General features: G+C 38.1%; 3 protein-coding genes across 3 annotated transcripts in view; 2 read left to right on the top strand and 1 right to left on the bottom strand.

The window, feature by feature from the left end:
- The window catches only part of LOC139744718 (uncharacterized), an 8666-nt gene extending 5468 nt beyond the window's left edge, over nucleotides 1-3198 (top strand). The window contains exon 4 of the mRNA XM_071655141.1: nucleotides 1655-3198. Within this exon, the coding sequence (XP_071511242.1) occupies nucleotides 1655-3198 (1544 nt within the window). The remainder of the gene's footprint in view (nucleotides 1-1654) is intronic.
- A 13385-nt stretch (nucleotides 3199-16583) lies between these two features.
- On the bottom strand, nucleotides 16584-65004 carry LOC139744717 (ubiquitin-associated and SH3 domain-containing protein B-like). Its single transcript, XM_071655139.1, has 12 exons — nucleotides 64892-65004; nucleotides 36279-36332; nucleotides 29836-30022; nucleotides 27334-27532; nucleotides 26237-26406; nucleotides 25119-25327; nucleotides 24526-24697; nucleotides 21879-22023; nucleotides 20746-20868; nucleotides 19443-19535; nucleotides 18769-19017; nucleotides 16584-16847 (listed from the first exon to the last, which is right to left on the bottom strand). Exons 1-12 carry the CDS (start codon nucleotides 65002-65004, stop codon nucleotides 16609-16611), a joined length of 1953 nt encoding a protein of 650 aa, XP_071511240.1. The 3' UTR covers nucleotides 16584-16608.
- Nucleotides 65005-71046: 6042 nt separating this feature from the next.
- Nucleotides 71047-71609, top strand: LOC139744716 (histone H2A-like). Its single transcript, XM_071655138.1, has one exon. It carries the CDS (start codon nucleotides 71055-71057, stop codon nucleotides 71466-71468), a length of 414 nt encoding a protein of 137 aa, XP_071511239.1. The 5' UTR covers nucleotides 71047-71054; the 3' UTR covers nucleotides 71469-71609.
- The last annotated feature ends 480 nt before the right edge of the window (nucleotides 71610-72089 follow it).

Below are 72089 nucleotides of genomic sequence, written 5' to 3'. Positions count from 1 at the left end.
AAACACTGATCAATTCAGTGAGCTTATTAACATTGATGTAGGGCAATTTGTCAATCAGTTGCAATGAAAACATCTCAACGGAAGAATTTCATGAATTTGAATAATTACGCAGTACCCACTGCATGTTATAAGGATTAGAACCAGCACTTGCTGTCGGGCGAAAGCACGGTGGTATAGTGGAGATGACACCTGTCCGGTGATCAGGAGGTCGTAAGTTTGAATACTGCTTGAGTATGTACGCCCATGACTTTTTTATCATGGCTACTACTAAAACACTGATCAATTCAGTGCTTATTTACGTCGATGTAGGGTAATAAGCTAGTTCGTATACACTGTAGCTCATGTACACATTGGTACAAATGACCTTTCTTTTTTCTCAGTTGGTTCGGCACTTCACTTGTTTTCAAAGCAGCATAATGCATAAGCTTGCATGACATAACAATTTATGGAACTTCTGTTCAAAAAAAGAATGAACTTGCATTTAGATCAGGGGATCAGAATACTCCCATCAGTTTATAATTTAGCAGGCATCCATTTCATTGTTTTGTATTGAATGCAGTAACAGCTTATTTCCGTTTATATTGCAAAATACCATTCTTGCTGTCAGGTGGATGTGCTGGCAAGCATCATTTAGATAAGGATCGCATGAATAATCATCGCATCACAGATGCTTATGTCAGTGAATTTACAAACCAAAATGCCTGTTCGCACAAATGATCTTTTTTTGTTCATGCACAAAGTGGAATTACGAACTGGTCTTTTTGTCAATCAGTTGCAAAGAAATGTACTAGTTTTCACTCCTCACAAAGATAGGATTTGAATTTTTGAAAGATTGTAAGCTGTTTCGTAAACTTGTATATAGGGTTTGATACTTTTATGTTTTGTTTTAAAAAGACTTTCAACATTTTTCATCTTCACACTCTGAAACTTACAATGTAATAATACACCTATATCATCTAGTATATATTCAAACATATTCAAGGTCTCTATGAGGAGTGAAGCTCTTATTAGTCTTAAACACACTCTTCTATTGGGTTTATTAGTAAAATATTTGTTTAACATTTATTCGTTTTACTATCTACACAAATAAGCATCTCTCAGATTATTCAACACAGGATTCAGTGCCATCAGAACAATTGTATGTCATCAATTTGTGTCACCCTGTGTTAGTGGACATAATGTAACGCGAGTTACCGTAACGCGAGTTACCGACATAAAGGCTCCCTACATTTTTCCAGGTCATTGTTACTCAACTTTGATATTGTTAATTTATGAGTCCTAACCCACTATCAATTCAAGGTAGGAAAACTTTTATCAAGATTGTCTAGTATGAGGAGACTTTCCAAAAAGAGGTCTTCATAGAATTGACCATGTCCTTTTTGTGTAACGCGAGTTACCGAAATCAAATGATTCAAGAATCCCAACATGTTTGTCCTTTATTTTTCTTTTTGGATTTATTTAGTTGGTGTACTTAACCCATGATGAAAAAAGTAACTTGTAGATCCTACCAATTACAAAGATATTGGCACATTATCCCAAAAATGTACCCATTATTTGTAACGCGAGTTACCGTGGAATTGCCCATATGGTAGCCATGTCAACAAAAATGCTGACATTGTTTTTTTCTCTGACACTTCATTTTTTTTTTTTCCAGGAAAGGACAATTTTTGCTGTGATCAGTGTGAGGAGGAGCTCCCTACAGCCAAGCGTATGATGAGGCACATCAAATTTGATCACGAACCAGAAAGGGTCAAGGAACTTTGTCCCGTTGTGACATGGAGACTCAAGGGAAAGGAGAAATTTCTGAAAAGGGCTCTCGAAAGTGAAGTTGCCAAAGATGGCGGGAGCAAGGCAGATACCACGAAGACAACGCAGAATGATGTTCCACCAGTCCCGACAGAGCCGAAGCGCTTTGCGTGCAGAGTGTGTGGAAAAAGGTTTGACTTAGAGGGTCGTCTCAAGGCCCATTCGATGTTCCACGAGTTCGCCAAGGAGTACACATGTTCGATTTGTGGTGAGAAACAGCGCAACACCTTCATGCTGACACGGCACATAGCCACACACGGAGAGAGAGGGCACAAGTGCCCCAAGTGCGACAAGTCATATAAGACGCAGGGAGCCCTCTATCGCCATGAGAGGGACATTCATGGGATTCCCGTCAGGCGAAATCATGCCTGCCGCTTTTGTTCCGTTTGCTTTGTGAAAAAGCGAGAGTGCGTGGAGCATGAAATGACTCACAAAGAATTTATGAGTAATTACAAAGGCAAGGAGAAAGCAAAACCAAGAGAAAAGAGAGTATCAAAACGAGTACTAGAACAACGTGAAGATAGGGGAGGTGGGAAAACAGGATTAGCGGAAGAGCAACTTGACCTAACTGTAAACCACACTGAGCTCACTGCAGACCATATTGAGCTTATTGAAAACCACGATGAGATGAGCCATACATTGCCTGAAGCACAATGTGGACAATCTCTTCGGACGAAGAAGAAAGGAGTGCCAGACGAGCCAAAAGATATGCTGGGAAAAACTGCAGATTACTACACAAAGCCCAGGCCTTACAAGTGCCGCTACTGTCCCAAGAGATATATGGAGAGCTCCACAGCACTGGAGCATGAGAAGGAAATCCACAAAGGGATAGGAACGTTCATGTGCGATCACTGTCCACGGGTCTTTGTGAGCGAAGCAAAGTTCCTGGAACATGCCAAGAACCACGAGCAAAATCGCATGTATCGCTGCTCCCTGTGCCCACGAACGTTCGCTTCGGAGAACGCCCTCAACAACCACCAGGGGGAGCACACGGGTCTGAAACCGTTTAAGTGTGAGCTCTGCGGCCGGGGCTTCCGCCTCAAGAACGGCGTCTACGAGCACAAGCGACGCATGCACAGGACCCGCGAGATGCGCTTCTTTTGCGCCCACTGCAACAAGGGCTTCACGAACCGGGCCGGGTTGACCGCGCACGAGCGGCGCCACCGCGGCATCCGCCCATTTGTGTGCCTGGTCTGTGGAAAGGGATTCACTGTCAAGTACTCTCTGCAGAACCACATGCGTTCCATGCACGAGGACAAGAAGCCGTTCTCCTGCAACATTTGCGGCAAGTCCTTTTCCCTCAACCAGACCTACACCACCCACATGTTTCGGCACAAGGTGCTAGATGCGGACCTTCCCACACAGACTGATGCACAACAACCACAGCACTGACAACTAGGAAAAACTAAGAACTCATGTAGGTCCCATGTAGGGGACCTAGGATGGTATTCTGAAATCCTTCGTAGGAAGAAATTTCTTTCTTAGTCAGAATTTTTTCCTAAGTGGTATTCTGAAAATCTTCCTAAGTTTCTTGGTAAGTGTCTTCCTAACTTTTTTTCCTTTACTTAGGAAGAAACTGGGGAAGATATGCAGTTGAGGATGCGGTATACAAATTTCTGACTTAGGAAGAAGTAGTGTTGGTGTTCTAGAATGCACTTAGGAAAGAATTCTAGGAAGATTAATAGGAAAGTCACACCCCTGTCCTAAGTATTCAGGACAGGGACATTTGTCCTATGAAATTTAAGCTGAATTATGTATTCATTTTGGAGCAAGCGCCATGAGCGCCTGACTTGGCGGATACCGGCGCTATACAAGACTTCATCATCATCATCAAGTATGTTGTTAAGATATAGCAAGCTTCAAAACATTGTGATAGACACTTGTCATTCACTGCGCATAACATGTACTTTGATGTGTGAAATGGGCATGAGAAATGGGACATGCCGTGCACATAAATTTCGGAATACCAATTCTCTCTTTCCGAGGCACTTCCTAACTTTATGACTTAGGAAGAAACTTAGGAAGAAACTTAGGAAGGTTTTCAGAATACCACCCCTAGAGCCATCCATCCAGGACGTCTTGCCCATGTATATGTATTAAAGTGCAGTATCATATGTGACCCTGCATCATGCAACCAACTAAAGGTTTAGGCATGGATATTTGATTAAGGGTAGTTTTTGAAAGAGCAGACTCTTAAGCTTACAACTCTGAGCTTTGAAATGATATAAAACTCTAAATACAAATTGACTTTCCATGCCTTTCTAAATAATGGAGAGAAAGTACACACTCTGTAAAATGTTTATGGAGAAAAGAGGTTTTGAAGTAAGTTTATAGTCTATCCATGTGCTTCATCTCAGTAAGCTGTGCACAGTGCAATAAATAGAACAACAACAACAACAGGATGTAAAACTCTTTAGTATTCACAATGAAGGTATTATCACATTAAGCTGACATTTGATTACTACATTCTATGAAGCATTAATGCTAGCTTACAAATCATTTCATTGATTTTCAGATCACTTTGTGATATGGGGAAAAAACAACAACAACAAATTTATCTCTAAAGGTGACTGGAATGTCTGAAACTTTATCTTCAGAGAGAATGGGAAGTACAATGTACCAAGGAATGCTTTCATTTTTCATGCCTGCATGGTTTGAGTGAGCTACTGGTTTGATTCAACAGATGCTATTATTACCATGGTTGGGTAGACGTTACATCCGGTAGTCAGAGTGACAACAAATGGCTTGCCTGTATGGACATGTGCAAAGCATTAGTGTGAATGCAGTGTAGTACAAATCTACGTGGTGATACAGAGCCACAGACCACACATACAATATGGCATTGATAAATTTGGACCACCTTGGACTGTCGGCATTCGGAATCCTTGATCTACCGTTCTTTTCCATGATTTGTCACTAGAATTTTGTGTGGCCATTAGAAATGTCAAGCTGGTCCATATCTGACAGTTTTATGGAATTTCAAAGCCAAGTGCAGAAGAAAAGTACAGTGCACTCCTGTTCGAAAGAACACGGTAATAACAAAATTCTGGAGACAATGAAGTAAAAACTCGGGTCCCAGCATTGTCATAATGTCATAATTAAATTTCTGTATTAAAAGGAAAGAAAACTAGTGGTCCCGAGGACTTTGTTATAAGGGGAGTCGACTGGAGATGATTTTGTCTCAAAAGTGCTCAGATGGATTTGCATGAGCTTGTTATCACTCCAGCCGCCTCTCTCAGTGAACCTGCAAAATTGTCCAGTTTTGCTCCAAAATGTACACGTATGCCTATTAAGAAATGTGTGGAATAACGCTGGAATGACAAGGTATTCGTTGGGTATCGACGAAGAAACCGAAATATTAACAAAAAATGTTTGCATCTCAGAACTTACCTGATTGGGGTCAGGCTAACTCGGACTCGGGGACAACTCGGCCTCACCTTGATTGCGGGGCCTAGTTGTCCCTCTGGATTGTACAGTGTTGTACTATGGGAGCGCTTCGCGTTCTGGCTGGTCGCAGTTATGGGCCAGGAACCTCTTTGGCGCGCCTGCAAAATGAACGTGGGCCTATGTGTAGAATATGCCGATCACGAACTGCGTATAAATTGTCTGAAATAGGGCCAAGTTGTCCCTGAGACCGAGTTAACCTGGATCCTTCTGGAACTAAAGTTGGTATATCGACTTATATTTTTGATCTCAAAATGCTCCAAAACAATTCATCATCCTGGCAAATCAGGTCAACCAGGTAAGGTTCTTGGTAGACTCTTTCGATATATTGCAAGTAAATGTGGAATGGTGCGAGACGGGTTCTTAAACCCTTACCAAAACTATGTTTTCACTTTAATGTGTTTGTTTGGAGAGATGCACATTGAACACATGTATTCATTAAGATACATATCTAATGTCAACTGTTTTTCTAACATTAAGACCGCAAAATCCTTCCAGAACATTGGCTAGTTTTCCATGTAGCGATATATATGGTAGATATCATCACTAGGGCAACAAGACCTCATATCTACAAAATGTTCAATGTTTAGGAGAGCACAAGAAACATGGCAGCCAAAGTACTGTATCGTTGGGATAGCCTTTCCCCTGGTGTCCTGTGGTGATTTGATTTTTGTGGTTCGATTTTTGTGGTTCAAATCCTGCTCGAGTACGTGCGCCCATGTTTTTTTTATCATGGCTACTACTAAAACACTGATCAATTCAGTGCTTATTTACGTCGATGTAGGGCAATTTGTCAATCAGTTGCAATGAACACATCTTGATCGAAGAATTTCATTAATTTGAATAATAAAAGCAGTACCCGCTGCATGCTATAAGGATTAGAACCAACACCTGCTGTCGGGCGGAAGCTCGGTGGTCTAGTTGAGATGACGCCTGTCCGGAGATCAGGAGGTCATAGGCTCGAATTCTGCTTAGAGTGCGTACGCCCATTATTTTTTTATCATGGTTACTACTAAAACACTGATCAATTCAGTGCTTATTTATATCAATGTAGGGCAATTTGTCAATCAGTTGCAAAGACAGCTAAGGATTTGGAATATCATTTAACTGAATATCTGACCATAAGTAAAAAAAAAAATAATAATTTCACCAAAATATCAGATGCAAGGTCATGTTACCTCAGCGATGACATGTAATTCTCTGTAATTCTTTGCATTAGCGAAGATCTAGAAAGTTACACAAGTGTAAAAAAAAAGAAAAGAGAAAAAGAAATGTCACCATGACGACTGGTATGCCTTCTCCAGATTGCATTATTACCCCACAGGTCTTGACAGTGTGACACAACAGTTTTACATGATTGCTAAGAAAAACATAAGATCACATGTTTGAAAGTTTGATAGCAAAACTCCACACGTGTTTAGTGTTTATACATTCCTTGAACCAGATTCCATTTGGATGGCTGAATTGCTTCAGATAGCAAGTATTCAAGAATTTGAGCATTTAGTATACTAAATCTTTGACCCTTCTCCTTTGACCCCATGGCCCACATCTTCAAGTAATCAGTCACTGGTAAGTAAATTTCAAAATACAATGGGGAAAGATTGTAATATTTTAACTTTATCATTTAATTTTGACCCTATGAACCAAATTTCCGTACAGGATCATCGTGCATACTCGTTATTGATGTAAATAATGTATTTTTATTACCTAGTTTTCTTATTAAAACATAATTTTCATGAGCTGAGTAATTTTTGAGGTATGGAGAAAAAGTTTACTCTCAGTATTGAAAGCAGATTTTTTTTTTTACCTGACTTTTCACCCCAAGACCCACAAAATTCTCAAGAGAATTATTGTCAAGCACTACATATGCATGTACAAAATTTTATGAAGATAATGAGCTATTTTCCAAGATACGGGGAAAAAAGGGTCAAAATTTAACTTGACCTTTGACCCTTGACCCCCTGATCCAAAAGTTTCCCATCTTTACTGTGTACCGGTAATACATGTATACATGTACTGTTCAGTGTATAATGCTGAGTTTCATGAAAATACCTACATACAATGTACATGTACATGTACATTACAGTTCAACAGAGATATGTGGGAAATAGTCCAATTTTAAGAATTTGACTTTAACCTGTGACATTGAGTGTGTGCGCCCAAAAGTTGACAGGCACCTTTTCGTCTATCCATACATAAATATACCAAGTTTCATTAGGATGCATGTACCTCAAAATCTATTACACTATAATCGAACAAACCAGAAATATAATGCCTCATGATGGCATTGTGGCGGAGGCATAAACATGGCAGTTTACATTGTGTAGTCATCTTTGAGCAAACGTTGTTGTAGCAATATACAATTTGTTCGTACAATACACTGTAGATGTAAGATGACTTGTTCTCTGTTATTGTAGGTTGTCCCTTGTAAAGGATTAGAAAATTGCAAAAGTGTATTTATAAGCAAAAAAAAAAAAAAATGGCTGCATGTAGTGATTGCAAGTCTCTTTTTAGATAAAAATGTCGCACACTGTTCAGTAGAGTGTAGTTCATTTGTATCTATTCAAATGTAGCCATGTCAAAAAAAAAAAAAGAAAGAAAAGGAAAGAGAGAGCATGTACAGGTTGTATGATACACCTTGTTGAAATTAATACACTTTGTGCACATCAGAACTGTGATAGCATTTCAATGTGGCTTCCAGAGTGTTATTTTCGTATGTGTTTCACACTTTTTAGGAGTGATGTGTATCAAGCTGTTGCAAGTATACTGTACATAGATTTAAGATGAAAGAAAAATGAGAAGAGAAATGAGAGAGATTGTGTGTGTGTGTGTGTGTGTGTGTGTGAGTGTGTGAGTGTGTGTGTGTGTATAGGAGTATATTCTCGAGTGACATGCAAATTATCAAACTCGTACACGTAGGTACATAAAACAATACTCGTACTGCATACTTTACAAAATGTGAGACCTCCTTTATTCTTGGCACAACATCCTAGTATTTCCTAAACATCCTGCAAACCAGCAATAATATTTCAACAAACAAAAAACAATAATAACTAGAGAAGCACTCTGAGAGCGCAGACCTCCGCCAAGCATGCAAATCATTTTACCTGTGTTACGTCATAAACCATCAGCTGCATGGCACGCCTCGCCCCAGCAGAAACTAGAGCACGCACTTTAGTGCGCGCTGGCAAGCCTCAAATATGTGCAGCCTGAACTCCCAAGTTCATTGACCCTACCTGCCAAAATATAAAAAATCCTTCATGATTCCCCCAAAATTCTCGCATCACTACCAAAAGTTAATCGTTTGTTACTCGTGTCATTCTCAACCTTTCCTGCAAGTTTCATCCCAATCCGTTAACTACTTTGAGTTATTTTGCACACAGACAAACTAACTAACGAACAAACACACAAACCAACGGTAACGAAAACATAATCTCCTCCCTTGGCGGAGGTAATAATATACTAGATAAGCATTGAAATTGTTACTCTTGTGTGTATCACACACCTTTATTTTTAGGTTTGCCACAACATAGATGGAAAAGGTACAATTTGTATGTTACAGGTGATATGACAAATGATATACATGTACAGAATTTAGGAGTATTTCAGTACAAAAATTATACATCTTTGTAATAATAGACACTTCACAGTAGCATTGAAAAAGAAGTAGAAAGGTGATTCAAAAAAATCCACACAAATTTTACACATAGCTTTGATCCCTTCTAGTTCCTAATAGTCGATATGCAAATTTGTGTGATGTGAATAGGATATCAAGCTCATTGCTGAAGAAATATTTTCCTCCCAGGAAGCACTGTCAAAGGCAAAAATAAAATGTAAACACAAATCACTTTCATGAAACAAAAACAAAAAATACAGACAATCACAGATGTAACTTCAATTTCTACATGATGCGGCAGACTCACAGCACAAAGTCAGTTTCTCTAGATTTCTTTGCAACAGAGATGTAACTTCAACTTGTGTACATGATTCAGCAGACTCACAGCACAAAGTCAGTTTCTGTAAACTTCTTTGCAACACAGAAGAGACTCCAACTCTCCCGCTTTCGACGGGAGATTTCCCGCCGAAAGCCCACTTTTGCAGAATCTCCTGCTTGATATTTAATTTCTCCCGCTTGAAATGATTTCTTACTCAATTTCATTATATGTTGAAAAATAGGCCTTAGATAGCGCGAGAGAGCATCTAGAATCCTAGACCGCAAGGGACTTTGCGCTCGTGATGTGCACGAAGCGCACATCAAGTTGGAGTCTCCCGTTTGCTAAGGGTTTCAGGCGGGAGAATCTCCAGATCAGAAGGTGCTTGGGGTTAGAGTCTCTGACATGGATATAACTTCAATTTGTACATGACTCAGTAGAATCACAGCACAGAGTCAGTTTCTACTTAATTTGCAAAACATGTACAGAGAAGATGGTGAGAAATGCCTTTCTCTGTGATATTCCTGTAAAGTTAAAAGCATCTTTAATACCACTGGCCTCAGCAAATCTTCATATGCATAGAATAAAGTCATCACCAAATGTTCTAAAAGGGTCATGATTAGTCACAGAGACAGAGATTGAGCTGAGATAAAGGCTTTTAGGTAAGAAAGTGTATTCTAGCAAAAGCTACTGTCAAAAAATCTTGAACTGCATAGTGGAAATAAAGCCCTGGATAACCTTATTCTTTCAAGCCAAAGCTTTAAAAAAAAAAAAAAAAAACAATGCATGACAGCAACAGGCTGCAGATGGGACAAGAAAGGAAAAAAAAAGATGAAAGCCACATTATAATAAATATATTGTGCTGTAATAAAGAATGATACATGGTCAGAACCCATCCTTCATCTGTGAAAAGATGATGAACACAACATAAAACACCTCTAAACCAACAGTGCTGCTACCTGTAAGGGATACAGCACCCCCTTGTGTTCAAAACCAACCATGTGAAACAAGCACTTGCTGATCTAATGTTCTAGCTCGTGTGGGTTGATCTGCTTGGTCAAAGACCACGGTTTGTCAAATTTATCACAAATTTGCAACAGACAGATATAACCTTGCATAAGACACCTCATCAATTCATTTATACCCTGCATACCCTGCATGCATAATTAATACAGTGTACATCTGTACATGCGCGTACATGCATGTACAATGTATACATTATGTGGTAAAGAAACTCAGTTTTGACTGTGCATAGGACATGTGAGTGTGGTAATAGTGAAGGAGCAGTTGAAGTCATAACGATATCACTTTGTGAACTACATAACACATTCTAGAGTGCTACACTTTGCACTTTCTATATAAAAAAAAACAATAAATCTGCCCAATGGGATGATTTAACATGACAAAAACCAAGAAAAAAAAATAGAGAGAAAAGATAACTACAGATCTGTCGTGATACATAGATATAAAAACATCAGTTTGAAGTTGATAGTCTACGGACTTTTTTTAGTTTAATTAACCTCTGCACAACATTTGGGGAGAAATAAAGAAGAAACAGTACAGATACACGGCGTGATCCAAGAGGATACTGGGTTCACCTCAAAATTGTACGAACTGTAGGGGCCTACCCCCTTTATTTTGAGGGTCTGCATGCTACACGTAGCAAAATGTGTTGATACACAGGAAGGCACAGTCAAGGAGCCATTTAGGAGGTTCAAATGTATCATACAGCTTTGGAATAGTTAAATCTTCTGATGCAAACAGACTTGTGAAATAGTTCAATAAACAGACACAGAAATATGAGATAGACGACATACATGTAAGTCAAAGTAAATCTGCTGGGAATAAAAATGTCTTTGTTTTTTGTTTTTTTGTTTACTCCATCTCATCATGTCATTATTAACTGTGTGTCTAAAATTCATCATTTCTGTCCACTGAACATGTATGTCTAGATGCTGCAAGCACTGCAAAATATATAATTTGACACACGGTGGAATGATGAGTAAGGATAATGATAATAAGAAGAAGGAGAGGAGGAGTAAAATCATTCTAGCGCACGTGACAATCAAAAAGTGGTTGCTATTAGTTCAAGTCTGATTACATTATATAGAATCAAAACTTTGATTCATGAGGTACACTCTGGGAAAACGTATTGCCACGCTAGTAGGTCTGCAAATTGGATAATCATTCAAGATCATCACCATAGTAACTGCCTGCAGCTGAAGCTCTACCTTATCAAGTCCTGAGGTGATTTTGCCGCATACATGCAAATCATCACCTTGCTTCTTAAATCAACAACTCTGAATCAAATGCATATCCTATCCTGGAGAAAGACTTTATGAAACTGCATTAAATGCATCAAATTTACACACACACAAAAAGAAAAATGCCCATTTGAGACAGGAACAGTAACTGTAATCTTCTAAAGAATGTGGCCAAATGTGTAATTCAAATACAACGAAGAAAAAATTCAGGCCACAAAATGTTTATTTGTTGATTTGTTCGGTTATAATGAAATTTTGATATAGCAAAAGAAAACTGTCGGTCCAAAGGACTTCGTATTAACGGGAGTCCACTGTACATGGTACCATGCACTTTGACATCAACACAACTGTTGTAAAGAGAAATATTCAGAGTGGTAAATAAACCTTATGAGCACTGATTCTTGATGGGTGGTTTAAAAAAAAATAAAGGCACTGTGAGACAAGCTATTAAGAGCATGGTCCTAATTGTTGTCAAAGTTTCTAATATTGTGTAAAAATGATGATTAGAAGAAAGTACGTGCACAGAACTATGGATAAAATCCTTTAAAAGAGTCAAAATCTGTGAGTACTGAGATTTCATTGTAAATGAGACATTCCACATCAACATTAGTAACAGAATGAACTGTGACAGGAACAGTTTTATAGTGCAAGTGACATTTGTTCATAGATGATGTGAGATTGACAAGTTTATCATTTTCAAAGCTTATGTATTCTTGAGTTGTGTTTTTTTTTCTTTGTCATCCTTTTCAACAGCATTATACATCTCACTAAACAAAGTTCAACAAATTTTCCAAATCAAGCAACCAAAGATGTTAAATTATCACTCTAAACGTCTTATCAAGCACCTGTTATGAGGTATACCATAGTACCTGGGGTGGGGCCACAAGGTGGTGGAGGGGGTTACAGTGACACCCCTATGTATTCCTGGACTTACTCTCACTCCTTGGAGGGATAGTATAGTATTGGTTGAAGTGAGGATTCTTCTTTCCAGAACACGGCTGCGCACGAATTGAACACGTGCACGCACGCGGGTAGTCTCGATGTCGAGACTTACGAAATAAAATTGTTTGCAAGATACAGGTAATTAGAAACCATTCTCTGAAATGTTAGGGAGCATACAATTCTAACAGGTATTCAAAGTTTAGTTGATGAAAATCGGTATTAAAATGGCTGAGATATCCAAAAGTAAAGTAAAACAACATGATCCTAATAAAAGAAGGCTCTCATCTTTTATCAGGATTGTTTTGTTTGAACATCTCGGCCATTTCAAAACCAATATTTATCAATTAAACTTTGAATTCCTCTTAGATTATATGCTTTTTCATGTCATAAGAGGTTTCTCATTATCTAAAAAAAAGATTATGATCAAAAGAAGTTGGAAGTCCCATTTCACACCAACCGAAGCTGCACCATCCCTCTAAAGCTTTATACTCCAAAAGTGGCTTAAATGGTGAACACAGTGGTCATATTGAATAATTTCTACAGAAGATTTCCTTCGATACTGACCAAGAGCAGCATCATAATCACTATTTTATGAAATGGACACTGCTAGCCCTAGCTTACGACACAACATCACACAAAATCCATCATATAGTCCCGTAATATCATGTAAAATTTGTACACAGTTTTGACTAGTGGTCAAAAGTCGCTTTAATACAAGATGCATGCATTTTTCTGGAGTCTACCTGTAAATCAAGGAAAGTCAACCTCTCTGAAACCCGCACTACACAGACTTGCATCAAACTGACAAACTGTTTTGACACATAATTAGCCATTTGTGGTCTTAACCAACCGAAGATGAGTCCAGAGTATACTCGCGCAGGTCTCTAAATAAGTGAAATGCCTGTTGATGAAAAACAAGACAGTCCTCAACGAGTTAATAGGGAGCTTTAGATTTTCGCAACGGGGACGTTCAGAGGGAAAAAAAATATTCTGAGCACGCGCAAAATCGCAAAAGTTGATCTATTTATAGCTCGCATTGTCTGAGTTGCCACTACGCGTTCTGGGCTATTTTTATGTCTGCTCAATTCACGATGTGGGGAGCTACTTCATGCATCGATCATGAGGGGGCGCAATTTCATTTTTTGTCGGTTGCGTCCTAGTGTAATCTAAAGCTACTTTTCAGCACGACGCAAGGAGAGGGGAGAACATCCAGCTCAAGTGCCGCCAGCCCTCAAACGTCCGCGCCGCAAATGTAAAGCTCCCTAATAATAAACTCACAACCACTTAAACTACATCATTGTAACAACAGCGTCTTGCATATTCTAGAGAGAGGAGGTCAGGGGAGGGGGGATGAAATTGATTAGTGTGCAAGAATGTCAGATCAGGTTAGACAACAGAAAAAAACCCAAAACAGTAAAAGACAAAGTCAAATACCACCTTTGTACAGACAAATGTTTCAATGCATGCTTTTCACACAGTTTTATCTTTTCTTACTGTTCTGCTTATGTATCTCTACAACTAACTAACAATGAAATCATTAGACACTCCTCATTCCCACAACTCACCTGACTGGAAAGACACACTTCTATAAACAAAACTTTGCATAAAATGAGAGATGGAATAAATTCTGCCATAAACATTGACATAGAATAATATTCCATTTTGAAAGAATATAAGCTCAGCCTACTTTATTACAAAAAAAAAAGATGGATCTACAATGTAAACCTTTGCATACAAGCTATAGCATGCCTAAGGCACCATTATTTTGATATTCATTAATTTTCAACAAAATACACAACATAATTTAATTTGTAACACTTGAGTTGAAATATACATCTATGTGATAAAATAAACAGAGTTGACACTTTATGGCATAATATTTACATCTCACATGGAATTTGTCAACGATCAATTTGCCTCAAAACAGCATCATACAGCCAAATTTCTCTGACAGAATTTGTGACCAGAAATCAACAGCCACCATAATCCAATCATCATCATAACAAAACTGCATAGAAGTTCAATCTCAGCACCCTAATTCATCTTTCTTTCCCTTCCTTTTTCTTTCCATACCACAAAACCCTGCAAAGAAATGTCAAACAACTGCTACTTTTCACAGACATCACAATTTTGCTTTTGTTAGACTTCAAAGTATATAACCCAATGGCGTCATATAATAATTCAATTATTATCAAATGAATGTGGACTATGCAGTCAATGCTAAAATGCGCCCTCTTGAGTCAGAGAATGTCCAAGTCACTTCAGCTAAAACCAATCGCCATGGAGTATCATGTACAGTTCTGTTGTGCTTGCAGTCACCATATGAAATCAAGTTCTACATTTCATCTATCTTGCTAGGAATAGGACGAGGAAGGATCAACACTTACAAATGTTAGTTATGCCTGCACAGAAATCGCAATCATCTGTGTTTTGGTGTTAGAAATTACCTCATCCATACGCCCCCAAATTATTAGCTGCTTATCAGAAAATCTCATTGATGGCAAGTCTTTTACATCAAAGCAGAGATATAGCAAAAATTGGCGACATACACAATAAATGCCTTGTCATCTGCAACACAATCAAAATAATAAAAAAAATATGACATACAATTTAATAAATGGGACTGAAGAACATTCTATCAAATAATAATCGGTCCTATGGCTGAGATGTGAAGTGACATGTACACTTATTCACAATTTTAATTCCTGCCTACATCCATGAGCTTATTGGGCAAGAAGAAAAAAAATCTTGTATTTTCTTGCCTCTTCCTATTAAAATAAAAAAGAAGGGGTCAAACTCCTATAATGCCCACTGAATTTGATTGGAAAGACCGAGTATCAAGTGCCTGATGAGGGTACTTGAAATGATTTGTTTTCAAACAAAACAGAAAAACTTAGCAAGACATTGTCTGCCTGGAGTCGAAACGCAGAAGTGTCAGATTTCCATCAACTCATAATGAAGTTCTTTGCCAGTCTCTACATACTGTAGCTGCGGTTAAAACAGCTCCTGCATAAGCACACAGTAGCAAAATTTTATGTGGGATACGACATTAACTCTCGAAACAGACCATCATGTTGGCAATAGCTCAGTAAAGTTTATTTGCCACAGCATATCACCTCAGTCTGCAAAAGTCATGTTTTTGAGGGCATACGCTTGCTTGTCTGTCACTGATATATACTTGAAAAGTTCAGAACAGATTTTGATGAAATTTTCAGGATAGGCTGAATGTAGTATTTTATTAAAGGACAGGTTAAATTGTTTCAGTGGTGATCCATATCACGATCAAGATCTAGGATTCTTTGTTTTGTTTTGTTTTTGTTTTGTTCTGTTTTTTCAGAATGTACACTCAATTCCACGACATTAGTAACCTCATTGCACCCTCAAACTGCACCTAGTTTTTATTTACGTTGTAGATCCATATTCCATCACAACATGATACTTTTGAAGTGCAGTTACTCAAGTATACATGTATTTTTCTATTGTACACTAGCTGTGTCAAATATACTGCCATCAGAAACACACACACATCTGATTGTCAAATCAAATACCACATTTGTCAAAATCCCATCTACACATCCCTTCAGGTTATGAAGACTTGGTCTAAATGGATCTGAAGGATGCTAGACTAAGACCTGAGGTAAAAAAATGTTTTTAATACAAAAAAAAAGGAGAAGACCAGCTAATAGTGTACTGTATACCATAACACCTTTGCAGCAGTTGATTTACTTCGTGTGACATTAGAGAACAAACATGATTCTCACTCATATTATACGATAAATGCAAATAAAGGGAAACTGACCAAAAATGAATATAATTCATTACTCAAAAATTGAGCAAAGGAAATGGAATCCCATTCTCTAAGCTCAATTTTTCATATCATACACATGACATATTATTTAATAGCCAACAATCAGAAATATCTGCAACATAACATTCAGGAGACATGGGATTGAATATAAGGTATATCCTGAAAGATTCACATTTCTATAAATTTTACAACTTTTCAATATTTATAAATATCATTGATATCATTTACACTCTTTTAATCGTGGTTGTTAACACACAGAAGGATAAGCTTTGGTAATTATGGATCTATCTACAGGTGGCACATGTACAAAGTTCCCAATCTCGTAGAGAAAAATCTTATAAAAGACTCTGTTACTATGATGTAAATAAATAAACTCTATATCTCTGTGTATGAAAGTAGTCACAGTGCATGCTCACGACTGCATGATGCGCCAGTCGAAGCGTCCATTCGGCGCGTGCGTCAGCGTGGGGATGACAGGCGGCACTAAGTCCCAGATACCGAATTCCGCGTACTCTTCCAGCATGATGATTCCGCAGTAAGGCACCTTCTGTACGATGCGGGAGAATTCCATGGCGGGCCGGGCCGAGAGTCCCTGCAGGCAGCGCGAGTTGCTGTCCAGCGTGCTGGCATGACCAACCAGCAAGATATCTCCTGCAGGGAAAGAGATATTGAATTATAATAATAATATAATAATAATAATATACACTGTAATAATGATACGATAATTAATAAGCAGTGCTTATACAGCGCATGACACACAGTACATGCATCTCTACATTGTATGTGCTAAAAAAAAAAAAAAAAAAAAAAAAAAAAATTATACAAAGACATACAATTCCAATAACAATGGTACCGAGCTGCACATTTGCTAATACACTGTAAAACAAAATTCAACCCTCCCCCCCAAAAAAAAACAAAAAAAAAAACATGTGATTTCAAAGCAGACTTGAGTCTATTAATGATAAAATTGTGATTTGTCTTGAATTCTGGGGTAAATCATTCCATAGGGTAGAAGCATTATAAAGCAAATGTTCATTCTCCATATAATGTGGTTCTTCTGTTCAGAATAGTAAATAAATATTTGTGTTTTGAATGAAGGTTTCTCTCTAGTATGTAGATTTGAAGTAGCTCTCTCAAATAATATTGAGCAAACATATAGAAACATTCAAATATAAAGATATAATGAAATTTCATTTCAATTTTGTCTTTATTGTCCATTATTCAGGAAATTCTTTTTGTTTCAGGTCGTTGTACATAAATACATAAAACACTGAACAGGAGCACCATAACAATCCACAGGAATTTCATCTTATTCAAAGTACAATTTGACATGAAGCATACGACGAACTGCAACAAAATCCAAACATCCAACAACAACTTCACACTTCATTATACACTTCTCATAACATAATGCAACATCTCATAGCTTATCGCAGTTCATCAAACAGATCAAATTATAAAACAATCTATGGAAAAAAAAAAGATAATATTGATAAAAAACAGGATACACAAAACAGTTATCACCATCATCCTCGTTTATAACTGAAAAGAATTTACTCTTTTATACTCTTCCATAACGAATGGGGTTAAAAATGGTGCATGTACAACTGCACCGGGGATAAATCTATACAGCTTTCACTACAATATACCAGGCAAGTATATGATTGCAACAACAACAACAAAAAAAAAAACATATAAATAAGGAAAGAGAGAGGGAGAGAAGGCACAGAAGAGCAGACATAAAGCGAGACAAACAGACAGATTAATGGACAGATAAAAAGAAATACATTTATATAAAGAGAGAAAGACAAGGCACAAAGGAACAGACACAAAGAGAAACAAACAGAAAGTAAAGCTGTCACATTTTTGTCTGTCCATTTAACGTTTGTTCACCACTAAGTTTAGAAACGGTATAAAACAGTGTGTTCAATAGAATTCTAAAGTTGTTATTATCTTTTCCAATCGATATTAGGCCATTCAGTGGAAAAATAAATTTTCAATGAACATATATTCCTTGATCTTTACTACGTATAAAGTACATACACTGTAGATGTCCGTCCAGCATTATGGTCAATCATACGAAAATTCTAATTTTGCAATAAATTCTAACAAATGGCATGTTTGAAGCGATATTAGGGAAAAATTATCTCTCATAAAGTGTTCTCAAATGTTTTTGCTTCTGTTTCTGTTTTTTGTTTGTTTGTTTTGTTTTGTTTTGTGGTTTTTTTAACAGAAAATAGGCCAACATCCCCCAAATGTACCCTTTTATCTTGGAAATACACTGAATATTTACTTCGATGTTACATGATTTCTTCATAATCGTGTTTGTTGTAGTGGGAATGCACTGCATTATTTATCATTATCATTATAATTAAAGGACATTATAAGTGCTTTACAAAAATGCTGCACCTACTATCATTATTATAATTGCTGTTATTATCATTATTATTATTATCATCATTATTATTATCATCATCATCATCATTATTACTATTATCATCATGATCATTATTATTATTATTATTATCATCATCATATTTATTATTATTATTAATATCAGCAAGTCACTTACCATCATCGGAGCATTCCTTGAGGACTTCGCGGATGAAGTTCTCGCTCCTCTTGTAGTACGCCTGGCAGTTCTCCTTCTGGTTCAAGTCAGCCGCCGTCAGCTTCTCCTTGTAGCTCAGGTCGATGTTGAGGCCAAAGGTCGCGAGTTCAGCCGGTGCCAGCCACTTGGGTAGGCCTCCCTTGCACCAGGCCAGCCACTCGAAGAGCGCTGTATCGATGCAAATTTTCACCGCATCGGGCGCCTCCAGTCCTGGATGTGGTTATTATGGAGAAGGTGTGAAATTATCTTTCTTGTAAGGACTTCTTGCAATTGCAGCAGTTAGTTTTTATTAAAAAAAAAAAATGTGGGCCAGAACTGGTTGAAATATCCTTTCCTTTCCAGTTGTTTTCATAACTAATTCACTTCAGAAGAAACTCTTACACAATTTATATCTACTCTTTGTCTTTCTGATTCTTTACATTTTCTTTGGCATGTAATTTTCCTTCCATTTCCTCCTTTCTTTCTCTCTGTTTTCTTCTCTTGTCAAGGAAATGCATTATAAGTTCCTTGAGAAAACATGTGTTCCCATTGGCATGGTGACAAGAGGAAAAAATGCAGAAGATTCCATCTCATGCATCTTCTGCATTTTTTTCCCCTTGTCACCATGCCGACGGGAAAGATGTAATCTGACGTACCTTGTAAAACTGCATGGGCTGTCTGCGAGCAGCGGAGAGCAGGCGAGGCGTAGCAGTACGAGATCTTGACACCGGCCGCCTTCAGGGCTTCTCCTGGAAACAAGATCAACTCATCATTAGAGGAGGGATGAAGCGAGGTGGGGTCTTTCTCCTGACGGGTGGTCTAGCGCCCTCAATGGGATTTCCAATGCCATGCACACACTTTGCAGTTAATGGGAAATATTCCTACACATATATGTATTAAATATACTAAGTCCTTGAACGTAAGAAAATTTGTGAAACACTCGGTAAAAGAACAAGAAAAATCTCTGCAGTCCTGTTCAACGTTTTGTTATGTCTTAGCAGTGGAAAAGTAAACAGAAAATACTACAGGAATTTGTCGAAAATTCATTGTTTAAAAAATCTGCAGAAGCACTTGACCACACATGGAGAATAACATTTGCTGTAACACATCTTTAACTACAGGTGTACTTTTTACTCTACACTAAGTTTAAAGATTTCCTTTTCTATAGCAAATTAATGTCCGAGCATATACATGTATTTTAATTGCCAAAAATGATGTTTTTCAAAAACTTATGAAACACCACAAAAGCAAGCATTTGTATTGAGCTCTGTATGACCTTTAACCCTAATCAGCCCAGGATTTTTTTGGCTATGCCAAAACCGGAGGGGGGCTTTGTCAAAGTACGCAAGGACGTTGCAAGTTTGGTCTCAAAAGTTGTGTGAGACTTAAAGGGACTGTACAGTACTGGTTGAGGCAGGGATTCATGTTTTGAACATTCCTAAGTGAGATAATGAAAAACCTCTTATGAAATATGAAAGAGCATGTAATCTTAGGAAGGATTCAACGTTTATTTGATGAAAATTGGTTTTCATATGGCTGAGATATCCAAAAAAGTGCTAATAATAAAAGGCGACATGCCCCAACTTTATTGGTATCTCTTTGTTTCACCTCGTTTTTGGATATCTCAGCCATTTCAAAACCGATTTTCATCGAATAAACGTTTGATACCCCTTAGAACTGCATGCTCTTTGACATCTCATAGAGTGGTTTCTGAATATCTCACAAAACGTTAAAAGCTAAATCTTCACCTCGACCAGAACTGTACACACCCTTTAAACAAAGAAAACCAAGAAGCCTCATGAAAAGGCCTTCTTGCGTTCCAGAATTTTTGCGCAAAACGTTAAAGCGGAGCGGATTCTGCCCCATCCCCTCACCAATTTAGGGTTGATATAATCACATGACCTTCCACAGGTCAGGCTTATTGTTGTTGTTTCTGTTTTTGTTTTCCCTCTCTCTCACCTGTCATCCTGGCCTGGTACTGTCCCATTTCTGTGATGGGGGAGTCCTTCTTGAAGTCTTGTGCTCCTCCGGGCCTCTGGGGTACCCTCTTGGGCATGTTCAGGTTCTTCCGTTGGTATTTGCCTGGGACATACGAAGATGATCAAGAGAGATAAATTACAGTAGGCCCTTGATTATCCTACCATCGATTTTCCTGATTCTCTGTTATCTAGGGCTGGCTGACTTCTTTTTTACTGTTTTCATGTATTTTTACTGCCAGATCTCACTCAACACAAACACACGTTCAACCATTATTGTGCGAATACACGACAGGATATATTTCAATCATCATAGGGCGGCGAACTGTAACTTTGAAGTCAGTTCGCGAGACAATGTGTCCACGACTGGTGCCACACTTATTGGCACTGAGTGCACAGCAGTAGTTACAGTATTCTGAAACAATGCAGCGGCAGTATTCAAAGAGTCGCAATATTGATCTCATTGTCAGTCAATATCAATCAAACAAACAATACATGAAGAGACACGAAGGGATATTTTACTTATATTTTGTTTTATTTCTGTACCATGTGAGGTATGAAACATGACACTGCCATGCAGATAATCATAATGTTAGTAAATTGGTCATAACATGTATATACCCCAAGCATGATATGCTAGAAAGTGCTGCATTTGAGCATGTCTCTCTTATCCCGCCATATTAATTATCTGAAGGACCGCTGGTCCTGACATGGCCATATTCGGGCATATAATCAAGGTCCTACTGTACACGTCTGTTCCTTCAAATATGTCTGTATCTGCACACAAGAGTACTCTCATATCCAAGTATATTGATGCTCAGATATGACAATGGATCATGTGAGGAGAAAGAAAAAAGAAAAGAAAATGGTGTTGTCTGCAATCACAGTAACTTGAATTTTCATTCACATAAATGACTGAATGGTGGATGATGATTGAAAGCAATTGATCAAATCAATAAAGAAACCAACCGATCAAATTAAATCAAAATCAACTCAAATCAAATTTTAAATTCTCACCCTGATGATGATTGAAACCAATCGATCGAATCAATAAAGAATTTAACCAATTGATCAAATCAAATCAAAATCAATTCAAATCACATTTCAAATTCTCACCCTGCTGATCAAAGCAGTGAATGAGCCATTGCTCTCCGAATGTGACATCCACACGCTCCGCGTGCCTAATGATGAACAGTCGCCGCGGCTGTTTCTTCGTGATCCCTGGCGGCTCGCTGGTGCTCATTTTCTTAAGCTTGAGAAGCTGTGCATGCAAAAAGGAAGCGGATCATAAAAGCTCCCAAGTCTCTTCTTTCAAGATGCAAACGCATGCCTCATCTGCATCATGATATTTTATATGGAGATTCCTCATTCCACAAAAATATTTTCACTTTCACTTGAACCACAATGTGAGAGTAATAAAATGCATTTGGTTTCATTGAGTAAATTTGGCTGTCAGAAAACACAACAAGACATTAAAGGGTGTGTACAGTTCTGGTTGAGGTGAAGATTTAGCTTTTAACGTTTTGCCAGATATCCAGAAACCACTCTATGAGATGTCAAAGAGTATGCAGTTCTAGGGGGTATCAAAAGTTTATTCGATGAAAATTGGTTTTGAAATGGCCGAGATATCCAAAAACAAGGTGAAACAAAGAGATCCTAATAAAGTTGTGGCATGTCGCCTTTTATTAATAGCACTTTTTTTTTTATATCTCTGCCATTTGAAAACTTCAGCAAATAAATGTTGAATCCTTCTTAAAATTACATGCTCTTTCATATTTCATAAGAGCCTTTTCATTATCTCACTTAGGAATGTTCAAAACATGAATCCCTACCTCAACCAGTACTGTACAGTCCCTTTAAGGTATCATGTTTTAAACAACACGTCTTTGTGGTTTAATCCTGTCTATTTTAGTTCTGTATCTGACTCTTACATTCTCTCATTATAAATGCCAGCGTGGCAGAAGTGTGGTATTACACTTTTTTGGGAACTATTCCAAGAGATCACTAGAATTGTAGTCTCATTTATAACCTGAATGTCTTGACATCATCATGTTGCACCATGTCAAGTGTTCCTTAATTCATGAATACATCTTTATATAACTGCATCTTTAATCTGTTACATGCAACCAAGAGCCAATGGAACTGTCCTATATCAAACATTCCTTTTTTTTCCTTATTTTGACAACTTCAACCTCTTGTAACTCTAAATGTAATCATTCTGGTATAAATTCAAATTATTCACAAGTGGTTGGAATCAACATTCAGTATTCAGTCAAATCAAGTAATACTGTTATAACAAACAACTTTCTTTCTCTCTCCCCTCTTTTTTACATGTTGGTTTAATTTGGATAAGATTTTATCCATCTTAATTTTCTGGCGTCTTTTTTTTCGTCTGAGTCAACTTGAAAATGAAATGTACTGGAACCAGAAAACTAAGAGCACATTCATGCAGCGATCTACTTGACACTAAGACACATTCAATCAAGACTCGGCCTGTTATTATGATCATCATTTTCTCTTCATGTAACACAACCTGTTCAGGTATGCTGCCATTCTTCCCTTGCCCGTTTCAGTATAAGGAAGTCATGTGCATACAACTGGCGTCTTTGTGGTATTACAAACTGAATGACTGAATTGCAGTTCTCTGTATCATACCTACTATTCATCTTTTTTTTTTCTTTTCTTTTCTTTTGGTATTAGCTGAGCAATTCCCAATGTTTAGTTTAGGAAGACAATTGAGGCACTTGTAGGCTACCCATGACTTCCGTTCAGCACCCAATTGCCCCCTTATTGTTATTCTTTGCCTCAGTCCCACAGCCAGCTGCTGGCGTTTGGGCATTGAAATTGTGTAACCCGACACGCTGCCATTACCGGAGCCCCGATGTTAACGCTCTCAATGCTGCGGTTCCTTATCTAAACAAGCTCTGTTTTGCTTGGAAGTTGCCCAAGAAGAACTCATCCGGAGGGCGGAAACTCAAATCTAAATATAACGAGCAATTTTGAGAGGAAACATACCTCCAGACTTGACATTGAGAACAAAGAAAAAAGGAAGACTAGAGAGCAGTATGAAATAGACTACGAATGCTGATCTAAACCAAGAAGGGAAGCCCTGAAGGAGACCTTGGCAAGTGAAGTGGGTTACCCTAAACATTTCATGCACAGAACTACTCTGTAGGGATACGACATGCCTCCAGATTCTTGACTATCACTTTATACAGCAAGAAAAAAAAAATCTATTCATTCCTATTCTGCAGTGGGTAGAAGACAATCAGGATTTGGATCTAGATTTGCCTCACTATTTGTGCCAGAATTAAAAAAAAAACAAAAAACTCCTAGAAGTATGACAGAAAAAAAAAAACAATTCTAATACATTAAACTGGTCAACTATTCAACGGAGTGTCCCAAAAAGGCCATGAAACAACCCCCCCCCCCAATCCACACACACACAAAAATAAACATCAATTTCAGGTCTCACATTTGCATGCAACATTTCAGAGGAACATTAAATGTCCTTTCATTTGTCATCTTATCTCAAACAAAGTTATGAAAAACACATACTATTAAAAACAACAACCTAGACTCTTTATTCAATGACATTCTTTAAGTAAAGAATGCTTCACAACAAGAAAAAGAAAAAGAAAAAGCAATGCAGAAGATATGAATGATTTCGTTGTGAGACAAGCATCTGCATTTGCAATAGGCTCCTTGTTTAATTCAAACATAACATCGGGTATTCATGGCAGCCATTATCGCTTAAACTCACATTCTCGTAACTGTGAACTTGGGGGTTCTGAAGGAGGCCCTCGGCTGACCTGTAGTTGCCAGACTGTTCCAGGTCCGAGCCGATGGGGATGGGGGGACTTGGAACCTTTCGGTCTAAACTGCCACGGGACACATTGTTACTTGTAGTTCTTGGTCTTGTTACTGGAAGGACTCTGTTTAAGAAAGGAGTGGAAATAATGTGCACAAGATTCAATAAATTGAACTATCAACACACCTGCCAATTTGGAGCAAGGCAAATATGTATTCAGTGCCTCTCAGCTAGCTGTTTCAGATGCATTATGGGATTGCTCAGTGGCACAGTTGGATCTGGTCTATGCTGCATCTTGCTTGCTAGGCCAGCACGAAAACAACGTACATGTATGTACAGTGTATATTCAAGAGTGATGCACACACATATATCGCAAAACTAACAACTGCATGCCCTTGCACTATTCAGAGCTATGGGTTTTTCGCTATCATGCACACATTGAAACTGCCATGTACAAAACATATCAAATGGCTACTACTAAAACACTGATCAATTCGGTGCTTATTAACGTCAATGTAGGGCAATTTGTCAATCAGTTGCAATACCTGTGGATGGTCCACGTGTCAGACTCGGGTGCCTTCTCGGTGTAGTTGCCGGGGAACATTCCCGAGCAGCCAGTCATGAAGGACACGCCCTTGAACCAACCATCGCTGTTCTTGTCCAGCTCCGAGCCTTCCATGAAGATGTAGTCGTCAGGAATGAGCTCGAGTTCATCCGGCACACGGGGCGTGTGGCCATACAGCACTCTCAGAACCTTAAGATGCATTGAGGGAAGAAAAGGAGTCTTGTCACATATAAGAGTGAAAGTAAAGAAGAACAGTATATTGTAAAACGAGGAATGTTTGCGTGCATTTCAATTTCTTGAACTTTGCGAGAGCCAAGATTCGCAAAATTAAAATGCACGCAAAAGTTCTTGTCTACACAACATGCATATGCATTGAATGTTTGAGGCAAAAAATGTCATGCCGCCAAATAGGCTGTCAGTCCCAATTCATGACAATTTCATGCTGCGAAAATATCTTGTTTTACAGTATTTCTATTTCTTTTTTCCTACAGTCCACCATATGGTGCACTATTGTATTCATACTGACTGACTGGCATGGTGCATTTTCTTAAAATGTCAGCGAGTATTTTATTTTTGGGTGGACCACTACAACAGGGTATGCACCCTGCTCCATGCATTGAATGAATGAAGCAGGGTCCTTTATCCCTTGGAAAGGACATTAATGGAAGTTCCTTGTGTGAGGGAATAAAGACTCATGCATGTTAAAAGATTCACTTCATTCATTCACTGTAATAAGCAAGGTGCTCACACAGTGAAGTGGTCTTCCCACATGCCTACATCAATAAATGGGCAAATGATGCAGGTCCCTTGTGGCTTGCCCGTGGTGACTAGTTATAATCAGTAAGTGGTGTCCAGCCCAATATGCTACAGAAAGAAAAAGAAGAATTCTATTGGAGTGGACTTTCCAACAAGCTGTTGGTCCCATGGTAACGTGCATATTTATGTAAGCGTAAATAAATCCAAACAAAAAGGCACAGAAAAAAAAGAAGAAAAAAAAGACAACTCTGTATAATTTGAGGAATGTTAGGCATCAGCCATCTAGTCTCTACTTTGAGGAATGGATGCGTTTCCATGACGCTGCTTCCACCTATCTCTCACCTCTGACGACGATGAGCGTGGGTCCCTGGAGTAGAGGCGGAACTCCCAGCGTGCCGCTGACTTGATGTCGATCTCCTTGGAGAGGTTGATCAACGTCTCCGTGTGCGCCTGGTTGAACTGGTAGGCGAGGGTCAGGTGTAGCTGCTTCTTGTGCGGATCGACTTTGACACCTTGTCATGTATGGTGGCAGTGAAGAGAAAAAAAAATATGATAGAATCTGTGGTGTACAGTAGTAGCAAGGGACTAACAAGAAAAGTGACGAAACTTTAAAGTATGTGAGGTCAATTAGGAAGAAAAGGATTTGGCAATCTATCATCTACTACACTTTGTAGAACACAAGATAGTGACTGCTTTCTTCTTTAGTGTAGTGATATGTACATGTACAGAATGGGAGGTACTATCTAAAGTAAAATAATTCTACCGCCTACTGTTTTTTTTTTTCTTAGAATAAAGAGCAGCCAATACTTACTAGCAAAGAAGAAATATTATGTTAAATAGAATGCGCATTTGAGTTGTAGTGATGAAGACAGTTTTTGATAAGAAGACCTACAGCATATCATTTGCATGAGATATATGTAACAGTCAATTAGAATCATTTATCTGGAAAGACAAGGAAACTCCAGAAGTCAACAGGACTTTGAAAATGGTACTAATATAAGGAATATATCCCAGAATGTCACATCCATTGCTAATTGCCCTAAAGGAGCAACTGTCAGTGACATTTGTCTTCTGGGGAAAGTAGTGCAATGGATTGTCATAGAGGAGTTGTTAATGGGAGAGGTTGTAATGGAAATAGTTGTCATATTAGTAGCTGTCTAAGGGATGTTTCCCCGGGACAGTTGACCTGCACATACGTAGGTGTCACAGCCCATAGAGTACAAGTGCAAAAGTGTTATAGAGATACACATGTACAATCTGATTTACTAGTAATCAAAATATATAAGGGATTAGCACAGGTGAATTACGGCTGTTTTTGTGTATTCTAGATGTACACAAATTTGATTTTAAAGTAATTGGTACACTGTAAGGGATGAGCCATTGTAGGGACAATGGTCCAAATACCCTCTCATGGAAGACACACCACCCTGTAGGCCTACCTGTCCTGCTCAAGGCCTCCTTGCTGAAGTCTGCCATCACCTTCCTCAGGTAGTCGGCATGGTCATCCTCGATGAAGAGCCCGATGAAATTACTGGAGGAGTAGAAGTCCAGGGTCAGCACCTCGGGCGCCTTGGACTGCCATCTGTCAATGACCATCTGGAATGTATCGGTCAGCGTCTGGCACTGACTGTCTGGACACTAGGGGGAAGCAGATGCCAGAGGGCACGTGGAGGAAAAAGACTTTTAACTCTTTATGTGTCATTGTGGAAACCCCCTGTGTGCCACATTATTCTGAGCCACCAATGTTGTCATGCTTTGGGAAAACATTCTGTTTTTCAAATGCATGTAACTTTTATAGATTTCTGTTCAGCTGGACACGTAGTGAGCAAAGTTTTAGAGAAAATGCCAAGCTTTGTTCTGATGTAAATTGTATGACAAATCTGTTACTGTTTTGATTTGAAATGACCATGTTCTAATGTACATTATTGTAAAAAGGCATGACTTTTGCACACAAAAGAGTGACAGAAAAATTTACACACAAATTCTGTAGGGAACACCGCTTGCTAGTCAATCACCACATAAAACGCAAGCTATATGTGAGAGGAAAAAAAATTGCAAGAAACGCTTTCATTGTCCTCTGGCATTTGGCGAATTAGCGATCAGTTTGGGCGGGTTTGTGCGTTTAAGCAGAATATGCGAAGTGGCACGCCGTCGACCAAGTCGGGCGTGCGAACATGGCACATAAAGAGTAAAATGTCGCCGAGGACAGTACTTGAAACCTGTCAGAAGGAAATATAAATGTTGAGTGAGGAAGAACCTCAACCTGTTATATAGCACATCCCGGATCATAAACAATTAGGATAGATTAATCTCACACCTTCGTTTATTACTTTTCCTGCCAAGATAAAGCTAAACTTCATTTGCATTTCCGTCAATCATAACAGGTTATGTCCTACTGTCCCTGTTCTTTCAAATCAATCAAAACAGGTATGTTCTTCTGCCACCGTACTCCACTGTACTTTACAAGCAATGCATCATCCAAATTAAAAGAGCAATACCACAATGCAAATGTTTCATAGCCATTTAAACACAGTCAATGAAATCAAACAAGAAATAAGAGAAAGTCTGAGTAAAATTGAACAGGTAACATGAAAGGTAACATGATTTCAGTGTAACTCAGTCATGTCATCCTGATTTTTATGAATAGCCTGAATTCAAGGTTGATAAAATGGCAGAAGTTTAATTGAAATAAACCCAAGATATTAAAAAAGTTAGGGAATCTCACATTTCAATTTTTCATTAAATAGTCATATTGAACATATCAAAGAAGCCAAGGCGACTTCATTACTAGGATATACCCTCCCATTATTCTGTGCCATAAAATTTAATAAATAATTTTATAATTTCATTTTATGTTTTTGCTTGATGCTTTTGTAACTACATAATCCTTTCCCATTAAAAGTCACCATAGCAATGTTACACATTACATTATTTTACAGAAATACAACTCATCAAAAGATTTTCATTTGGGATAAAAATTTCACTAATTCTAAAATTTCACATGTAATTCATGAATGGAAATAAACTTCAAGAAAGATTTGTGGGCACTAATGTGGGCACTAACTTTTTTTTCTTTCACAAGCCACATTCATTAGAATGGGATATTTTGATATCAACTTTATACATCATGCACTCGATGAGCATGATATTTTTCCACATTTGGGAGACTTAGTAGTGGGTGGCTGAATTCACAATTGATATCCACAGTAAAAGAACAAGGGAAAATATAAACCCTGCTTGGCAATCTCCTTGTTTTTATTCAATTAGAAAGTATTTTTGTATTTTTGTCACAGAAGGCAACACTTCTACAAGTCATCAGTTCTGTGAATATCATTCCACTTGTGAAATTTGCCGAAACAATGACATTGCAAACTTAACAACACACACATAATCTGAGGGGACCGGTTCTTTTCCGGTTTGCAGTAAAATTGTTACACGGGTATCTTACTGAGCTGGATACTAGTCGGCGACCTGGTGGCAACTTGAGTCTCCCTAGAATCAAGCCAAGTCTCCCGGGAGTCATGAGAATTGAACAAGTTTGATTTTATTCAGGGACTTTTTCCAGTCTCCAGCTAGTCTCCAAGACTTCTCTGTGACGTCTCATTAGTTGCAGCCAAGTCGCAGAGACTAATTTTGTCGTCGTGGTCTCCATTGGTGTCTCCACTACCTTGCGAGACTCAGTGGTGACCTACTGGAAATGCCATGGCGACGTCTCTGTGACTTCCATGTGAATGAATTATCATTTTATTTGGCGAGAGCGCAAACCATTTTTTTTTCTTTTTGTCTCTTAAGTTGTACAAAGTGTGGTGACAGATCAGTTGTGGCAACATCTCTGCCAGTGAGCTACATACTATACTTTATTAAACCATGAAAGACAGGTACCCATCCCCGAATGTAATGGTAACTGGTCCAAGATTACCGTTACCATGGCAATAACTTACTGAGATGAAGGAGCAGAGAGTGACGTGGGGGAGGAGGCTATGGGCGCCATTCCGGCCACAGATGGAGAGAGATTTGTTCCAGTAATCGTCCAGCTGCTCCCCAAGGGGTCCCACTGCACAGGCGTAGACGATGTACTCCCGCGGGATGGATTCGTCAAGAGTTGGGTCGTCGACATGATTCAGTAACCTGACAATGACAGGGGTTGAAAGAATGGATTAGATTATCTCCTCCAGTGGGATGCACCAATGGTCAGATTCAGGTTCAGAATTCACCAATCCATACCACCATGGGGGAATCAAGCTCAAAATTTCATTAAATTTTTATCGTTTACTTGCAATTCTGAATTTTACTGCATATTCTATATAATTGCAAAAGACTCTGGAACCAGTCTTACAGTATTTAAGTAAATCTGCACAAAATGAATAAAAGAAAAGTCACAGAATTTAGCAAATCTGAGAGAAAATCATGAAATCTGTGTTGCCAATTTAGGGATCAGTTGCACTGGGAGCGATTTACAGGCTCTTTATGATTCTCCCACTGGAATAAAAGCTAGGTTATGATGAAAGTGGGGGTCAAAATGAAAATAACTTTTTTTTATTCTGCCATGTGAAAAACATATCCACCAGTGAATACTGAAGATTAAGATAAAATAAGAAAGATATAACACAAAACCACAGAAAGGTAAATTCATTACGTGAGAAACGATAGATTCACAGTAGGTAAGCTACAGAAATTGTGTAGAGATGATAGCAAATACTTCCAAAAGATATCAAAAAATTTGCATCTCTTATGGAATACTGTATGAAGGAAATTTTGCTCCTTTGAACCACTAAATAACAATGCACGGATATAAAAACATGCAAAAATGACATCATGCAAAAATATGATTTCTAGGCAAAAAAAAAAAAAAAAAAGCCATGCTATGCTGGATTATGCACAACTAATATCTACTGTACATTGTACATTGTACATGTTGGTCTACCGGGCTAGCAATCCAGAGGTCTCGGGTTCGAATCCCAATGGAATCCCATTTTCTTTGCTCATTTTTCCACTAATAGAATATCTCTACGGGAATATTTCAGCTCATACAATGATAAAGAAGGGATAGTAATGAAGTGCTAGATGTTGTGTTATATATATTTCATAATCTAAATAGTTGAACTGTCTACAGAAAGATTTAAGAAATTAGACAGGAGCTACTGTTACAGGGTTAACAGCTGTATGAAATTTATGCTCCAGGAAGGGGGCAGGCGAAAAACCCCGGAGAAAACAGACACCAGGGATTTGGCTCCCTTGGTGAGGATTCATTTCTACCAAGGGTCATCTGTACGGTCAGACAGTCGTCCCAAGATGGATGAAGTGAGGTGACGCATGGTCATCAATGCAGTTTAATGGCCATAAATGCATACAAGGCGATGTAAAAAGCCGACAGATTTTATGAATTTGGTCCAAAATATGATTCAACTTCCTGGAGGAAGAAAAAGCCATTTTTGTGGATGATGATGACTGACTATGTATTCCCTGGGAGTAACTCACCCTCACACTGAGCCATCTCTATATGACCAAACTTACAAAGCAACTGGCAATTGTATACAAGTTGAGCATGATGACATATATCCATAGATAGAGTTTGAAAATGTTGTGACCAAATTAAATACAATGATTAACATTTTTTAAAAATCTTCTAGGATACTATTGGAGACATTTTTTCAAATTTATATACAAAAAGTCTCACCTGTACAAAAAAACAACAACAACAACTTATGTATAGAACTATCATGATTTGAATGAGGATAGAATTGTATGATATATCAACTGGCTGACTAAGCTAACCTCTTGCAAACAAAAAAAAATCATCATAGATTTGGCATCCCACAAAATATTGCTGTTATAAAACTGTATAATTGCATGACTGGCTAAAAGCTGAGAATTGCTTAAAATATTGTAAATCAAAGACTCAAGAGTACAATCCCACATTTCAGTGCATGGTTTGCGACCACTCAGCATACAGGCCACATCACAGCCAAACATGTTCATCTTCAAATGATAATTCGGTCACAACCACTTCTCACCCTACCACGTTCATTTTTTGCATCAAAAAGAGTGAATTATATTCTGTATTAATATAATATTATATGATCCCCTTTATTCATACTTATTTCTTTTTTCTTTTTCTTTCTTTCTTTCTTTTTTTTTTTTTTTTGCGGGGGGGGGGGGGGGGGGGGGGAGAGAAAATGGCCTATCCAAAGCAACTCACAGGCTGTAAAGGGATGGCATTGTTGTTGTGGCTGAGATTGGGCTTCAGGTTTCCAACTTTTTTATTGTGAGATAATGAGAAACCTCTTCTAAATTGTGAAAGAGCATATTACAGTTCTACAAGAGGAATTCAAAGTTTATTTGATGAAAATCGGGTTTGAAATGGCTGAGATATCCAAAACATAGCAATCTGAATAAAGGTGGGACTTACCTTTTATTAGGATCGCTTTGTTTTACCTTTAATACTTGTGGATATAATATCTCAGCCATTTCAAAACCGATTTGTACTAATCTTTTAATACTAGTGGATATCTCAGCCATTTCAAAACTAATTTTCATCATATAAACTTTGGAATGCCTTAAATATGTGTTTTTTAATAATTCATAAAGTGACTTCTGATTATCTCACAAAAAGTTAAAAGCTGAATCCCCATATATCAACTACAACTATACCAGCCCTTTCAGGCCTAAGTAGAATTTTGAGAATTTCAGTAAAAGGAAAATCACTGCCTATGGTCATATTTCCTACACATAGGGCCTACATTATATGATGCAACAAGAGCCACCACCATGAGGGCTGGTTAGATTTGAATGAGTTGGTCAATTAGGGCCTAAATATTTGAAACTGGCTTATTGGCTGGTTAAAGGGATGGTATAGTATTGGGGCAGAAGAGGATTGGGCTTTTAACTTTTTGTGAGATACCAAGAAAACACTTGTGAAATAGTGCAGAGCATACCATTCTAAGAGGAATTCAAAGCTTATTTGACGGAAAGCAGTTTTGAAATGGCTGAGACATCCAAAAACAAAGTAAAAAAAAAATGATCATAATAAAAGGTGGGTCTCACTTTTTATTAGGATCACTCTGTTTTGGATATCTCAACCAGTTCAAAACCAACTTTCATCAAATAAATGTTGAATTCCTGTTGGAATTATGACATACTCTTTCACATTTCATATTTAAGGTTTCTCATTATCTCACCAAAAGTTGTTTTAGAAACATGAAGTTAGGTCTCAACAAAAACTATATGATCCCTTTAATCTCATATCATCAAACCAGATACAATGAACTAACAGTCTACACAACCCAATACCAATATCTACTTTGTTTCCTCATCTTGTTCTTTCTTGGTCTTCGGTAGACTCTTGATGTTTTGATTCTTCCTGTCAACATCATCAAGCACAAAAGTCTGCACAATCAACTGTGCAGAAGTGATCTGTACTTGCTATCAAAACTATACTTTTAATGTGAGGGGACATAATTGCCTGTAGACATGTCAGTTCTATTACATATCATAGGTACCCTGAAAGGTTGTGAGATACTGCTGACTCACCCCTTAAACAGCTTTGTAAGCAGGCCATAAAATTCTGACCTTCCTCAATCAGGGCAATATCATTTTTCATTTCTCGTTACCTGGGGGAGGACTAGACTTATTTCAAGGCTGTTTCACTTTTAAGCCAGCATGGGAGATGACTTGGTGAAAGTTTACATTATACACTTACATTCATTGCCAATGAACGAACACAGGAATGAATGACCATTTATGTACAGAGTTTCAGAGTTATTTTAGTGATAGTTTCTTTCATACATATATAGACTAAATTAAGAATAAAAACTGCAGAATCAAATGGATATTCAGTTATTTATCAAATGATTTTTTTTTTGAGTTGGCATTGACACACTGAAAGCAAATTTAGGTTATGAAGATATGAAAAGAGATCTTTAGATAGAGATTCTTATCCATTTGGTAAAATTGTTCACCTCAATATAAATGAAAATTAAAATGAATTAGAAAAGCACTCTGTGAGCACAGAACTTGGTTGGCCAAGCAGTTCATTTCCATCATTATACACACATGCTGAAAATCGCTGAATTTCCCAATATAGAAGACTTTTATTACATCATCAGGTTCCAGGTATGCGGTGCCTCGCCGAGCACAGAGCGTATGCAAACCTCAAATACGCACAGCTGGAACTCCCAAGTTCATTGATCCTAACTGCCTGAAGATTTTTCTTTTTTTTAATCCTTCAAAAATCTGTAGAAATTCCTAGATCACTACCAAAATTTAATCATCTGTTCCTTGTGTCATTATCAACTTTTCCTGGAAGTTTCATTCAAATCTGTTCTCAAGTTTGGGGTCATTTTTATTGCAAACAGACAAACAAACAAACCAACGCTGATGAAAACATAACCTCCTGCCTTGGCGGAGATGAAAATAATAGTACCAAGTCCATGATGCAGGGGCAGGAGATTTTAGGCAGTAAGATATCTTTCTAATGTCATATTTTGAGGGGATTTATGGACAAATATTTCAGACCTGAAAGGCCACAGCTGTGTTCAAGAGTCTCCATTTCTGGCAGGAGAGCGGCAAAATCATTTAAAAAGAAACCTTGGCTCTAAAAGGGACCCATTCCTGAAGCACGAACTGCCCTGAATTGTGACCCCCGTCATATATCTTTAGCCATTATTGTAAACTAGTCTGGACTTCACTTAAAAGGGTGAGCGGGTAATCGTCCCTGTGAGCAGTACTTCCTGAGTGCACATAATCCCCCTCAAAGGGGAATTCCTGGCCAGACAGAAAAAATTTATGATACAGACTTGAACAGAGACTATACATTTTATTATTTTGCATAATATTAGCATAAGAGGAAATACTCAAATGACCAACAACACATCCAAACAACATCTGGAGTATATGCGGATACTGCTAACACAACAGCACAGGTACTGTGTGCCAGTCTGTAAACATGCATGAACTTGAGGCTGAAATGAAAGTGAGCTCTGCCAGTTTGGTATAAAATCTATCTTTTCCCAAGAAAAGGGGGAACTGAAAAACAAAACTTAAAATGCCTTATACCATACCACAAAATGGTGATATGGATCCAATTCTTATGATTGGCTAAGAACGATCATGTGACCAATTTTTCATTTTACCTACATCGTAACATGTCCAGTGGGCAGAAGATTTTTGCTACTGGAACGTGCCTGTACCTACACTGTATTTACAGTCTAGCTCCTATTTTTGTTCTGTTATTTAATTTCATATTCTGCCACTTACAATAGTTATAGAATCATACAGCCTCCAACAATTGTCTTTCTTGCTATTGCTGTCTTCTTTTTCACAGTGTTATAGAAACCATGAAGAAAAATCAGAGACATATCTGTGTGGGGCTTCATTTTGGGCAAAAAGGGAAAAAGTTGATATGAAAAAAAGAATGCAATCAGCAAGAGAAGCATATCTATTGAAATGATTTTGATTTATGATGATGATTTCTCACCCATAGAATGCATTTTCCTTTGAATTGGCATTTGAATTAAAAGGATTGGAAACATTTGATATTTTACAGATACAAAAAAAAAATGTAGTTATCAAGAGGGAAAACTAACAAAACATAACAAAATCAAAGAATGAGAAGAAAAGGTTAGTACTACTAGACAATATTCAGAAAGGAAGTTATTTAGTGAACTACTAAGGAAAATAGGATGAAAACAAAAGAGCAAAGATAGGAAGGGATAAAAAAGATAATAAAGTAAAATATAATATTTTAATCATGATATTAGTACAAGAATACTTAAAAACACAAGGGAAAAAAAGCCAAACTGTGAATACAGAAGGAAGAAAGAAAAGCAGAAGAAACAAAAGACAAATCGAGCTGATGAGGAAAGAAATAAGTTTTATATGGGCCTTCAGAATGGGATATGACTGACTCAAAGAGTCATTTAGAGAAATGAAAGATAGAATTTAGAGAAGAATAAATGAATGTATGAATTGAATGAATGAATGAATGAATGAATAAATAAATAAATAAATGAATGAATGGCTGAATAAATGAATAAATGGAGACATGAATGAATGAATAAATGAAGGAATGAAGGAATGAATGAATAAATGAATGAATAAATGAATGAATGAATACATGAATGAATGAATGAATGAATGAATGCAGCTACGAATAACAAAGCCCCTCCCCCCCCCCAAAAAAAAAGAAAGAAAACAAAACAAAAAATAAAACAAAAAATAAAATTCCGAAAGGAAATGTGTAAAACAGATCCTCAGTGAATATCAGGATAAAGGTATCATGCATGGGATGTACAGAAGATGGGACAGAGAAAAAGTAGGATGAAGTAAAAGAGAGAAATACAACATGTATGATACGATGAATGAAATTTTAAAGTTTTAAACTCACCAATCAGATGCAAGCTGAATGTCCTGGTGACCAGTCGCTGCTTGGGCTTTCTCTCTATCAGGGACAAGACAAGATATAAAAGCAACAGGGTTAAAGGTCAAAGATCGATGATGATGATGATTTCCTTTTCTCTCTCTCCCTTAATTTATTTTGTGATATGACACTGCAAACCTAGAGAAAGTTCTCACTGATAATTTCTAGATTGGCATGGTATGTCACTCAGTCAGATTTCTGTACCATCGCATGAATGTCCTGGAAACTATGCAGTTTTATATTGAAAGAATGTAGTAAGGTCTGACTCTCCCCTTGTGAATAGGGACTTTTCGATTTCTGCAGTCACCTACAGTTGCTGTCTGCAGTGACTGTCTTGTACCCAGCACTAGGTATGCGCTGAGTAGCGAGCAACAGATTTTTAGACGAGCTAACCCACTTTTCACAGAGGCTGGTGATACAAATTCCATTCACCATTTACTTTCAAGTTTTGAAGTTTTTGTTCTGACAGACAACCACATGAGATCAAAAAGGCTTTCACTACAGTCAACACCTTGTGTCAGCTGAGCAACAACAATTCTCTCACCCAATGCACTGGCTGCTTTAAGGGATGCAATTGAAGACAATACTTTTTTATGAAGCGGGATATGGAGCAGGATTGCCTACTTATGGCAAATAGAATGCACATAGAGTACAGCAATAAATGAGGCTCAGGACTACGGGGCCAGCTTGTGCATCAGTCCTAGATACTTTGTGGGTGTGAATAGGGTGGCAAGCTTGGACACACTTGCATGAACACAAAAAGAACCTTTCATACATGAAACTTCACACATCTTGGCTCAAAATGCCATCAACGTTAGCACAATGGTCACACAACACACAACTTGACAAGGATTATATTTATCATCTGGAAGAATTTTGTCTGCTTTTTCCTTCCTTTCTCACCCTCTGTATGCATACACTGTATTCTTAAAGTGCATCATCAAAATTGAGTTGATATAGTATCCTAATAATATTGAAGAATTTGTCACATGAACCTAACATGCGAAAAGGAACAAATTAGAAGATTTGCCCTCCATCAAGGTCTACCAGGAAGGATGGGCTATGAAGCTCAGTAAGTTGTAGGTCTGGAATGAAGACTACAGATATGAAACCTGGACACTCCACATTAGCATCATTTTCAGTGGATACAAATAGATTACCTGCTAGTACCCTTTGTTCACTTTCTGTGGGATGTGACAGTAACCAATCCATCAACCAAAGCAGATAGCAGTTGTGTTTCTTTTTCTCGTGACAAACCATCAATGACATCAAATAATTCCCCTATAGTACAAAAAAAAAATTAAAAAATTAAAAAATAAAAAAATAACATGAAGGGGAAAACTTTCCAAACTGATAATAACAAATAAAAAGATATCAATGCTATTAAAAGAAAGCATTGGAATAAGGAAAGCACTTTTCTTTAACTGAAGAAACTGAGCAAATTTACAAATTTTTAATTGTGGTGACTGCCCAGGTTTATTACCGTCTGTTTCATGATGACAAAAAAGACAGAATGATGATGTTACTGAAATGTCCAGTTTCACAAACTATTCTGAGGGTGTGTTTATCTAACAATTTTCTGAGGCAAAATCATGATCCTCAACGCGTTTTAGCCATTTTCAGGCAATAGATAAACGCAACCATGTTTTCAATCATGTTTAGAAATATAATGTTGATTTGAGATGCCATTCAAAGGGCATTTTGAAAGGTGTTTGAGACCATGATCACTTTTCTGAGATTACTTTATAGATAAACGCAATGCTTTTTTAAAACACATTTTAATAGTTCATAGCTCCGACCAGCCAAGGTCAACTTCCATGCAGTATACACCCGCTTGTTACAACACGGACCTCAGCTGAACTCTGCTTCCCGCGCACCCCTGGATCCGCCATGAACAAACTTGAACTACCAACATTGGATGTTAACTCATAGTATGAACTCAGCTATAAATGTCACTTCTAGTTCTAGAGAAGAAGATTTTTAAACACTCCTCATTTTTTTTTTTTTTTTTTTTTGGGGGGGGGGGGGGGGGGCATTTGAATAAATTGAGATCCTATCGCCCCAGGGATACTACCTGCTATATCCATCATGGGGTTTTTAAGGAGGAGATGAAAATTTAAAAAGTTTACGCACAGCGGACAACGGACAACGAACAACGGATGCCAGACGAAGTGTGATTGCAATAATTCACCTTCAAGAGCCTTCAGCTCAGGTGAGTTAAAAAATCAACAACTCAAAACAGAAAGGGGATAGATTGCTCAATGAGCAGGACGAATCTATCATGAAATCTTTGAAGGCTTCCGTGGTGGTAGAACGTTGGGTGGTAGAAGGCTTCACGGTGCACCACGTATTCTTTCTGGAGCATGTGAGTGGCCCTGAATAGGCCCTACCCAATCCCGACGTTTCGGCAAGCATGTTCTCGCCGTTCTTCCCTTGAGAACGGCGAGAACATGCTTGCGGAAATGTCGGGATTGGGTATATAGGCCCTTTTCAGGGCCACTCACATACTCCAGAAAGAATACGTGGTGCAGCGTGAAGCCTTCTACCACCCAACGAATCTATCATATCAGTGAACCTGAGAAGGGAGAAAAGCAAGGACATGTGACTCCCGTGGCTTGCAACCAATGCTGTGCGAAACGAGCTCAATGTTGCTTAATTTTCTCCTCCACAAACTCTCGGAATCGATGGCAAAGGCTTCACTTCCTCAATTCATCCTGTTAAAGCCAGAATGGATAGTCAAGCTTTCACTCACCCTAAACAAGTTTGAATGATTTTGATGTGCTACATTCATCACAGAGTTTTTACTGCGGTATGTAGGGCCTATAGACAGTGCTACCTGCTCAAAACGCAGCTCTGATCAGGTGTTGTACACACAGACACCAACATGCACAATGCAATTTTTGTGTAGTTGTTACCTCCAACATGATTATAAATATATGGGACTAGAGCATTACACAGTTGTCCTTAGAACACGGAAGAATATGCCTTGAGCAGTCTTTATACTACACATCTCATGCACTCTCAAATGTTATTAAAGCTGCAAGGATTTTTGAATGTTCACTGAACACCTTTTTTTATTTCATTTGTTTGTTTCTTCCCACAAAGCAGGTTCAATGTTGCACAAAAGTTCACTTGAAGTTAAAGTAGCAGTTGCAAGAAACAAACAAACAAACAAACAAAACAAAACAAAACAGGCTTCATGCATGTTGTAATCTTATACCTCAACTCACAATTGACGTCATACAATCTACATATGGGGAAAGATTGTCTGCTTGTCATTGCTTGGGAAGGGAGTTACTTTATATGTATTCCTTCTGTGATTCTGAGCAAAAATTCACCCACCTCACTATTATAAAGGGAAAGCAAGTTCTGAGCATTAATAACCGATGAGGACTGGCTGACTTTGCTACATTAAGTACCACGTGTAACACTCATCTCCCCTAGGTACAAAACTGTACAGTACCTGCCCGAGTATAATCGGGACTAGTCTTCAAGAGGTTAAATTTGATAAAATTTCACTTGTCATTGCTTGTCCAATCTTCAACTACCGTAAAACGGGGTGAATAGGGACAAATTTAAAGTTCTAATGATTGTATTTTTTTTCATGCAGCCCAGAGACTCAATTGTATGTGGGGATTTTATGTCCACCTAAAATACCTTTAATTTGGTATTGTGAAAGAAAATGAATATTTGGGGGAAAACTATGTTTTTTTATAAAATGATGCTGTCCCTGTTGACCCCAAATTTGGGGTCAACAGGGACAACACTAATTTTGATCCAAAAAAAGCTGTTTGGAGGCATTTTTTTTCAATCCATCCAATGAATTGGATTACGGGAACAACTACAGAGTTTAAATATGATATACAAACATTTAAGAGCAATCTATTCCATTGTTAAATCAATCTTTAACAAAAATTTCAACAGCCCAACAAAATGAGCTGATATTAAAAAATGTGACCCATCAGGTCAAAGGTTAAGATTGAAAAGTGAGTCAAAACTTTACTAATCCATTGAATTGCACTCAAATATTAACCCACTTCTTCTTCAAGTGGCAAATCATGATGTACAATCTTATTCATACACTCTGAATTCAGTGTAACTTGACTCTTATGATGTCGGGGATGTTTTGGGGGTTCTTACAGCAATTATAAGCTAGCACCTATAGTATGGGTCTGACCCAAAAAGATGTGTTATTGGCATTAAAACATGCAGAAGACAGAGAAAAGGGTCATGAAATACAAGTGGAAAAGTCCTAGCCTGTCTTAGGCAGTGAAAAAAATTCCCAAGAGGGTGGGTGGGGCCGGGTTCCCCGACCCTTCCCCCCCCCAAGTTAGGGTTAAGACAGCAAAGTTCACTCTCATCTATGTATGGGCAAGTCCAAGATAACACGCGCGTTACGTATGGGACATTCAGAGACTTTTATGACCTGAAAAATAGTGTTAATGGCTTTTGATCATATTAAACTTTATCATGGTGATTGATATCTAGGAGAAGTATAATCATACAAAAAATGGAGAAAAATGACCTTCACAATTATATTCTAGAAGAGACAATATGTGCCGTTACGTATGGGACCAGAAAAATTTTGTTTTTTGGAACATTTTTTTCAACCTCAAAACTCTCTGAAAGTATTTCATTCTACAACTTGTAACTCACTGTGATGAAAGTCACAACACTCAAGATTATCACAGGTAAGTTTCATGTCATTAGGTAAAAAGCTCTTATTACATGTTCTGATTAAAGACAGACATGACGTGTTACGTATGGGACAGTTACGTATGGGACAATTTGTCCCCCATTCATTTAGTGTGTGAAGAACCATGTTTATGGGTATTTTGCATAATTATTGAAGTAAAATCAGTTGAAACTACTCAAATACTGATCCAGATTGTCAAGGAAACAATATTCCCCAAATATTCACCATCCTAATCATATTCAATCATATTTTTATATTTTTATGACCAACCTGAGTATGCATGCTCTTTGTCCCCCATGCGTTTAGTGTGTGGAGAGACATGTTTATGGGTATTTTGCAAAATAATTTTGCAAAATACCCATAAACAAATTTTTGCATAATTATTAAAATGGAATCAGTTAAAACTACTCAAATACTGATCCCGATAGACAAGGGAACAATATTCCCCAAATATTTACCATCATAATCATATTTAATCATATAATCTATATTTTTATGACCAACCTGAGTATGTATGCCCTATTTTTATCAGGATAGTTACTACTGAAAAATTGAATAGTTTAAAGTGTTTACTTCCATTGATGAAGGGCAGTTTGCCATTTTGTTTCAATAAAAAACAACTTGACACAAGAAATATTAATTCTTATAAATAAGCAATACCTGCTGCGTGAAACCCCAGTGATCAATGTCTGTCTAGCAGTCAGGTCATTGATTCGAGTCACACCTCAGTATGTATACCCATGAATTTTGTTGTGGCTATTATTGAAACCTGAATAAGGACAATTTGTGTATCACTTGCAATAAAAAAAAAATCATTTTACTTTATTTTTTTTTTTAAATATTTATATCACAACCATTTCAAATTGGATCTCAATCACCAAACTTTGAATTCCTCTAGTCTTAGGATTGTATGCTCTTTAGTAATTCATATTATTGGTTTCCAATCATCTCATTAAATGTTGAAAACTGAATCCCCATTTCTACAAAAAACTATACCATCCCTTTAATGCTGATTTTTCATTGTGTATTTTGCCATTTTCCCCTCCCCCTTTCTGAAAATTGTTCAGTCAAGTACATGTATTGTTTAAAGTGTCTATAACTCAAAAAGTACCTACAATGTTGGGATGCTTTCTTCAGGATGATTGACCATTTGTGTACTGAGAGACCTTCCCAGCTAGCTACATGCATTCACATGCATTATGTATGAGGATGTCCCATACGTAACGCATTTGTCCCATACGTAACATTATTTCAATGCCTAATAAAAAATATTCCTTTTACTGTTTTTTCTTTTTTCTATGGTATTTAATTTCTCTAAACAATAAATTAGAACTTTCCAAAAGGGCATTAATATAACCTTAGCAATTTCAGAATAAACCTAAAAAAATGACCTCAATTTGTTACGTATGGGACATCTCATGATAGGACACGAGCTAATTTGCATAATCATTTGAATAATCCCTAAATTTTCATACCAAGTTAAACTATTTGATGAACTTCTTATGTCCACATAATAATCAAATATCATTTGCTTTCCTTTGAATTAATATGAATTTCTATAAATGTCCCATACGTAACGCTGTGTTTCACATTTATGCAAATGAAGCCCTTGAAATTTGCATAAATTTACGTAATATAATTTTTTCGTCCATGGAAATCAAAACTTCAACTCATAAGCTTCAAAATGATACCAAACATGTCAATATTGAGCAAAGATGAAATTTTGCCTTCTGAGGGGACCTTATCTTGGACTTGCCCGTATACAAAAGTGAAGCCACATATCCAAAGATCTTATTGCTCTCTTGTCAAGAGATTTAGAATAAAAATTCACACTTTTGGAAATAGCTGGACATAACAAACATTTCAGAGCAATTTATGACAAAATAATAGTTAATCATACAGAAAATTTGAAGGGCCAGTCAAACGATACCATGGTGTCCCTATTCACCCCAGTCTAACTGATTTTTTGCCCAAGAGAAGAAAAAATGTGCTGTCACAAATTCCGGTTGAAATAATTGTTTCAAATTTAAAGGTGTGTTGTAGGACCTAATAGGCTAGATTCATGAACCTTTTTAGCGAATTTCATTAATCAATGGCCACAGGAGCAGAAAAGTTTTGACCGCCCTGATTTTTTTGTGATTTTTTGAAAACTTTTTATTTGGACCTCCAGTACCCTTTTAAAAAATTTTCACATCAGGAGGACCACTTTCTGGACACTGTTGGATGGTCCTTCCTTCCTGTGATAAAAATAAGAAAAAAAGTTCAAGCAAATTTGAAACATGCACATTCAAAAAACTTTTCTCGGTTTTGTCCCTATTCACCTCGCCGTCCCTTTTCACCCCGTTTTACGGTACATATTCTCTGAGTTTCACTCAACACTTCAGTTTACTTTTACAGGGAGAATTGATAATTTCCTTTGGCAGCCATGAATTGAACAATCCACGCACGAAGAGACTTCATACAATGTATAAACACTTAATTAATCTTCTTTGTGAAGACAATTTTTGCACTTCCTGCCACGATGCACTCCGAGGATTGGCGTTTTCCCAAGGCATGTGCCGATCGGGCATGGACCCCATCAGACAACAGCCGTTCATAGCATGATCAATTTACACTCATTGTCACATGACATGGTCCCCACGACATGACGACTCCCATCATTCACCACTTACAATGCTATTATGTATTACTCACAAGCCAGTGATGAGACGGTTGATCAGACACAGTCGAGCAACGAAACATGGGCGCCAGAATCACTTCAACTCTTGCTATATTCATGTAGGTTATTATACATAGCTGCTTTCATGAACTGGGCGGGCCACACGACTTCACGTTTTAAACTCTATGAGAAAATTGATACATCAATTGTCTCATAGCCAATAGGCTTTACAAACCAACAATATTCGCTGCAATTATACACTGTATGTAAGAAAATGTTTAAAAAAAATTGATCTTTGCTCATGACAATACAGGCAATACGCCACATGCAAAGTTTGTACTAGTTTAATAATCAAACAAACAAAAAAAAAACACAATAGGAAACACCTTTTGATTTTTCTTCTGACAAAAAAAAAATTATATAAATGTTTTTTTTTTTTTTTTTTATTCACAGATTTTGCTTTATTACATAAGCATGCATGAAGTGTACTCATTTATTAAAAAGTTATTCAGCCTAAATGTATAACTCTGTATTTCTTCAACCTGAATATATGTTTACTTACACAAATCGGATAAAGCAAATCATACAGTGTATGGTACCATTATGGTACATGTACATTGTATTAATTTGCTGTTTGTAGTTCATACAAACTAGCAACAGCTTGCCGGACAATAATCATAAAATTGAATCTGTGGTCATGACATACAACTGATAACTGCAAACTGTTTCTATCTAGATGTAGATTACTTTTTATAGGCCTTGGGTATTCATTGAAATTCAAAAGAACTTGAAATACAAAACTTCTAAATTTGTAAAGATCTTCCTGCTGACCAAGATACAGCTGTATAGACCGATTCGGGTTCGTTGAGGGCAGCAAACAGTTTGTGGCACTGGGCGCAGCCATTAGCTCATTACGCGGTGTCTCAGCCGACCCCCCCCCCTCCTCTCCCCCGCCCCCCGGGCAACATGTTTATCGCGCACTTGTAACAAAGGTTCGCGCACTAAGCAAGAGTCCGTGCACCCAGTACCAGACGCCTATTGGCTAAAACAACCATGCATCAGTTTTTCAGTCCATGCGCGGAAGGGGGTGGGGGAGAGAGGGTCGGTTGAGACACCGCAGTAATGGCGCTGCCCATGCCAAAAATAGCTCGTCACAGAATCGGTCTATAGGCATAGCTCTACAGCTCTTTGACAAAAGGCACATTTTACCATAATTGCAGATGAAACATAAACCAAGCTTCAGCGCTTCAAAATAGTTTTAAATTGTGAGTTAGGGATAGAAACAACCTAATAATATGTAAAAAAAAAAAAAAAAAATTGTAATCAGTATAATTAATGCTATGTATTGTTAAATGTACAAAATTAGAACAACACTGTATTTACAATAAATCTGTCTCGAGAAGTTCTGGCTACATGGTTTATTGAGAAAAATAGCAATACATCTGTATCTCCATATATTTTAGGCTTTATTGCCAAAATTCTATATGGTAGGATATTTTGTAATACAACTATAAACCTGCACATATTCAACTAATGTGATAGGAAACTTGAACATTTTTAAAATCACTCCTCCCAGAGGTAAACAATACCTTTGTGCTCTTCGTGATATACTGTAAGATTATTTTTGCCTTATAAATGATATGACTCATGGGTGAATTGGTACAATGTAGGTTGGTGGATCTGCATGACATGGAGCCCACACAAAAGAGACTATAAAATAGAATTTATTTCACTCTTTTATATCACAACAGTTTTTGCCCATTTGTTTGACATTACCTTTAACAGAAGTACAAAACTTGTACATGCATGTATGTGTATAAATACACACTCATTTCCATTGATTACAACTGTAAATATTGTGTGGTATTAGTTGCAGTTTCAATACAATGTAACCTAACAGCCATCACAAGTAACATTGAGTTTTTACAGCTTGCGAATTGTCTGTATAATGGCCTTGACATGCTAATAAGTATTGCATTTCTCATGTGACCATATCCTATAATGCAAGAATCTTCAGTCTATTGAAGGAGGCAGACTTAATCAGAAGAAGAAGAAGAACATTGTAAAATTGTAAACTATAGCAAGCAACTTGACAGCAAGTGGTGACTTCCTGGCAATCTGGAGAATAATGTTGAAATCTCCTTCAAATTTAATCTGCATTCACATTCATCCTCCTTTTTGCTGGTTTCCATAAGTGAGAATATCTAGTCTCTCTAACAATGAAAGAAAACATACATGTAGACACACCTCCCAGTGTTGATATTGTTTATGATAATATTCAAATGGTTTACACACAGTATGTCCAAAAAAAAAATACAATTGGATTTAAATAACATCCAATATGATTAAACCATCTGAATGCTATACTTCAGGGTCTTAAAATATGACAACTTAGCTCTATTTTGCAGAAAACCCCATTCAATTTGGTTAAGTGGTTGCAGAGAAATGTGGATTGTTGTAAAGCATATCATGAGTCTGATTCTTCCAAGTTTAGCACTTGGATGCTCTTGGAACTGCATATTAATGTGTAAACACAACAGACATAACTTGTAGGGAAGGGATTCCTGACATGCTCTACAAAAAAATTTCTCTTTGACCTCTGAAGCAAATTGAATGGGGTTTTCTGTAAGATGTAGTTAGGCAATGAGTTACGGTTTCATACCCTGAAATTGTGTTTGGATTGATTGACTACTTTATTAAAGTTAATGTTGCGGAGAGTACCGGTGTAATTTTTTTCGGGGGACATACGGTATTATATACTGTATCCCTACATACAGTTCATCTTTCCCATCATCGTCACTCAGTCTGTGTGTATAGGTTTGTTTGTGTTTCCAGGTTAGCATGCCTGTACAGTGACGGGAAGATCGTTAATGGCCCATTAACGATTGCCCTGTCACTGTACAGGCATACTAACCTGGAAAAATTTAACTGCACATTACTTGAATACATATAATGAGACCATTCTGAAGCAAATAATTTTCACACCAACAATAGAAAACTTGTAATGTACATGTACTCTTAAAGGGGCTGTACAGTACTGGTTGAGGTGGGGATTCATATTTTTTACATTCCTAAGTGAGATAAAGAGAAACTTCTTATGAAATATGAAAAACATGTAATTTTAGGAAGGATTTAACGTTTATTTGATGAAAATTGGTTTTCAAATGGCTGAGATATCCAAAAAAGTGTTAATTTTAACAAAAGACAACAGGCCACAACTTTAGTAGGATCTCTTTGTTTCACCTTGTTTTTGGATATCTCGGCCACCTAATAACCGATTTTCATCAAGTAAACTTTTGATACCCCTTAGAATTGCATGCTCTTTGACATCTCATAAAGTGGTTTCTGAATATCTCGCAAAATGTTAAAAGCTAAATCCTCACCTTGACCAGAACTGTACACACCCTTTAAATGAATCCAACAAGGATTGGAACAAACATCCCCCAGCATTCCACTGATTCCAACTGATCAGTTTAATACTAGCCATCCCCTTTAAGAACATAATTATTATTTTTTTTTTTTTGCTTGGTACAGTAGAATAGAATGTATTCTTAATAATTGTTTTACTTGATTTAATATTAACTGGTATTAAAGCAATCTTGCTTCAAAAGTCTGTATTTCTTTTGTGTAAAGACACAGGGGACATGTACCATGTATTGAGAAAGTCCACTGAAGCCAATTGACATGGTGTGTATTCATGAGCAACTTGTATGTGTAGTCCCCCCCCCCCCCAATAAATTTCTAAGTACACCTAATGTGTTTTGTGCAACACTGTGTAAATGGGCATGATTCAGATTCGAGCTGATTAAAAAGGAAATGAGCAATCCAGAGAAATGCGAGCATGATGTCATCTTCACGATGTAGATCCATACAAGATTCCACATCCAGAATGAGCAGACATCACATTTGACACACCCATAGATCTAGTCTCGTTTCCATGCAATTTATGTCAAACAAAAATGATGCATGTACAAACTTTAGACTCCTATTATTATGTTAATTAATATATACTGCAACATTGATTTGAAAAATGTCATAATCAACTTATAGCCCTGCTTCAAATATTTCCAATCTTACTCATGTTTTAGTGGGTAACCTGAACAAAAATCAATTTTGAGGAAACAGAACCAAAGCAATAAAACAGTCTGCCTATGATATCAGGGCTCGACACTAACGGTGGCCCAGTGGCCCGGGGCCACCAAAAACGCGCGTCGGGCCACCAAAATTTCAGAAATGAAGATTTTGGTGGCCCAATCGGGCCACCAAAAAGTCAGATAATTGCCTTTACTTTTGTAGATGGACAGCGGTAACAATCGGCTCCGTAAGATACTAAAATTTAATGTCAGATGTTTGCTTTTTATTTTGGAAATGAATAACGGTAATATTCGACTCCATGTGATACTAAAATAAGTGTCGGATGTTTGATTTTGCGTTCGGAAATGAATAAGGATAACATTCGGTTCCAGAAGATGATGAAATAAATGTGGAATGTTAGCTTTGACGTTCAGAAATGAATACTAATAACATTCAACTCCGTACGATGAGAAAATAAATGCCGGATGTTTGCTTTTTATTTTGGAAATAAATAACGGTAATATTCGGCTCCGTATGATACTAAAAGAAGTGTCGGATGTTTGGTTTTGCGTTCGGAAATGAATAAGGATAACATTCGGCTCCAGAAGATGATGAAATAAATGTGGAATGTTAGCTTTGACATTCGGAAATGAATACTAATAATATTCAACTCCGTACGATGAGAAAATAAATGCCGGGTGTTTGATTTTACGTTGGAAAGTAAATAACAACAACATTCAGCTCCAGAAGATGCTAAAGTAAGTGTCGAATGATCCCTTTGACGTTCGGAAATTAATAAACATGATATTCAACTCCATATAGATAGTAAAATAAATACCGGATGTTCACGTTCAGGTGAATGATAAGAATAATGTCTCATGTTTGCTTTTATGTTCGAATGTATATAGCAACAACATTCAGCTCCGGAAGATGCTAAAATAGATGTCGGATATTAATTTTGCTCTGACGTTCGGAAATGAACAACAATAATATTCAACTCCATATAGATAGTAAAATAAATACCGGATGTTGACGTTCAGGTTTGAAGTAAATAGCAATAACAGCTCAGCTGCGGAAGATGCTAAAATAAATGTCGAATGATCCCTTGCCCCTTTGACCTTCGGAAATGAATAACAATGATATTCAAACCCGAATGATGATTAAATAAATGTCGGATGTTTGCTTTTACTTTCAAAAGTACATAGCAATAACATTCGGCTAAGGAAGATGCTAAAATAAATGTCAGATGATTGCTTTTACGTTCGGAAGTGAATAGCAGTAATATTCTGCTCCATACGATGCTAAAATGAATGTCGGATATTTGCTATTACATTTCAAAAAGAATAACAGTAACTTTCAGCTGCGTTTGATGGTAAAATATTTAATGCCTGATGTCTGCCTTGACGTTCAAAAATGAAAAACAGTACAATTCGGCTCCGTACAATGCTAAATTGTCAGATAAATTATTCATTTCACTTTCGGAAGTGGACAGCAGTAACATTCGGCTCCGTACGATAATAAAACAAATGTTGGATGTTTGCTTTTTTAATTTTAAAATGAATAACGGTAATATTCTGCTCCGTACGATGCTAAAATAAATAACAGATTATAGCTTTTACATTTGGAAATGATTAACGGTATCAATCGGCTCAGTTAGATGCTAAAATAAATTGGGGATGTTTGCTTTCACGTTCAGAAATGAATAAGGATAACATTTAGCTCCGTGAGATGCAAAAATGAATGTCAGTTCTTTGCTTTTACATTTGAAAAAAAAATAATTAATAGGAACATTCGGCTCCGTACGGTGTTAAAATACTAGTAAATGTTGGATAATTGCTTTTACAATCAGAAATGAATAACGGTAACTTCCAGCTCTTTATAATGCCAAAACAGATGTCGGATGTTCACAAATGTCTGCAAATGCTCCCACTCTATCGTTTCAAACGTAAGTTTCGACCACCTAAATAGGCATCAACTTTTATAATAATCTATAAGCCTATTTGCTAAATCTTAGAACTCAGAATAACGGTAAGATGATTAAATTTTCTCTTCATTTATTTTAGACATGGGTACATGTATCACTTCAGTAATACTTAATATTTCATTTTCTATGTTCAGTAGGACCGATTTAGTATTTCTTATATTTTTCTTGATTTTTTTTTCGGGCCACCAGATTTTACTTTCGGGCCACCAAAAAATAAAAATTAATGATTTTGGTGGCCCGATCGGGCCACCAAAAATAAAAGTTAGTGTCGAGCCCTGGATATAATTCTGATACAAATAGAAAATGTAAAATATCTTGTTTTCAAAATTGGTACAGTTTCAGACTTTAATACTTAAAAGAACTGGTTTGTATGTTCATGATATTCTACCACCTCTCACGCTTTACAAAGTAAAGTTTCAAAGGTGAGACACTAGTTTCAATCAGGTTTCTCCCACACATTTCTCAAATCATAGGCCTACATCACAAAATAGCCTTTTTCCATTTTTTTTTTTTTGTTTTTTTTTTTGGGGGGGGGGGGGGGGGGGTCTTTTGTTTATCATTTTTTCTTAAGCCCTACTGGTTCTTCATTTTGACATGATTGTCTCATTGACACCGAAAAAGATGAATGATAGAAAAATAAGATTTTTAGACTTGAATGCATCGTCAGCATACTGCGGGTGCTTGTGATACATGTCACATTTGAAAAGAACGAGGCCATAGCCCAGTAAATGCAAAATCCCAAATTGTCAAAACTCCCTACCATGGAAGGGGGTTGGCAGCCCTGATACATTTTGTATACCATCTATAGGCTGTAATTCGAGAAAAGGGCCCCTAGGGCATAAAGTACCAAAATTGAGTTTTTTACCTCCACATCGTAGAATGAATTCTGAGGTATGAAGCATATCCAGGCAAGGGTTAGAGCAAGGAGGTACTAGTACCTCCATGGTTAGGGTAAGGGCTTAGAGATTGGGTTAGGGTTAGCATTAGGTTCAGGATTAGGAATAGCATTTAGGGTTTGGGCAAGGGTCTGGGGTAACTGCCCACAGGGTAATTGCCCTAGACCCATAACTACAGGTATGTAGTTTTGCAAAATGTTTTCTGAATTCCACTCCTAAGTGCCTCAATTATGAAATTTAAAAACATGTTTTGCCCAAATACTGCACCTTTAGGTGCTCATCCTTAAATTATGCATTTGTGCGCAGCTATACTACAGCAAGTTGAAATTTTTTGCGCGTATTGGTTTGTAGAACTTCCGTGCCATTTTATGGCATTTATGCGCGACAGCGCTAAGGGCCATTTCTTGTGTCATTGTCAATATGTATGCACACCTGTAGCAAACAAGACTGACAAACAAACTGACGGACAGCAAATTTACAACCTACATGTAATTGACAGACAGACGGATAGACAGCAGAGATTAATTCAACTTATTATTATTATTATTATTATCATTCAAGTACACTTACATGCGTGAACAAAACTGTGATCCACAAACAGTCACCTCCATGACAAACTAGTGATCCCTGCGCTGGCCAAACCTGAACACCTCCCATTGGCCGATCAAAGGAGGCTTGCCCGTTTGCTAAACGTCCTCAAAGTTGAATGTTATTGGGGTACGAAATCAGTAGAGCAACCTTGGCTAATTTAAGCGCAGCAGCACCGGATCACTAGGGATGTGCCTATCTAAGATCTATCTATCTATCTATATATGTGGGGGCAATTTTGGTGCTGGAATGTTTGTAAATTAATGGCATTTACAGCCACTTTTCTCCCAGTTTCCTTCCTCTCCTCCTTCCTAGACTATCTCTCCCCGCCTGACCCCATTCGTAATTTGGGAAAGAAATAAAAGTAGAGGTCAAAGAACTCTTCCCAAACAAACCTCCATTTAATAGTAGGCACACACACAATCGGCAGACCTGCAGTCTAGATATAATACGAAATATACCTTATCTCTCCATTCAAGCTACGATACGTGATTGCACTGTACAATGCGGAGGAAACCTTACAGTGAAACTTCCCGTGTGCGGTAATAAAGTCAAGTACAATTTCCCAATGCAATGGAATAGTCTACAGATTGAGAGTGTAGTAAAACTGAGCACTGCATACAGTGTATTCACAGCGTAATACACTTTAATAAAAACTTTACACTGTGTATTAGCTGCCTTGTAACCAGTAGAATACATACATTGTACCATACATCAGAGCATGAATTTCTCACTCTTGGATGTGGATTACAAAAATTTTTCCTTGTTGATCAATGATGTCTACCATCCATTGAGGATATATCATGTTTGATGCATAATTCGCATTTTATAGCCATATTTTCTCTTGAAATGGGACTATGCTCAAACATTGCTTCGATGCTCAACTATGATTTAATCAAACACAAAACTGTATCACAAATCCAGAAAAAGTGTCATGTTCACACCACATGGCATATGGTGTAATCAATTCTTCTATCAATGCAAAAGTTTCTACCATCCTTCTCACAGCTCCAGCCTCTGTGCCGACTGGTCAAATATTACGCCAGTTCTCTCTTCATACAGCGTTCTTTATTGTTTATTTATTGCTCAAAACAGATCAGCAACTATTAAAAGGAAATACTGTAAAAGTGGTTTCTTTCGCGGTGGTTTTATTTTCGCGCTTTTCACACTTTGAGGTTGAACCGCGAATTTAACATCACGCGAAAATGTTTTGAACTCGTCGATTGTTACAATGTTATCATTACCGACCGCAAATTTAAACACACGCGAAAAAGTTGGCACCGATGGAAACCGCGAAAGTTTCTGTACGCGAAAGAAACCACTTTTAAAGTATGCTTGATGGCAGTGTTTATTCTCAGTTTTCTCTCTTCATTAGGCGCGGTCAGACTGGCAAAAGATCGAGAAGTTTATAGACCGATTCGGGTTCGTTGAGGGCAGCAGACAATTTGTGGCACTGGGCGCAGCCATGAGCTCATTTTGAGGTGTCTTTTAGCCGACCGCCCTCCTCTCCCCCACCCCCCGGGCAACATGTTTATCGCGCACTTGTAACAAAGGTTCGCGCACTAAGCAAGCGTTCGTGCACTCAGTACGAGACACCTATTGGCTAAAACAACCATGCATCAGTTTTTCATTCCGCGCGCTGAAGGAGATGGGGGAGAGGGGAGGGGGGGGGGGGGTCGGCTAAGACACCGCAGTAATGGCGCTGCCCATGCCAAAAATACACATACATGTAGCGCGTCACAGAATCGGTCTATAAGGTCACGATCTTTAAGATCTCGAAGTTTTGCCAGTGTGACCGCAAATTTCCCGCGAAACTTCCCGCGAAACTTCTCGATCTGTTTGCGGGCGGTGTCTCCGAAGCACGAGGCCATTGTCATGTCTAGCCGTGCACTGTTACATCACAATCACCAGCCATCGGATGGCGCGCTCTTTCTTGCATGCGTACCAATGGCCCAAACTTCGCAATCTTTAACTTCTGTGGGTCAGTTTGACCTTTGGGATACAAGGTGGCCATTTTTGATGCAGACAAAGTAGAGAGCTCTCCTCACTCTGAAATTCAATATTGCAGCATCGCTGAATGTTTCCTCGGTTGTGTGAATGAACAATGATTCCAACTGCAACTGCAATACCGTGTTTGTAATTCAGCATTCTATTTCTCGATAGGTGTGAAAATGGCCTTAGAGATTTAGACAAATCCCCAAATGTCCTCTTGCTGGGTATTGGCTCCCACTGCTGGTTTGATTAGTCTGGCAAAACGACCATCTGCTTGCTCCTGTTGAAATCATTATAGCATTATAGCCTTTGACATTATGAAAACTATACCAGTTGTTATAGAGGGACACAAACATAAAAAAAAGAATAAAAAGGGCCAGAGGTGATTGATTCATTCCAAGTTTAACCCGTTGAGAACAAGTTCTGAGTATACTCGGGCAAGCGTCTATGGGAAATGCGTGATGTAGCAAAATCAAACTGTCCTCAACAGGTAAAGGACGAGTAAACAAGAAAGCAGAACAACAGCACAGCTAAAGCTACATAGGAGCAATGTTCTCCAGTCAATTCTAACAGTTTTACAGTTGCAGATGATTATTACTTTAATTTGAGAATCTAACATCCAGTGCTCATTTATTTGAAAACCAAGGCATTTCTTTTTGATATTTTGATGAGTAATACAATGTAACTCATACACTAGTATACTCCCCCTCACCCAAAACATTTGATACAGTGATACCAACACAAACTTTCCTCATGATTACAAAACACAGCTGTCAGACCACTTTGCCACTTCCGAAGGCAGGGTCTGGTGTTAAAAAGCTCTGAAACTAAAAGCTTGGGCGTAAGTGGTTTTGCTTATGCAACTGGGGCTGCATCTGAAAAGCTATTACCTCCATAATGGGAATGCACGCAGCGGTCCCAGGCCGTGATAGGCAATTAATGATATCTCGAATTCCTCGCCACTTCCCCATTTCCTTCCTACACCGCAGCTTGTGGAATGAGCCCAGTGTGCCTGATTACTAATCCACACGCAGTTTTATGAGTTAAAAACGACATGTTGGTTCACTGCTACCGTACTTTGGGGCTACCAACATACATGTGTACAGTATCTGAAGATGTAAAAACTCTGTATATCATTTATGTGTATGTATTTTTCTGATCATAAACAAACTCATTAGGTGATCCGAGTATCCTCTCGGATCACCTATTGTATCTGTACGGATTCTTTCTTCTTCTTCTTTCTTTATTTCTCCCCAAAAGTTGTGCAGAGGTTAGCTCAGAAAGTACTCTGCCTATCAATTTCAAACTTATACCATGTATGTATCGTGTCCCAAAGACGGCAATCGAACTAAAATCAAAGTGATCAGTCGACCGTGACGTCACTATGACGTCATTATATGAAAACACATTTTCAGTCATATCTCATTAATGGAATGAAGTTTTTCAATGAAATTTACGTCACATATATTTCAAGTTATGCGCATTCTACTCATATTCTCAAAATTCACATTTTCTCTTGGAACGTGCGCGTACGCGCGCGTTGAAATATTTGTATGCTCAAATCGAGCTCAAATTTTTTTTGCACACGTTTCAGACCATTTGGAGCATTTTTTGAAAAATTGAAAAAATCGGACGGACGCGTACGCGCGCGCGCATATACGCACGCACAGCTTATATGCAATAGAAATTTCCCGTTTTTTCACACGTATCGGCTGCCTGAAATGTCAAGGAATATTTCTACCAAGTTTCAAGTCAATCCGACTCAATATGACGTCATACGGGCCCGTCAAAGTTGAAATTCCGCGCGTGCGTCAATGGCGATATACAGTACAACTATGCCAAAAAACTGCCAATTTTAAATCCGATTTTACTCGTCAGGATGGACGGTGACCCCCCATTTTCTATACATATTTTGAAAACTGATGAGTTGTACATGTCATTTCATGGGTTGGCAACGCTGACAAAATGATTAAAAGATATCAAATTTCTTAATAAAGTAAAAAAAGTAAATTTTCAAAATGACGTCATCAAATTTCAAGTTCATTCGAGCGTATCTCACTAGTCCTTTGTCAATTTTCACCCAGATTTCAGTATGATGTAGCTTATTTAATGTTCTTTCAAACATAAAATTACAGTGTTCTGATTGGATAACGGTATCACCTCGTAAAAATGGATTAAAAGTAATCTTGTCAAATTTGACCAGTTTACGTGTTATCTCTATGGGAGTGCAGTTTTTCTGGAAATGAAAATTGACATGACTATCTTTATCGAGCACTAGCTCACTTAAGCTTCGGTAAATTTCTCCCAGATTTTAATATGTTGTAGCTGAGACTTTACGCTACCGTAAGTGTGCCCTTTGTTTTTTCATACGATGTCAAAATCACGTCAAAAAATTGGGTTGAATTTCAGGCTTATCTTCGATGTATTGAGATATTTCTTTCTTTCTGCAACTTTCTTTGCAATAACTCAAGAAAAACGGCCTCTATCACTTCTATATTTTGCACATGTTTAGTTCATGTCACGTGAATTATTTCATAAAATAACAGCTACTTGATCGGACACCATCTTGGGTATGTAAATTAGGGTCAAAGGTCATAGGTGTTTCACCCTGTATCTTAGTGAATACATGTCCTATCTTTCCCATATTTTGCACACGCAAAGACCATGTTACAAGGATCATTTCACAAAATAATCACTTTTTACTCAGATGCCATCTTGTCTGTGCAAATTGAGGTCAAAGGTCATATGTACTTCTTTTTGTATCTTCGTTATGACGTGTTATCTCTATGGGAGGGAATTTTCTTTAATGTGAAAATTGACATGATTGTCTTTATCGAGCACTAGCTCACTTACCCTTCGGTGAATTTCTCCCAGATTTTAATATATTGTAGCTGAGACTTTGCGCTATCGTTTCATTTCCTTCGTTTTTTCATACGATGTCGGAATTACGATAAAAAATTGGTTGAAATTAAAGCTTATCTTCCATGTATTGAGATATTTCTTTCTTTCTGCAACTTTCTTTGCAATAACTCAAGAAAAACACGCCCTATCACCCCCATATTTTGCACATGTTTAGTTCATGTCTCGTACATTATTTCATAAAATAACAACTACTAGATCGGACAACATCTTGGGTATGTAAATTAGGGTCAAAGGTCATAAATGTTTCATCTTGTATCTTAGTGAATACCTGTCCTATCTTTCCCATATTTTTCACACGTATAGACGATGTCGCGAGAATCATTTCACAAAATAACCACTATTTCATCAGATGCAATCTTGGGAGTGCAAAGGTGGGTCAAAGGTCATATGTATTCATTGCTGTATCTTCGTTATTCAGTGTATATAGAATTTGGTACCAAAGATGGCAGATATGACTCCCTTTTCTAAATGAGAATGCAAACATCACACGGCCAATGTCTCTAAACACAGATGAAACTTGTATGGTCATGCCTATTGCGATCAGGACTCGAATCATTGATAAAAAAAAATCGGATCACCTTAATTTGTCAGTGATGACAAATTACAATCTCTAGTTTTGTTTTGTTTTGCTAGTTTTGGTGGTAGATAAGAAGCATTTGTTTGTTCCTCATTCAAGTATACAAGTGAAGAGTGAAACACAAAGTATTTATTTTGAAATGCAAACCAAGAAAAAAAAAATTTGTTACGTAAAATCTATGCACATTAGGGTCATTCACAGAATTATGACATTGTGGGTAAAAGTTGCTCAGTAAATGTGCACAAAGTCATCCATTATAACGGCAAGAAGAGACTGCTCAATAGACTGCAATTTTTGTGATGGTCACAAGAAGTTTGCTGTCAGATTTGTATCAGGGATATATAATACAGAAATTCAAGGTACTCAAATTATAATGATTTTTTTTTAATTAACTAAGTTACTAACAATGACGTACGGTTCATACAATAGTTATGCTTACATGCAGTTGCTATTAAGAAAACTTGAAGTTAAGATCAAAAACTTAACAACCAATGAATACATGTACAATGTAGCTCCACTCATGAATTCACGGTGCGGGCTCACACATGCACCTTACAAGTGAATCCCACACAATGATTATACTGGAAGTGCAGAGTCTTTGCTACAGGTTGTATGACCTTATGCCCATACAAAATAGCGCAACTGGAGGTTGAGCTGGAAGAAGCGAAGTGTACGATAACTCAAAGTTTTTTGATTATTGTGTCCATACGGAGCGAAACTGCAAATGGGGACCCCCTGAGGCTCGTGGATAGAGCATAAACCCTAATAAGATGTCTTGTGGTTCTAATCATTTATTAGATTTTAAGACTGTTAACTTGTAAGTGGATCCACACGGCGCTAAACTACAAGCTACACTGTACTTAAGTAATCATCAAGAGTTCTGTAGTGTTCGACCTAAACTACCTAAACTTAAAAACAGTGTGTGAACGTACTGTAGCTAACGTCTCTGGGTGCATTTAAGATCATGTGACCTTGCACTGTGTCCATAGCATCCTGACTACAATTCAATTTGCTTTAAACTGTGATGGCACTGTACCTATTTGTAAGGGTACATTGAATGAAATATAGTTATTGCCATACAGTTTGTATGGCAAGCCTTTGAATAGGAAAATCAGGATGTGGGAGAAAGAAGCATTTTTTTCAAAAAACAAACTAGAAATGTCGCTATGGCGACTGGTATGCCTCCGCCATAATGCATGATTCTCCTAGGTCTAGATAGTACATGTGGACAATGTACTATCTGGCCTTTGACCCTTAAATTCATAAGATACCGGTAATCACTGTCAGGCAGAACATGCATACACGCCTTGTATGTAGTACGTTTCAAGATAACTTGAGCCACTTCTGAGATATGGAAGAAAAACTTAGTTCAGCACTTTCATTTGATCTTTGACCTTTTGACCTTTGAGGCAAAAACAAAAGAAAAAAAATTTCCAGAGAATCTCTACTAGGTTATACATGCATACACCAAGTGTAAAAAAAAATAATAATAATCCTGCTGGCACTGCATAAACATGAGGGAAATAGTAAAATTTTGAAGTGTTGCCCTTGACCTTTGACCCCATGAACCCTAAATTCTCTAGATAATCACTGCCAGTCAGTACATGTATGTTCCATGAAGATACCTTGAACAATTTCCAAGGTACAGAGAAAAAAGGTGAAGTTCCGGTTTTAATATTTTCACATGTAGTTGACCTTTTGACCTTTGACTTCATGACCCAAGCTTTCACCAGAGAATCTTAATAGGGCAATACATGTATATACTAAGTTTCAAGAAAATATCTTCAGGCATTGCATAGATATGGTGAAAATAGTGAAATTTTATGTATTTGACCTTGACCTTTGACCTTGAGCATGTGCACCCAAAAGTTGATAGGCACAACTTCACTCCCTAATACACATACATGCCAAATTTCATTGGGATACCTCAAAAGGTTTTGATAGTTACCCTGTCCACAAAATTCATTACGGACAGACGGAAGGACGGACTGACGGACGGACAGACAACCCGAAAACATAATGCCTCCGGCACCACTTCGTGGTGGAGGCATAAAAATGTACGGCCTATGTGGTGTGAGATTTTTATATCAGTTTATGGTTTATTGGCAAATAAATGCTCCTACCTGTACATCAGTTTCTATCTCAAGGCTACACACACAAACACACACACACACACACACACACACAAGGTTACCAATATTTAGACAAGGCACCTTCGATGATCTGCCACTCAAAAGCAGAGTACTAGCAGAGGTATTAAAAACAAAAGAAAAAATCACTTCAACAGATCAGCTGAAATCTCTGAAAACAGGCCCCTAGTCAATAAGATAAAAACAAACTGTAACATTTATACCAGGTTCAATTTTATCTTTGCATTCTTTTGATTTTTCACCAAGACTTTCACTCTACTAAAAGAGGAAATTAAGAGTTTTAGGTTTCATGATAACACCGCAGGATGAGCACAGGAAACATGTACAGTTGTATTGGTCCATCACTTCCCAGAATGCACTGCCAAGTGCTCTTTGAACGAACATCAAGTTCTAAAGATACAAGCTGTACCTCACCCAACACTTGCTAGACATGGGAGTCGACAGAAAGTCACTGACCACAAGCAGAAAGAAAATCCGTCTACATTCTTCTTCTCTGCCCCCCCCCCCCCCAAAAAAAAAAAAAATGACAATAATAAAATATAAAAGGAGTTGTCAATATCTTGTAAATTTGGTTCCAGAAATCCGCCTACATTCAACAGTACCGGGTATTAAAGTGCTCAATCCTACTTTTGTAAAAAATGAGAATGTCAGGCTGTAGTTGGAAACAGCTAAATGATGGAATGGTAGCAAACTATTAGAATACAAGTCTTGAAAAGAGACTAGTGTGTAACTTTGACCGACTGTTTTTAGTCAATTGTAATGGAAAAGGCAGTTCCCCCACCCCCCCCCCCCCACCCCAAATCTATTGGTGGCAATTTCATGTAGAGCACCTGGGGGTGGGGGGGGGGGATGGAGGGGGAGTACCACATAAACACCCGGTAGCAAAATATTTTTATATCCTCTCCAGGGGGGAAAAAAAGGCTCCTCAATGATGTGCACACATTAAAAACAAAATTGAATTTGAAATAGATAGGACAAGGCCCGACAACAAAACAGGCATCGGATTTGATCAAGACAATCTTCATCTTATCATAAATTTTCAACGGGTCGGTACAGATGCTGAGGAGAGCACCATCGGTACTCATCAGAGAGCACCGAATCTTCTCTGAAATGACTTTTAGATACACGCTATCAATCACCTGGCTCCATCAATTAACAGTCACAGTGTCTGATGCTGTACACTGTAACACATGATCACACGTGGTGGCATGTACAATGTGTATGTATAGGTGTAGGCGTCACGTCAACACTTGTGTAGCAGTAATGGGGAATGCACAACAAGCATCATGCTCATATTTGGTTGTTGGTTTAAATGTAAACAGTGCTCAGAGTGCTTTAACCCTTTCTGTATCAACGAGTCAAACATGCTCATATTTCACACTATAGGCTACAGCTGTACTACACAACGTATGTGTACATGTAGGGATAGGAAATTGATGTAGCATGCAGTGGGTTAAGTAGAATATCAGCTCAGTCAGGTTGATGTATTCTCCAAGAGTCATCACTGGATGAGGAAACATGCCAGCATGACTTCGGATCACACATACTTGTACATTTTAGATCCCAAGCATTTCATAACAAGTACTATGATGACTACTGTAAAACATATTCGCGGCATGAATTTTTCGCGAATTGGAGCCGACGGCCTTTTTCGCGGCATGAAATTTTCGCGAACTGCCACTGGCATTCAATGCGTATAGTGTAGACAAGAACTTTCGCGTGCATTTTAATTTTGCGAATCTTGGCGCTCGTGAAATTCGCGAAATCAAAATGCACGCGAAAATTCCTCGTTTTACAATACAGGGGTGTAGAGATGTAATCCATCATCATTCATGATTTCCTGTTGAGATTCAATGACTGCACAAAACTAAGACCGTTTTCACACCAATCGAGACACATTATCGCAATGCTGAATTACAATTACAATTCGAAATATATGTAGTTTGTGCACACGTCCTAGGAAGGTTTTGCGAATTCTGTAGTTTTTAAATTCAGGGCAAGGAGAAGCTACATTTGTACGGTGTGGCTTCTTTCTGAGTCTCCATCTATCACTCTTAACCCATTGAGGACGAGTCCCGAGTATCTCGGGCAGGTGTCTATAAATAGGATGTTGTAGCAAAATCAAACCATCCTCAATGGGTTTAAGTAAGTAGCATGTACAGTACTTTGACTGCAGTACAAGCATTTCAGGAGTGCAGAAACAGAAACAGTTGAAAGGTCACCATACACAAGTAAGCTCCGCCCCAAAAAACGTGTTTTGGAGGTCAATCCCCCCACACGACTGCTTCCTACTTGTACCATAATTCTGAAACGCCTCTGGACCATTATTTAAATCACAACTGGAATTTTACGATTCAAATCACCCTCCACAATTCCAGCTTGCATACCGTACATACACTGCATGTGTGCCACGGTTAAAATGTGTATAACTTGATTCATGATTCTAGTGGTGCGTCATTATACAGACTGTGTTTCAAATTATGCACTCTCAGTATGAGTGAAAACGAAAAGTACAGGTATGCCTTTAAAGAGGAAATTCATCCCAAAAATGATAAACTCCAAAAGAAAGAGAGAATTATTCCCTTCAGAATGATACAAAAATGACAAAAATCAGAAAGAAACTTAACTTTTCTTTCTTTTTTTAAAATCACTTCTTGACCAGTCCTTAAATGAGCAAGTTGACGATGTCATGCTCTCACATCTTTTATCCATTTCATAATATACACTGTACAGAAATAACAAAAAATCTCATATTTTAGCTACAGGTATAAACATAAGACTTGCCTTAAAACCACCCAAAATTAAAAAGAAAAAATATGTTAACTTGGTATGGGAACATGCTTACTTGTATTACTTGTATCACTTTATAGCCAAATATAATATTTTTTTTTCTGACTTAACACATACCACATAAAAAAAAAGAAAAATTGTGAGGGTATGACATCATCAACACACTCATTTGAATATTGATAAGAATTTTGTAATCACCTACCATTTTACAGCAAATTCATGACTTGATACTGATTCTATAAGCAGTCATAAGGATTTTGTAATCATCTACCATTTTACAGCAAATTCATGACTTGATACTGATTCTACAAGCAGTCATTAGAACTGCCTGTGGTGTACCTGCAAGTGCCAACATTACTTTATATGTGGATGCATGTGGACATGTGAAACCTACAAGTAGGTATCAGTTGTATTTCAAGGTATAAAGGGGTTAAGAGACATACAAGGTGTACCCTGGTACATATTTGTATGGGGCTTAATCATTGTGTCATGCAGTTTGTGTTGAGCCCTATTACCAATGGGTCCATCTGGTATGCCATTACTGGTTTCAGTATCGAATCGAGATATTGCGGGCTGTCTGTCAACTGTCGCAACGTCACGATTCCTTGTATGAAGCATCTCTTGACTGACAGACTGAAAACAACTGCCTTCTGAAATTCTTGTGAATTTTTTTTTTTTAAAGGGTGGTATTCAGTGGTTGTAAAACTGCTGAAGGCTAAAACACCATCTGATATCATAGAGAGTATAGAATCACTTTTAATGTGTGCGTGCATGTTTCTTTTTCTCTATCCGGTACTCTAAACTTTATGTAAAGAGCTACACATTTGTATGATATGCCTTTGGCAAAACCCTGTCCATTAAATTTACAATACTTTTTGATTAGCAGGAGGCATTTTATGTGGAACTGTTTGACCATGAAACAATAATAAATGTCCATCTTTTTTTTGCTCCAACATTTTATTATTGCAAAACTAGACACATGACTATGATGTTGATATAGGCACAGCATATGTGCCAAAAGGCATCAAAGTACCGGTACACAAATCTTCACAGTGTACTTTCTGTACGACACTCAAGGCAACGTGCGTGAAATATATACCCAATATTAAAAAAAAAAATCAAGCACTTTACGATAGGTTCATTCTCTCTTAAAGTAAAACTTGTGATCCAAGGAATGCGAAGAAGACAGGATGCCTAACTAAACTATTGTAAATTGCTCTGTCTGTCTTTAGAAAAACTCCTATGTGTACATGTAGATTTATGGATATAAAAAAGGGCAAAGGTGAAAAAAAGGTGGCTTCAAAACTTTTTGCTTGCTCGCTTCGGGCAAGTATTTTTTCTCATTGTTCCAAAACACCTGCCTGACTTTAATTAAATTTTCACTTGCTCTGGGTAATTGGGCAAGTGCTTATACAGCTGTAGTACCACCTTGTATGGGCAAAGTGTTGTTGCAAACAGGTGGTCACTATACAAAGTAGAAGGATCGATAGTACCACATTAAAAACTTCTGTCTGGTCATGACTGTTTACAGATCTACATGTAGGGTCTACATGTACAGTGTACCTGTACATTAATTTATTTACACTAGTTAGCACAAAATATTTCGGGCGATGTTCGCTACTCTGAAGGTTTGTTTAAAATTGAAAAATGACAAGAAGATGCACACGAACGAATCTTCAAAATTCCAAACAATAGTTAGTTTTCAAATTAGCAAACCTTCTGTATAATGAACTTTTTTTTCATTATGAGATTAATGAATTTTCAGAATAATGAACCTTTCTTCATCCCTCCCCCCCCCCCCCCCCCCCCCCCTCCAATTACTGGATAGTGATAAGGCAGGTTAGAGTAACGATTAGGGTTAGGGTTAGGGTTTGGTTAAGGGTTAGAGTTTGGGTTACGGTTTGGTTTAGGGTTATAGTTTGGGTTACGGTTATGATTAGGATTAGGTTCAGAATTAGGGTTATGGGGTCAGGGGAATGGTCTGGGTTAATTGCCCTAGAACCAAACAGTTTTGGTTTTGAAACCACATGAAAAGTATTTCGACTTCACAATCACAATTCCAAGTTTCTTCAACCCGATGAGGACGAGTTCCGAGTATACTCGGGCAAGGGTCTATTGGATATGCGTGTTGTGGCAAAATCAGCCTGTCCTCAATGGGTTAAAAAGCATTGCTTATCATGGAATTTAGTCGAATAATCAGGACATGCTATTAAAAAAATGATGATCTCAATTCATCTACGCATACATGGTGTCATTGTTCATGCACATCGTAACCCATCTCCATCCCCCAGCTCTCTATTGATCCCTCTCTCTCTCTCTCCCTCTCTCTCTCCCTCCCTGTATTTCTTTTTCCTGTGACTTTTATGGTATGTGGCATACACATGGGAAATGGCTTAACTGTTACATGTGCTACAAAGATAGACCAATGACAATGGTCTATGTTAACATCAGCAATGTTACCTGTGTATGTTTTGTAATTATCTAAAACATTCGGTTTTATCTCATATCATAACATTTAACAATATTGCACTTGTAGGGGTTTTCAATATTTTTGTATTATATTGTCTACAATATTGTACACACTCTTAGTCTCACTGGTAAACTTTTATTCAGATCAAGTGGTGGATACCCGTTTTTATGAGTCTCTTTTGGAAGCTTTTCTTTTCATACTGGCTAGGTGTCTGCATTATTAATTCACCCAGTTTAAAAGGCCATCCTAACCCAAGTATTTTAATCACCATTAATCAATCTATGCTTGACTGCCTGCACCATTATCACAATTGCTGTGCAATAGTTTTATATGATTATGAATATTGAGCCACCTGCTAGCTGCTGCAGCATGCAGTCATGTAAACTTTACTCATGAGCAACAAAAGATGAAGGATTTGTTGTGTTTACATTTTGGATTTTTTTTTTTCTAAATGATGCTGCAAAGCACAGGAATTTCGGGCTATTGCATGGTGGTAAGATGAGACAAAGAATATGATAATTTTCAGGATTGTGCGTGTTGCTAGCTACACCAAACCTCACTTGTCTACGTCCTCAGTTTGGTTTCGTTTCGCGGGGTTACTCGATTCGGCACTTCCGGGTTGACTTAGCCCGATGAATGCGGGACGCGGCTCCCTGCGGAACACCCAAAATCATAACATACCTCTCGTGGGCGTCATAATGCCTATTCCAGCAACCATCGTGCAATCAACGTCCCTGAAAACGTTATCCCCCATCCATAAAAACCCATATTTCTGTACTCACACACGATGTTTAGGAAAACCCATGGACATCAACAGCTCCAGGGGAGTTACACTCTGCCTCACGCTGGCCTTCCGCATGGTTCGACGATGGACGTTCGAAGCTTGAACTGACATTTTGCCCCGGGTTCAGCAGCAGCTTATCGTAAACTTTGTGTTCCGATTGACAGTCTCGAGGATTACTACTTTCTGTATTCTTCCAAAAGATGGCGCTCTTCAGAAAATGCTGCAGCGTTGTCTTTGTCAACAATCAATGTAAGAATGACCCAAGTCCTTCATTTTTACATTCATATAAGATTTAACTCATTTATGTCAGGCACTTCCGGGGGTAATTTGGATTTATCATTTATACACAAGATGAGTCCATGCATAAGCTACAATTTCCCATGTCCAACTGAATTTGGCTAAAAATTGGACTTGGGTGGTTCTTATATTCTAGGTCTTCAATTTCTCATGTCAAACTTGCCCAAATTGGACTTGGGTCGTTCTTATTATTCAGGTCTTCAATTTCTTTGTTATGTGCCATCATCTCTAGATCTTAAATTCTTTGTATGCAACGATCTTTTCCAACGTTAGAATAATGTTATAAAATAGCATGCTTCAACAGTATCCTCTTTTGTAGACTATAGAAGGGCCTCGAGACCTTAAACACAACTGAGATATTTTTCGGTAAATTTGGGTTGAGGATAATAATTATTCTCCACGCGATGTCCAGCTCATTCAATGGGCGGCTAAAAGAGCTGCTGTCAGACGCCGTGAAACGGGGCGGGTGGGAGGCTGGGGTGTCTTTGTCCCCCCCCCCCCCCCCCTTCCCCCATTTTGATATCAGGTAGGTGTAGTACTCAACGGTTCTTTCTCGTTTCATTCCTCGGGTATATCAATGATGAGTCCGCCTTTATTGACATGTGGATTGAGTGAATGTAACTGACAGCATAGGCAATATAATTAGTATAACACATCAGTGAAAGTTTGACGAAAATCCCAATCCGTTCAAAAGTTATATATTTTTGAAGTTTCTGTGCAGTCACTGCTGGATGAGAAGACTAACTACAGTTATGATGTCACATGAGTATAGAACGATATAAGGAAAATAAAAAGAGTATTTCACAAAAGTCATTTATTGAAAAAACAACAACATACATTTCGACTTTTCACTGACGTATAAGAGTAATACTATTCTCCCTGTTTTCTAAAAGAGGCGAGTCAAGTTTCTCTTTGATTATGCAAGAGAAGTTAAAATATGGTATATTTTCTTTATAATAAATAGGGCCTACACGACTGGTGTGACATCACAAGCTGTAGTTATTTAGTCTTCATATCCAGTGATGGCGGCAATGCGGACACTTTAAAAATTAATAACATGTGAATGCATTGTCCAATTTTCCTCAAATTTTAACTGATGTCGTTTATTAGCATTGCTGCATTCTTTTAATCCACATGACATTTTATATGAAGGCGAAATTCTCCTGTAAACAATAGGCCCTATAGCCTACAGTGACTTCAAGGACCATGCACGCTCTTACAGCAGAAAAGAGCGACAACCTCTTCCTCCCCCCCCCCCCCAACCAGGCCTCCCCGCTCAGCAGTTCGCTCTAATAGATAGTCTTTCAATGTGTAAGCATCAAAGAGGTTCTATATGTAAAACCTCTTTGGTAAGCATCACTATAATTATCATTATGTGAGTTGATGCAGTGTAAAAATTACACTTCATCAGCAGCAAATATTGACAAGCGCAATGGCGAGCATCATGAAAGCTATAAAGTTTTTAAAAGCACCTGATATTCATTTCACATTGACAGAGACTCCAACCCAAAGCACCTTCTGATCTGGAGATTCTCCCGCCTGAAACCCCTAGCAAACGGGAGACTCCAAGTCGATGTGTGCGAAACGCAAAGTTCCTAGGGTTCTAGATGCTCTCTGGTGCTATCTAAGGCTATTTTTTTTTCAACATACAATAGCAATAAGTAAGAAATCCTTTCCAACGGGAGATACAGAGCCAGGGCGGGAGGAATTAAATCTTAAAAGGGAGAACGGGAGATTTTGCAAAAATAGGTTTTCGGCGGGAGATCTCCCGTCGAAAACGGGAGAGTTGGAGTCTCTGCATCGATTTGCGCACTACTATATAGGATGTCAGGAATAAGGCCTATTTTTTCAAAATTTCAAATTTCATCCTAAGCAGCTCCACAAAATTCAAGTCTTCATTCGCAAACGTGTATGGTACGGTGAAATACAGCTTCACGGGCGGATCCAGGAATTCCATAAAGCGGAGGCGCCTTAACAAAATGAAAGGGGGCTCACGCCCCTCCCCCCCCCCCAGTTTGTTTTTATTTCTTTTGTTTTAACAAAAAAATAATAATAAAGAGGGGGAGGCGCCTGGTGTGCCCCCGCCTGGATCTGCCACTTGCAATTCGGTGAAATGTAAAACGTTTCCTTCATCTCAAAATTTCGTCTTGGAGCTACGGCGCACAGTGGGCCAGAATGACTTTAAAGTGTGCCAAAATTCATATTCACCGAGATCAACTTAAAATGTATGCTAAATTGGCGGATCTAGGGGTATCAGACCCGTAGAATGCAATGAAAATATTTTCAAACACCTATGACGTCATTTATATAGCGATTTCTGATTGGGTGTGAACATCCAATGAGAAATATGATATCTCACGTTACAATAGTTTTCCCATGTCAGAAAATTGATAGTGCGAACTGTAGCTGTATAACGCATGTGCAGAAACAACATGAAAAGTAACAAAACAAAAGAAAAAATACAGGAAAGACGTCTTAAAAGGTTCAGACTTAGGTCACACTTAGAGGGGCGCCCTTCAGGACTTTTTTGGTATATTCAATAAATAGTTTGCTGTATATGATGTCCTCTCTTGAAAATGCATGCGTTAACAATGCAAATAATAGACAAGTGAGAAACAAACATTGTACACAAATTGAAAAGGAAGTTTGATAGATTTGTTATGTTAAGAGCGCCCTCTGTAGCCCGGAAAACAAACAAAAACAAAACAAAACAAAACAGGAAACAAAAAAAAAATATACCGCATTATACCTGTATCACTGAAGCAACCTGTTCAAAATATTGAAATTACTCTGAATCACAGTCACTCTCTGCTGCGTCACCAGCAATGTCCTGGATTACTGGATCTTTCAACACAGGAAAAAAAAATCATTGACACCCACACTGGAAACTATCCCTTACACCTCAATAACCCTTATACACAATAACAGAAGCAGAAGCCTATATGTACCGCGAATATATCATGCTAAAACAATTAGGTAACATGAACTGTTTATCGACACTTTTAGATTACTTATGATAAGAGGATATTCCCAAAGAGTTCAAAGAAGAATATAACTCTGGCATCAAAATATAATGTCATTTCACCTCCCCTCCCTAGACACCCCCCCCCCCCCCCCCATCTCTCTCCCTCTCTCTCCTCCTCTCTTGCAACTCTGTGGTCTATAATTGTTGTGTGTGCCTTGCCTGCGTATATGAGGATCCATTGGGTGCGTGCTTCCACCGCACGCGAGATTTTGGCAAAAACCAGGCAAACATGCGGATGGAAAATTGGATTTTCTTCACAAGATTGCGGAAGATTGCAGCCAAGTTTGGTATTATTGTAAAGCAGAAACTACATCAAAGGCGACTGTGATATTTTTAGCGCAGGAATCGGCAGGAATATTGACCATTTTTGCACATGAAAAGAATTTTGCTATTTTTAGCCAAAAATTCCTTGTTTTGACCCAAATTACTTTCAGAAGGAATAAGATTTGGCCTGTAGAGTTTATGATCATTTAAAATAGTTTATTTGACACATGTGTTGAAAATTTGAAGGGGGTCAAACATCTTGTTCGGAGGAAACCTTTTGAAAACTGAAATATTGCATTTACTCGTTTTTTACCTAGTATTCACAAATTTTGAGTCTTTTTGTAGATAAACAATCCACTTAAAATTGATTTCAAGAAAAACTATTGATCAGAGGTGTTCAGGAGGATGTAATCTGTGCCTAGGATATGAAAAAAAAAAAATACATTTCCTTCCAGTGACTAAATCCCTATTTTGGCGCACTTTCATTCACACCTGGCCCACTGTGCGACGGTGCCGAGAAAAGCGTATAGAGAAATAATACATTATGCTTCATTTTGCATGGGTGCGGATTTTTAGAACTACGCAGAGTTGGCACTCCATCGATCATCAGCCCTCCCTGTGTATAAGTTGACTCTCCATATGATTGCATTGTGATATTAAAAGCATCTTATAGAACTACTGTACTGTCTGTGTTGTCGCAGCTTCGCCAAAGAGGGAATTCCCCCATTACCGGTCAACCTAGACACGTACTAAAAATAGTTCACTTATAGCGCGGTAGACTGTGCACAGTGCCGCGTGTCCCAACTGACCTCAGTACAGTGCGTGGTCCCATCCCTGTACGGTTTGTCAAATTTTGGCTAATCATAATTCAACGACTTCAACTTTTATTGCATTTATAATGTGATCCGTTACAAGAAAAGTAACCATGCCCAGTTGTAGGACCTATCGTGTGTCAAGTAATCACCATTTCATTTGATCCAGTGTGACTCGCGCTGAACTCTAACATACAGGGCCCTATCTCTGTTAATCCTCTTCATATTCATTCAGTATAGCAGGTACATACGGAGGACATTAACGATAACGATTAAAAATAATGGTAGGCCCTAATAAGGGTGTGAGAGTTCTTGCAGAAAAAAAAAATCTGAAAAAATCTGAGACTTATCGAAAAAAAGAGAGTCTGAAATGGCTTCAACTATGAATATTTCCGTGCATCTTAACTGCAGAAAAAAAAAAAAAACTGAAAAGGGGGGGGGGGGGTCGGGGAAGAGAAAAAGTTTGAAGTCAGATTAAAATCTGAGCTCTCACAGAACTAGATGGTAAAATTGTAACCAGTCCTAGCCATAACATTTAAAGTATGGTCGTTTTTGTTGTTTTTTGTTTTGTCTTGTTTTGTTTTTTTCCCATGCCTGAGTCCCTGCATGCGTTTCTGGCACTCAGTAATCATTATGGTGAAACCACTTCTCTCTCTTTTCTCATTCTGCTCAGCTAGCTGAATGATAGAATTTAAGGGTTGCATCAGAGTTGTCGAGACCAAATTATGACATAAAGTCAGAGAGAATTTAACATGAGTCTCTGAATAGGCCTACACAATTCTGGGGGTGTTTCATCAAGTTAGTCAGCGCTGACAATTACAGTTGTCAGTCTCTGACAATAACCATAGTAACAGTCAGTGACCAGAGCGTCTCAGCCAATCAAAACCAAGGATTTTACTGAAATTGTCAGAGGCTGACAACTTGTCAACGCTACCCCCCCCTGACTGGCTCATCCTGACTAATTTGTTTTTCTGACTGGACTTTGGAAATATTAAGTGTGAATCCCCGCATGCGTTTATAAATTTCATGGAAATTATTTTGTTGATCTACAGAAAAATAATCACTTATCTCACTACCCTCATGTTACCTCAGCAAGCAATACAAAACCCAGCCGGCTTTTTGATGCTTGATTGCATCATCATTGTACATCGTATTGTGATCTTTTTTTATTGACAGGGTCCACTGATTTGTTTAGAACGAGAATTTAATTTTTCCTACAAACAAAAGATCAGTGACAGGGCCCGAGATCAGAGTCGCAGAGCTCTATGATACTTTCGTATACACTTTTTGGTAGCTACGGCTGCTTTTTTCCCCAGATTTGTGATTTTCGCCCTCTATTGGTCTGATGTAGAACAGAGATAGACATTTTGTGCTGCGTGCATTTGTACACAACAGATCAGAGTGGGTCAGGTCAGGATCATGCAGTCAGTTTCAATGTACAACAAGGTGGTTCGCCTAGATGACAGGTCACTACAATGCCGCCATATCCCAACTGTACTCGCATGACACCGTGGAATTAATCCGGACGTAAAGGGAAACAGGCCGCCTTTTTTTCAAAGCGTCCGGAGCTCGAGCGGGTACAATTTGTGGCGGCGGGCAGGCCGCCATCTGTTGCACGTCATTCCACCTCGCTCTCTCATTGGTTGTGCCTTGGAACCGCGGCTGACATTCGAGCGTATAAATACCTTGACGAAAGCAATTTGACTTCAGTTACAACTTGTGCATCCTCGCTTGTTTTAAACAACTTCTCAATTCACATCACAATGTCTGGACGTGGCGGAAAAGGCGGCAAAGCCAAGGCCAAAGCCAAGAGCCGTTCCATGCGAGCTGGCCTGCAGTTCCCCGTTGGTCGTGTTCACCGCTTCCTTCGCAAGGGAAACTATGCCCAGCGTGTTGGTGCTGGAGCCCCCGTCTACCTAGCCGCTGTGCTGGAATACCTTGCCGCTGAAATTCTCGAGTTGGCTGGCAACGCTGCTCGCGACAACAAGAAGACGAGGATCATCCCCCGTCACCTTCAGCTGGCTGTCCGCAACGACGAGGAGTTGAACAAGCTTCTCAGCGGAGTAACCATCGCCCAGGGTGGTGTGCTGCCAAACATCCAGGCCGTGCTCCTGCCCAAGAAGACCGCTGCTGCGAAGAAAGCTGGTGGAAAGAGCAGCCAGAGCCAGGAGTACTGAGCTTCATGTCTCGCTCTACTGACTGGGCTCGCTTGTCAAAAGCTTGAGCAATATCTCGTCTGCTCGGCCCTTTTCAGGGCCACCATATGCCCAAGAAAGAATTCTGAGATTACTTAACGGTTAACTTCAACTTGAAGTTCAAATGACATGTGTACAAGTCAATCTTGTCAATGCTAATATTAATTTGTGATGTTGCAGAATGTAAATTTCACTAACGGTAGATTGTGATGATGGTCCAGGGAGTTCCTATACGTGTCTACGTTACTCTCCATTTGAGTTTTGTTTACTTAACTTGGTCATCTCATAGAACTCTGTTAGTCTGTAACAATTGTCTCTAACGTGAATAGAAAAAGACGAAATCCAGAGTAGGGCTAACGTTAGTTCTAAGAATCTAACATTAGCGTGTAAAAGTGTTACTGACTACTATGTTAGGTAGGTAGGAGGATTCTATGGATATGTAACTAATGGTAACATTACAAACAAAATTTTGAAATTAACAGGTTAGGACCCAACGTTAGATACTAACCAGTTAGACCCAGAGGTTCTAACAGTTCAAGAAAGGTCCCAAATTGGGTAACCAACAAAAAGCAACATCAACAACATTTCTAGAGGTTCTAGATC

Source organism: Diadema antillarum, unplaced genomic scaffold (assembly GCF_040938485.1).
Source record: "Diadema antillarum isolate AM-2024a unplaced genomic scaffold, OU_Dant_1.0 seq00001205_RagTag, whole genome shotgun sequence".
NCBI lineage: Eukaryota > Metazoa > Echinodermata > Echinoidea > Diadematoida > Diadematidae > Diadema > Diadema antillarum.
This window is presented reverse-complemented; position numbering and strand designations above follow the sequence as displayed.

Excerpts from the sequence above, each read along its gene's own strand:
- LOC139744716 (XM_071655138.1), top strand. The coding sequence starts at position 71,055 with ATGTCTGGACGTGGCGGAAAAGGCGGCAAAGCCAAGGCCAAAGCCAAG.
- LOC139744717 (XM_071655139.1), bottom strand. The coding sequence starts at position 65,004 with ATGTCAGTTCAAGCTTCGAACGTCCATCGTCGAACCATGCGGAAGGCC. Across the intron at positions 24,698-25,118 it reads GACACGTGGACCATCCACAG|AGTCCTTCCAGTAACAAGAC; the intron begins GTATTGCAACTG and ends TTTCTTAAACAG. Across the intron at positions 19,018-19,442 it reads AGCCCATGCAGTTTTACAAG|GACTGGAGGCGCCCGATGCG; the intron begins GTACGTCAGATT and ends AACCACATCCAG.